Source organism: Rhipicephalus microplus, chromosome 1 (assembly GCF_043290135.1).
Source record: "Rhipicephalus microplus isolate Deutch F79 chromosome 1, USDA_Rmic, whole genome shotgun sequence".
NCBI lineage: Eukaryota > Metazoa > Arthropoda > Arachnida > Ixodida > Ixodidae > Rhipicephalus > Rhipicephalus microplus.
The window spans coordinates 247,776,147-247,837,094 of NC_134700.1; the positions used below are offsets into that span (position 1 = coordinate 247,776,147).

Genomic DNA, 60,948 nt, shown 5'->3' on the forward strand with positions numbered 1-60,948 from the left:
TTCTAACAACTGTAGCACTCTTTCTGCACACTTGCTTCCATATCTCTCTCCAAAAAAATAGAGAGCACCAGAAGGTACGGGGAACGATTAAATGTGCTGTTTGAAGTATACTCCAACACTCGCTTGCATAATATCTGTCTGTGATACGGATGCAAAAACGTTAAGTGGGCGAAAAGGCAACTTGCCGCTGGCGGAGACGGCCTTGCTATCACGCGGCCAATGGTCTTACCAACTGGGTGGTCGTCCTCTTGTACACTTATCGGGTACTTATGGGCTTGAAAACTGTGCGACTGATAGTGAGTGCCGCGCTAAAAGTGGCACTGAATAACTTTTCTCTTTCAACCCACTTTTTGTTTTTCTCTCTTTCTCTCTTTTTTTTTCTCCATACTCGTTCCCTCGCCTATCATAAATATTTAATCCCAGCCAGACAAGTCGAAGAAGCGGGAGAGGGCACACCGAGCACACATATTAGTGGTGAACGAAGCAGGAGAAGTAGACGGAAAGAGCGCGCGCCAGCGTGAGTTATAGCGTTATACCTCGCAGCTGATCCTGTTCTGCGCTGCTGCTCACGGGTTGGAACGGCTTGAACGACGGGCGGCGGGATTGCACTTGAGTTTAACGTTTGCTTCTTTGTTGTTTTAGTGCTTTTTTGGCAGTTGTTTGTGGTTTGTGCCATATGATTTTTTGAGTTCAAGCGACTCAGGCTATTTAGATGTCGGTTTCTTCGCCCGGCCAAGGGCCTTCTCCTTAACTAGCATCTTTACCGGCCAAGGATTGGCCGATTGATTCTTTTCTTTGCAGTGGGGTTATCAACGTCTCCGTGGCTCTGGTACCGACCAATGTAGGTACGATACCTATGAAGAACCCGAAGATGATTCAAATGGAGCTTCGGAAAGCCACAACACACTTTCAAAAGATCACTGAGGTCCGGCATTTCGGTCGTGGTGGTATTTTGTGCTGCTCTGCCGATCAGGAGTGCGTCCGAGAGCTTCTTAATTGTTCCGAATTTGCAACGCAGCCGGTGAGCCCGTTTATTCCAGCGCATTTTGCATGTTCGAAAGGCATAGTCCGTGGTGTAGATACGAGCCTGACCCCTGCAGAAATTATTGAGTTATTTTCGGTAGCAGGTGCAGTGTCAGTATACAGGTGCACGCGTCAGGTTGACAATAAAAAATCACCTACCGAATCGGTTATAGTAACCTTTGCGGGAACGATAAGACCATCTGAAATTAAAGCTTGACCTATTATCTATAAGGTAGAGCCTCTATCCCCTAAGCCACTGCAGTGCTTGAATTGTTGGAGATATGGCCACAGCGCGAAAGGGTGCAGATCAACTGCCAGATGTCGACTATGCGGAGAAAATCACGACAGACGTGAGTGCAACTCGACGGAGGAGAAGTGCTGTTTATGTCATGAAGCGCATCCTGCAGACTCTTTAGATTGTGAGGCGAGAGAACGAGAAGTTAAGCTGCTGGAAATTGTGGAACGCCGGCGTTGCTCCCGGAGGGAAGCTGTGACTGAATTACAAGAACGCTCGAAAGGTTACGCAAGCGTAACAGCACGGCATACCACTGCTACGGATGCATCGTTAGCAAAATATATAGCAGAGGCTATAGAGAAGGCAACGGAAAAGGCAATGGAGCGTCTTGCCAGCAGTATTATTGGAGTCGTGGCTGAATTGTTAACATCTCAGTTGACCCAAATCATTGCTTCAGTGTCTATGAAAAATCAGACTTCACAGGATTTGGAGGTTTCAAAGTGTGCCGGGACAGATAGTCCGATAGCTCCTACACGATGCGCATCTCCTAAAGCAGGACCCTACAATAAGACACTGCGGGCAGATCCAGAACCCGTATCAAATGACACTGATGAATTCACAGATATGGATGCGGAATATCATAATTTCTTGAAGCGTGCCAGATCTCCCCTATCGAAAAAGTCTTCACAGAAATCAAAACCTAAAAAGTTCCTGTCAAAAAAAGACTTTTTGGAAAACCTCTCCAAAAAAGACTTTTTGAAGAAAGATCTTTTGAATCAAGCAGTCTCTGCGGCGGGTTTATAGAGTGAAAATAGTCTCCTTAAAAGTATTACAGTGAAATTGTCGATCAATAGGGTCGGCTACCACAAATTTATCGTGTATTTCTTCGCAAATTTCTCCAGATATGATTACTTTACAAGAAACTTGGCTTACAAATGAACAAAAATTTTACCTAAAAAATTATCGCTTATTTCGTTTAGACAGACCTAGCAGAGGTGGTGGACTTGCCATTTTTATATCAACTAAAGTTAGTCATAGAGCGAAGATTAACTACCTGTGCATGGATTCTAACTATGAAATTATGGTATTAGACATCACTCTGCCAGGCTGTTCCTCTTTTTCTTTTGTTAACGCTTACTTTCCGGTAGGAGTACAGGACACAAGATGCTTAGATGCAATGTTAGCTTCCTGCAGGAAGGATGTAATATTAACTGGTGGCTTTAATTCACACCACGTGTCTTGGGGGTTTCAAGGCTGATGTAAATGGAAGGCGCTTGTGAGAATGGACTGTTGATAATAACATATCTTGTGTAAATTTCCCCACTGTTACGTTTATTAGGAGACAATCAAAGTCGGCGATAGATCTGACCTTTTCCAGCTCCTCACTAAACATTTCGTCGTGGAAAACATTATATTGCGCAACAAACAGTGACCACCTTCCTATTAGCTTCGATATTAACTTTCCCGGGATATTTTTAACTGATAAAATTGGCTCGTGAGCTTAAAGTCTTCTTTGGTTCTTCGCAAGGACATGCAGGAAGACATTCGAGCTATGAGTCTGTGTGCGGTTATGAAAAGAGCAATAAAAAAAAGTCAACTTTTTCAATAGCTTCAGGCGCAGGCGGGTCGTTTAGCCCATGGTGGAACGCTGATTGTATGAGGGGGTATAGAAAACGAAAAGCGGCGTGGAAGCAACTTATCCACAACCAATGCCCAAAAAACTGGTGTGACTATAAATACGTGGCAGCAGATTTTAAACGTACAGTACGCAAAGCAAAATATGACTATGACACTAACAAATTTAGCTATCTTTCAAAACCATACAACAGAAAAACGCTTTTTAGATTTTTGCGTTCCAGAAAAATGATGCCACCATCAGAAAATATTGATTCTTCAATTCTATTGCCAAGCGAACTCACTGAAATATTAGAAAATGTTGCTAAAGAATTAGAAGAAAGATTCACATCAACAATGCCAAGACACATAGTAAAGCCAATTGCAGGGGAGGAGTTCAATGAGGTGACATTAGCGGAACTAGCGGGTGTAGTGAGGCACTTACCTCCTACAGCACCTGTACCAGATGGAGTAACTTCAGCAATGATAAAGGTACTATATGACATTTCCCCACATGAACTCTGTAACATGGTTAATTACTCTTTGAAAAATTCTTGGATACCGGTGGATTGGAAACTTTCCAAAATAATTTCGATACTTAAAAAACAGGGACTTGGGTATACACTTGACAATGTGAGGCCAATTTCTCTTACATCTAATTTGGTTAAACTAACTGAAAGAGTTTTGAATGCACGTGTAATAAAATACATTGAGGAGAAATCAATACTGAACCCCAGTCAAATTGGCTTTTAATCGGGATGCCCCATATGGCGTGCGCACGCGGATTTGGAGAGTCGTATACAGTTGGCTAGGCGTAGAAGAGAGTATTGTACATTAGTTACTCTGGGTTTGGCCAAGGCGTATGACTAAGTGGGGCATAAAATACTAACAGAGCAGATGGAAATGTCACACTTACCAAACTACATGACAGCATGGGTAGCAGAGTTTCTAACGGAGAGAGATTTTTTTTTTTTTTGCTTTCAAAGGGGTTGTTTTTCTAACAGATATCGACAATACCGTGGCGTACCACAGGGGGCAGTGCTCTCACCGGTGTTGTTTAACATCTTCCTCAGTTCGATTCCAACACATAGCGATATTCATTTATATGTGTATGCAGATGACATTGCTTTCTTTGCGACAAACAGTGATCTGCAATTACTTAAGCACACATTAAAGAATCACCTAAACATGATAGAGAAATGACTTGAAAAAATTGGAATGTCACTAAACGTAAACAAAAGCGCGCTTCTAGCGTTCTCGTTCAGGGATCCTGTCAACATCTCCTTGATGTATGGCACAGAGCAGATTCCCCAGGTGGATTCACTCAAATACTTAGGCATCATATATAACACCTCGTTAAATTGGAAAAGCCACATCGATCACATTGCGTCCAAAACAACACGAGCCATGGGGTAGTTACGCAAGCTCAGACACGTAAAAAGGGGGTTGCGAAGAAATACATTGGTAATGGTCTATGAAATGTACATTCGTCCTATCATGGAATTCGGCTGTGTCTTATTTTCGAGCAATGCGACATATAAAATGAGACCGCAAATGCTATTACAAAGGGAGGCTTTACGACTGTGCCTTGGACTGCCCAAGTTTGTTGCTAACAATGTGCTATACATGGAAGTCCGTATACCGTCATTGTTGAATAGATTCAAAATGCTTACTATCCAAACATTTTTAAAAATATACACTGTGCCCCAGAGAGCATCGTTTTATGCTTTAATTAAAGAACCAAGCTTATTTTTTGAAACTTGGTGGTCACGATTTCACTGCCCACAGATCTTGTTCGTTCAAGCGCTGCTAGAACCACTGAACGTCAAAATCAAACATATTTTCTCAACAAGAAACGTTAATTTAGATCTTAAGATAGAATTTGACAATATTTATCCCTCTAACGCAAAGCAAATGCCATTTCAATATTTAAATGATCGGCTGCAGGATTACTTGGCACATGTGACAATGAACAACGTAATTGCGACTGATGCATCCGTATCAAATGAAAAGGCTGGGGCAGGTATCTTCTCACGTTCCCTTGACTGGTCCTTTTCGCTTAGACTCCCAGATTACACACCAATATTCATAGCATAATTATTTGCTATTGTACTGGCACTACGGAAACTTCCTTTGGGCGAATCGGAAGCCGTCGTAATTACAGATTCTTTTTCAGTATGTGCTGCTCTGTCTTCAGGAGCCAACTTAACACTTATGCACATGTTTCGACAACTCATACCGACAAACTTGAAAAAACTGCAGCTCTTATGGGTACCAGGCCATCGTGGCATATATCTCAATGAGATGGCGGATGCACTAGCCACAGTATCTCTTAGCGGTCGCCTTATACCGATTTTGCCTGATACGGCTTACGCGACAGCAATAAGGTTTAGAAACCTCTGTTTGCATGAATACAACTGCTACTCATTGGATAAATATCGAGATCTCGCACATCTAAGATGCCGCTGGAATAGACAGTGGTGTGCAACACGGCAATTGGAAGTTACTTTTACAAGATTGCGTTGCAGAATTCCGCAACTAAATTACTATTTGCATAAAGTTGGTCTCAAGGCGTCACCTTTATGTCAGACTTGCGAAGAAATGGAAACGATAGATCACTTCTTTTTGTTCTGTCGCCGATATTCTCATCAGCGGAAAAGATACCTGGTAGCTCCACTTGAAAAATTGGGATTAGAATTAAATGGGGCAGTAATTTTGTCGTTTGGGAGCATTAAATTCGGTTATAGCCACAGGGACGTCTGCTCTGCGGTATTTGAATACATAATTGAAACAAAGCGATTGCCATGTTAATCTGCCTATATATATATATATATATATATATATATATATATATATATATATATATATATATATATATATATATATATATATATATATATATATATATATATATATATATATATCATTTTGGACCCACCATTACCTCTGTCTGAAATTGCATCTGATAGCCTGCATCACTCCCTGCTCAGATATACTCCTTTTTCGATTTTCGGCTTTTCTTTCTATATATTTTTTTCAGCCCAAAATTACGTTTTGTTTGAAAAACCATTAGCCTTTTAGTTAAGATCCTGCCGCCCGGTTCTTAGCCGATCCCCCTTTGTGGGTGTGCGCCAGAGTATCAAGGATCATCATCATCATCATCAACACGCTGGAAAGGTATAGAGGTCATTCAGAGTGACGATATCTTTCACGGACGCGTGACGTCATGACGAAAAACATAACAGCACAGTTGTATGCTTCGATGCTGCAGACAAGCGCCGCGGTTATCGGAGTGGATGTACGACGTGCACCCGGTCCCTTATCACTCCATATCTGGCAAACATTTTCGCATGAAAGACAACAGCGAGCACTTTTTGGCACGTGTGAAATGAGTGGATAAGGGGATCACGTTGGTCAGAGCTAGTTGTTACAATATCTGCGAAATAATTGCCAGGGTGGCTTCACGGTACGATGTATTGCGGCGTGAATAGTACTGATGTTTGTTTGCTTGTCTGTTTGTTTGTACGTTATAGTGACCGACTTATCTTTGCCGCAGTTGTGGAGTGATGCTAAAAGCACTGGACTGATGATCTAAAGTGACCCAACACGCGCTGTCAGCGATGGTCCTCGCTTAAATCTCTGCGTCTCCTTCAGGTTCGCAGTGGTCAGATGATAGCGAGCTAACAAGCAAATATTCATCACAAAGGAAGCCCAAAATAAGTGGGAATTGAATAAAATATCAATCGACAATGTCACTTAAATAATAAGTGTAGGGGAAAAAATTCCTACAAATATTTGGTACAGCCATAATATGCGCAACTAAGAACGAAAGCACGTATTCACTTTTTCAACATTGTCTGGAGAATAGTGCCCATTCGGTTGAATGTACTATGTTTTACCAGTGCATGATTAACGTCACCCGTCGATTCACCGGGCGCATGTTTGACTTTAACACTCAGTTACTCGAAGTCATCGACAAGCGCGCTGATGACAAACGCGGTGATTGCTAAAATAGCTATATTTGATGGGAAAAGAAAAATAAGCAGTAAAAACGCGACAAGCGAGTGGAAACTTCTAGAAGTGACTCGGCGAAAAAATAAGCCCGAGTTCGCTTATAAATAAGCGTAACTGGCGACTCTGTTTAAGTTAGTGCTACGCTAATATAACGTGGCGATACGCCTCTTGTTGAGCCAGTATCTTCAACAGTACTTTTCTAACAATTTTTTTCTTCGATCCAGCCTAAAAAAGTATTTATATATGCTTTTTAAGCAGACCTTGGATGCATTATATTCGCACTGAAATGAAATCATACAGCAAAAATAGGCTACTGGAAGGCGCGCAAGGCCGCATTTCAATCGACAAGAGGTTATTTTACTCGTCAGAATTAAACTCTCTTGAACAAGGCAACGCTCTACACTGCATACTTGACACCAGTTCGTGCATACTTGACACCAAGTTAATCCTTTAATCAAAAAACTTCTACCCTGTAGGGCTGTCGGGTGTTATGCGGAATAGATTTAGAACACATCATTTGAATCTGCGTAGACTTCTGCCGAAGGAAATCCGACATACGACCGAATTACGATCTTCATGGAGTGACGAAAATGATAAATACAAGAGATTGGATTGACGAATTGCACCAGGTACAATGAAACACTGAAACGGTGGAGAACGCTTCCCTGCACATCCAACACGGAAACATTCACTGTTTTCATACTGATAACATTCCTCTCAATGGAGTGAGATACCGTTCGGCAGCCCTATCGCTGTACTGTGACTAGTCTTGTTGGGGGAGTCACCTTTTCTTATTGGTTTCAGCTGGCCCATTGGCTGGCTCTTGCACATTTCGACGTGTGTTTGTCAGTTGCAATGCGATAACGTATATGCGCGTCTATTGCGTGTCTTCTTGAAGAGCCCAACGCACGAAAAAATCTCGCATCTATGGATACGGACTTTGATACGCCACATATCATTTGTGTACAAAGCTCAAAGTAATGCTTCCAGCATTACGGTGGGACAAATGCAGCCGTACAACCGAAACGGAGTCTGTCGGCGTTGGAACCTGCGCTGCTTATCAGCGATAAGCCCGCTAAAGCGACGCACAAAGACGCGGCTGCACGACCCTTCTTTTGCCAAAAGTTGCACGGGTGGTCTGTTGCAGAGGCCGTGAGGTGGCGAGCCGTGGTGCATCATGCGTAGGCTCGATTAGCCGACTTGTCACTTCAACCACTGGGACTCACCGGCTGATGCTACAGTTGTCATCCGCACTGTAAGTTGTGTCACGGAAATGTCTCTGAGTGCATTTTCTCCTTTTGTATTTTTTTCTGTCCCAGCGCTGACGCGATATCCGGTGGGAAATGTCCCACCGGATAGCTGAAAAGCTATTAAAACAGATAAAGAAAGGCTGCAACTCCGAGGCTCAGCCAGAATTGAACGACCGAAAAAGACCCGTAGTTTTACCCTACGTGCATGACATTTCCCACCGGATAAAAAAAGATAGGGGAGAAATGCAGCGTCAAAGTGGTGTTTTCAGCGCCGGATAAGTTACAGCGGCTTTGCAAAGCAGTAAATCCTCTCAAATCACGTGCCACTGGTTGCTCAACCAAGCACAAAATTCGGTTTGTGCCGCGTGTAGCGGGGGTTGTTTATGCGATTCCATTCTCATGTGGTATGTGGTATTTCGGCCAGACGGGGCGCTGCCTTAATGAAGGGCTAAAAGAGCACCATTATAATGTTCACAAAGCAATCCAGGGCCACATTGGGATTCACTGTCGTGATTGTGGATGTTCCCCCATGTTTGATCAATGTGAAGTGGTTAAAAAGCACCCGTCACAGTTAACTCGGGAAATTATAGAAGCGCATTGTATAGCAAGAGCTGGCAGCACGTGTATTAGCGTCCCGTCTTTGGTTTTATCTGAACAAGAAGTGGCCTTCCTTAATCAGCATAACCGCCTATGAATCTGTGATATGGGACGGTGCGATGTAGTGTGTAATCTTGTTGCGTTGGGTGGTTTTGTATGCTTGCGCCGGTCTACATATTTGATGCAGTTTGACAATTAAGCTCAGTTGGAAGTTAGCGCTCTGTCCCCTTGTGTCGGTCTGCTCGGCCGTTTCTTCTTCCCCGTAATGCGCTATACCAGTTCAAGTACGACGAACCAACTCGCCCAATCTTCAACACTCGTGGGCTTCTTCCCTTGCTCTTTCTGTTTGGATTTGATAAAGCGCTCAAATGTCAGTCAGCACTCGCGTTGTCAAGTCTTTCTGCGCCCTTTGTCTTTTGCACTGTTTCAAAATGAACCCGAACCAACTAACCCAACTCCCCCCTTTTACTCGATTGCATCACTGGAACACGGGACAATTTGCACTCCACGCATAGTTCGAAAAGATAAAAACTTATTGTGAATTCAACGTTTTTCAGTCATCATGGATGCTCGCAGAGTCTTATTAGCTTGCGGATTTATAAAAAAAAATGAGTGCTGCTAATTTAAGTCAATAAAAACAAATAAGGGGTAGTGAGCAAGGCCGTGAAAACTTATTGAATAACCGTCACAAAAAACTCGGAAGTTTATGCAGTAACCACTGTTACCGTACAGCTCTAGCATCTCAAGAGTAGCAGCATCCCTGTTTTTTATGGTAACTTTGGCTGAAAACTCAATCGTTCGCAGCATAGGCTGTCATGAACGTGTCATGTTTTTTTTAAACGTGGAGCACTTGAGGTCCCACATTCGGTGTACTGAACCTGGTATTGAGTTCTGCCCAAGTTCTAAAGCTATGTGAGCTTAGTGTATATGGTTGGTGGGTATTGTCGTACCGTGGAAGTGTGTTGTTTATTTCGACATCAAGTCACAAACAGTGACGCTGTGAGGCTAAATTAAAAAGCCATGACTAGGCGAAGGCTTCCGAACCATGTGTCGTGAATTGTGCGCCCTCTCATGGCACTGTGGGCTCACAGCCATGTGCTGTTCTAGTGCACACTGCGGGTAGTCTTGGCCGCCGTCTGCAGTGCACTTTCAAAAGTGACTAAATTCTCTCAAAGCAAGATCTCTGCAAATGAAACACAGAATATCTTGCGGGGCTGAGTATCCCTCCTCTACGACCGTAATTGAAGGCTTGCATCGGCAAGTTTCAGGAGGCCTTCAAGGGCGCCATGGTTTTTTTTTTATTATTATTTCTGGCCGACGTTATCGTCTGCGCGTGAATCAAACATACGTCTTAGCGTACCTCTCGAAGATAAGGCGAAGCAGCTGCTTCTTTATCTTGGAACCTGAGTGGCTGTTTATATGTCCGACTCAGAGTGACTCTCAAGATGTGGTGAACAACAACGCGTTTCATAATTTATGTTCGCAAGTTTCGAAACAGCGCCGTGAATACACACGCCCACAGGGCTTTGAGCTTTCTTCAACTAACCTTTTTTTGAGCGATTCGTGATCTGTGAGAATATTGAAGTGCTGTGTGTTACATCCTGTCTATGTTCTCTTAATTGTACACGCCACTGAAGGGACTTTGTTACACCAGACAGCTGTACTCACCTGAAATGTTGTTACCAGTTTGCAATAAACTTCCCTGTCTCAACCTTTTGTGTATTTCATGTAAGCATATATACCGCGTATGTATGAAAATTTACTCGCTTGTCCACTCAGTATCACACAAAGCAAAGTTCTGGCACTTTCCTCTTTCTTTCTTTTTTTGGCACTTCAAAGCTAACATCTCTGTATGCTGCCGGGCATTTTATGGCTGTTTTTTTATACAAGTATGAAAAAATGAATACATAGGAAAGAGGGGAAGGTGGTTGTCAGCACGGCTTAGGCAGCAAGTGTACCGGCTGCCTAATGGTCTGGTATACTGCTGGATTACGTAATATGCAAATAATAATCACGCATAAATAAACTCTCAAATCTTATTCCCCCCCCCCCCCCAAAAAAAAAAATTTTTGTCCCCAAGACGAGGTTGACTTAGCGTCCCGGGCGTCTTTACCAGTCCCTACTCATTTCGGCAAAAACGGAAAGCCACGTCGATGATTAAACTTCCAAGAACATTCTGGTCTTGCAGGTGGACGAAAGGAGGAGCCCGTAAGGCAGGATTCGCGCAGCGTCCCACGAGAGCTATCCGGGCGGACAATGGCTCTGCCGGACACGCGGGCGTGCTGGCCAGTGGCGGCCTCTGTCGGCGTCTTCGTCTTCTTCGGCACGATGTTGATCAGGTCCGAGTCCATCATGTACCTGGGCTTCATGGACATGTTTCAGGTCAACCGCGAGAAAGCATCGTGGCCCCTGACAGTCGCCATCGTCACGTCGCAGCTCTCGGGTAACGTATGCACACGCGACATACATCAATTAATTGTCCACGTGTACTTCTCAGTGATACATGTATTTTGTGCATATAACCTCAGCGTATGTAGATCATACAGTCGCGTCTAGTGTGATTCGCGTGCAACGTGGAAGCGCATAGTCTCGCGAGCTCAGATTTCGCATATACATTAAACTTGCTCACATTTCCAGAACTATTTTTTTTTTATTTAAGCTCGTCCCGAGAGAAGAGTGCTTAGTCGCGGAAATAAGGGCTATATAGCAGTGGGTGATGTTGCATCCCGTCAGATCGCGAGCTCCTTTTTACACGTTTTAATTGTCGCAACGGTGTAAATTCGATCGCAGCAACGTTAGTCATATACTGGCAGACACCGTATGCAAGAAAGCGCTTGTACTTGTTATGGTGTGAAGAGGATGAAGTGAAAGAAGAAAATGTAGAGAAGCTGGTTAGTGTGCAATTGTGTCCGTCATCCATATTGACTCCACTCGCCGATACCTTGTAAACGTACAGCTTTGATCAAAAGTTCCCAGGCCACACTTCCTTAGAAATACATGAGATAGTGTCCTGCGAACTTTGGACCCCCCTGAACGTACAGTGGCGTCAAACATCAGTGTCAAAGTGGTACTGTGGTCGAGGGGGCGCCGACGATTTGCGGTAACCCCTACACAGAATACACTCAGCCACGCGAGCACTGTTCCGACTACTGGTATCTCCAGAACGAATTTCACGTTTGCCGCTGTTACAGTACAGGTTTAAAGCCCATTCACCAGCGGCCGCCACGTTTCAACTCATATTCAAGGCCACTGTACCCTATATATATTTCCTTCGTCCTTGAAACAGTAGTTATACAATATAATAATTGAACAAATCGCAACGATACATTAATTCCGCTGCCAAAACGAAATGTTTCAAAAAATTAAGCTCATCACAAGCGTTTATATAAAAGCAAATTAAGGGGCTTATCCCAGTAGTGGTGTTACTTTCAGCTGATTTGTTGCTTAGTTTTATCAAAAGACTCAAGAAAGCTCTGAGCAGCGCAGTCAGTTGCGGACAATTTCAAGACGTCAAATGTTAATGTGCTATGAATATAGATGATTTAGCATGCCCCCCGAAGTGCCAAAGACGAGCATGAGTTTTCACTGGCGTAGCCTGCCAAGTCCCACTGCGTCTCGCTGGCTTAATTACACGCGGAGAAACGCAGGTACTTCCTTGTGCATGCAGGACAGACCCGCGAGTTTGGAGCGCAGCACTGAATCCCTGATAGCCAAGAAAATGGCATTTTCCTCCATGAAGGACGAAGTAACCATGTTCAATAGTAAGCAGCCGCACTGCTCTAAAAATATCACTCATAAACGCGGCCTTGCGAGCAAGATCAAAAGGCATATATTCAAATAACATTGACTGCGACTTTGTAATGAAGTGACAGGAGCATATAAGAACGCTTATGTACAAAGCGTGCGCTATTTTGTTGAATCTTTGGGAGTTAATCGTATGACCTGCTCCAATAACTATTGCGTATGCTTAATAAACAAAAAAGCACGGAGCCACAGATGCTTATGTCTTCATGAAAGCACGCTCATTGTAACGGTAATAAAGTTGTCGTTGTCTGTAAATAATGCTTGCAACAGAAACCTACCACCTTCCATATTACTTTAAACTATTTCGTTATAAATAGTCGCAGATTATCGAAAATCTCTCATTTACCGCGGTGCAGATTCATGCCAAAAGCAAAAATAAGAAGCTGCAACGCGTCGCAACTACCATTTGTTTCCTTTGTTGGTGTACGTTTCAAACACAGACTATTTTCAGTGACATCAGTTTCATAACCACGATACTGGGGTTACAATATAATAGTATTGAATGTTTGGCTCGTTTGTGTCTCTCGTTTGTGTCCACCTCAGCGCTCGTTTGTGTCCCTTCTGTTTTCCGTCTCCGTCATTTTCGCACTGCACCCAAAAACGCAAGTTGCAGTACTAGATTCCACATAAAATTTGGTGGGCTGTGAACTTCGACAACGGAAGGCTAATTATGCGACGCACGCACCGCCAGTTAAGTGATCGATTGAAAAATTTGCGTGATCATTTCGTGCGTCAGAGCTCCTAAGGATTTTAGAAATTGAATAACGTGATTACTGAGACGTCGCCCGTCGTACAAGTACATATCTGTTGTGATTGGTATTAGTATAGCCTGAACGACTGCAGCACCCAATTGTAAGGCTCCGCTATACAACCACATGAGTGAAAGTTGATTACCGTCTATACAATATTTGGATGCTCGAGATCGCGCGCTATGGCTAACACTGACTGGCACACCTTCCATTGCAGGACCCCTGTACGGTTTTCTCGGCTTGTGGCTTTCGGACAGGGTTCTCATGGTGGCCGGGGCACTGCTGTGCGCGCTGCCTGTGATGGCCTGCGCCCTGGCCCAGAGCCTCGGACTGGTCGTTTTCCTGTACGGCATTCTCTTTGGTGAGCATTGCAGGGATCACTCAATGAAAACGATACCCTCAAGGTCAAAGTGTGATGATACTTGAGAGTGATACAGAAAGCAAACACGTCATGAAATCTTGCGCGTGACAATGACTATTCGACTCCCGTACAATTAAGTCGATAACCGCACGCAGCGCCATCCGGAACATCCCGATGCGTCCCCAGTGTTTGCTACTGAAACAGGTATTTTCTCACACGCGAGTTAAACACGAAAAGCTTAGCGGAGCGGACGCCTTTGCACGAGGGAGCGAGGCGAGCTTGCAAGAGATAACGCGCATGCGTGCACTCGCGTACTATTTTTTTTTTTTTTCAACGGAGTGATCCACCGATGACCGGCCCCCTCCGGCGCTCTGAATTATTCTGTGGACATTCCGAGTTACTCTGTACTGTAAGATGTCAGTTCTCGTTAATGAACACCAGATGGTTTATATTTCCAGAACTTCTAATACGGCGTTTTTCATAACAGTATTGTGGTTCTGGGACGTTAAACTCCATATAATATTAATTATTAGCTGGGTCCGTAACAAGTACGTGACAGCCTTTGCATGCGCTAGGAAGCCGCACCACTCAGCCCCGTTTTCGATGATCAGATGTGCGCCGTCCAGCGGGCCGAGGAAGCCGGATTAAAGGACTCCTGGCCGTAACCTAGGCGGGGCCATTGGCCTCCCCCACCAACTTTCCGGACATTGAATAGACTTATCTTCCTCTTTGTCCCCCTTTTGTGTCACGACACACTCAAATATACAAAAAGAACTGTGTTTTGACGGTGCTTATAACGAATGTGGTAGCCATGACTAACTTTACATGAACTCATACCAAACGAGGTGCAGGAGCGCTGCCAGGCTGCCAGGCTAGAAAGAAAGAAAGAAAGAAAGAAAGAAAGAAAGAAAGAAAGAAAGAAAGAAAGAAAGAAAGAAAGAAAGAAAGAAAGAAAGAAAGAAAGAAAGAAAGAAAGAAAGAAGCGTGTGTTTTAAAATGAGGCCCGCTGAGACGACAATGAGTCTATTGATGCAAGAAACTTGCATCATCCCGCATTGTTCTATGTGCATTTGTTGCCCACCGCAATGGAACCCGTTCTCCTTTCATTCATTATCTACTAATAACCTACACTGAACGTCTGAGCACAAGATGCGCCTTCTGTGACTCCAAGATTTCTTTAGATTGTCAAACTTATGGCGTCACACTCTTTTACTTGAAAGAAATTCAAAATATGTAAATTTTTACGTTAAGGAAAACATATAAAGATATCCACACAAGTCGAGTAAGCGTTTCTACTTAGTGTCTCTATATCTACGTCATAATTGCGTTGCTTGTCACATGTATCGGTTTCAGGATTAGGCTTGGCCTGCGTCGACCTGGTGCCGTTCACAGTGGTGGCTCGGCATTTCATTCGATACCGTGGCACGGTTATGGGATCGGTGTTCTTGGTCACATCAATATCGGGATTCGTTTTTCCCCTGATGGTTGAAGCGCTGCGGAAGGCGCTCCAGTTCCACTACGTACTGCTCACACTAGGAACACTGGAATTGGCCATGCTCTTGGGCTGCATCTACGTAGACCGGGTACCCCGAAGTGATGGCGGCGCCTCCCGTTCTAAAGGCTACGTCGAGCCGCCTGGCTCGCCACCTGTCAGTTTCGAAAGCACAATGAGTTTGGAGAAGGCTTGCATTGCGAAGTCTCTCGCTGTCACTGGGTAAGCTGTTATTCACTTTTTCTTAATGCTAACTACAACTAAAAAATACAACTATTGTAAACTACGTACATATACCGCCTTGTTTCCTTTCCCCCTTTGTACGAGTGCACTTTTGTACTTGGATGTGTGTATTAGGTCGACTTTATGTAACCCTTTACCATACCGCTAAAACTGTACACTTCCTTCAATGTTGACTTTCGAATACCTGGTTTCGTCGTTACTATGTTTTCTTTCTTTCTTTTTGCTTTTGTTTCATTATTGAACTTGTTCGATGCACGGTTTTGTGCGATGTACCCACTCCTGCTATAGCCCCAAGAGGGGCTGCAGTATGTTAAAAAATAAAAATAAAACTAAGCCTAACATGGCGCTCTCTAAGCTTGAAAAATAATGGTGACAGAAAACTCTGATTCCAAAGAGATTAGACAGACAGACAGACAGACAGACAGACAGACAGACAGACAGACAGACAGACAGACAGACAGACAGACAGACAGACAGACAGACAGACAGACAGACAGACAGACAGACAGACAGACAGACAGACAGATAGACAGATAGATAGATAGACAGACAGATAGATAGATAGATAGATAGATAGATAGATAGATAGATAGATAGATAGATAGATAGATAGATAGATAGATAGATAGATAGATAGATAGATAGATAGATAGATAGATAGATAGATAGATAGATAGATAGATAGATAGATAGATAGATAGATAGATAGATAGATAGATAGATAGATAGATAGATAGATAGATAGATAGATAGATAGATAGATAGATAGATAGATAGATAGATAGATAGATCAGAAGCCGCCATGGCGGCTGTGAATAAAGTCCGTCTGCACACTTAACCGCTGTAGCAATATAACAGCACCGCCATCAACCATTTCATAATCAGAGCGCTTTTCTTCTGTTTCGATGCAACGAGTTTCTCTGAAATTAGTTTTTTTTTTGCAATGAGAACACTGACTCGCTTCATCGGTTGCGCAAGGCCGCTCGCAGAAACGACGGAGCCGCACGAGGGGAACCCGCTGCTCGGGAGTTCAGAGCCAGCGAAAAGTAAACTGACACGCAGCCTGCGTTCCCTCGCGTCCTGGACGTTCTTGCACGTGGCGGTGTCACGTGCTGTCTCGCTCTTTGTGATCACCTCATTCCTGCTAACCGCCGTTGACTTCGGCACGGACAATGGACTTATCAGCTTCAAAGCGGTTAGCTTGGTCACCGCCTGCGCCGTCGGCGACTTGGTGTCAAAGATCGGGATTGGCTTCGTCCTCGATGCGAAGGTAAGCCGCTGCATTTCCTCTCATCGCAATGCTTTGATTGATTGATATGTGCGGTTTAACGTCCCAAAACCACCATATGATTATGAGAGACGCCGTAGTGGAGGGCTTCGGAAATTTCGACCACCTGGGGTTCTTTAACGTGCACCCAAATCCTAGCACACGGGCTTACAACACAATGCTTTGATGGTAAGTGGAAACATGGATCCGAACTTCGCAGCGTGCCTAAACTTCTAAAACACACACACACGTGTATATATTGTTACGGAGAATAAAGTATACACTATCGAGCAAATGTGTACTGGCGAATATACTGGCGAACAAATGCGTACAGCGCTGCTGCAGTCCGAGCCCGTTCACGTTCAGCACTTCGTCGTCGTCATCCTCAGGCATGTACTTAGCCCGTGACATTACCCGCCGGTGGCAGAAGCACCGTCCCGGTGCGATCAATTCTCGAGGCGTGAGTAGTATGGTTTAAGCCGTGAGACGTGCACTATATCGGTCGGGACTGAAGCTGGTACTGACGTGGTATGGAGAGGAGCTATCTCATAGGTCACGCTGGTGACCTTGCGTACGACGCGGTAGGGGCCAACGTAACGGGACATCAGTGTTTCGCAGAAACCAACACGACGTGATGGTAACCACAGCAAGACGAGCGACCCCGGAGAGTACTGTACGTCAAGTGCCAGCGATCGTAAGCACTCGTTTGGTTAAGCTGCGAGGCACATAAACGATCCCGGGCTACTTGGCGGGTGATGTTAGCTCGGGCCAGGGTATCACGAGCATAAGCAGTCGATGAGGGGGCGTCAGATTGGAGCATGGTGTCCATGGGCAAAGGCGGGTCATAACCAAACAATAGGTAGAAAGGTGAAAATCCAGCTGTATCATGACGTGAACTGTTGTATGCGAAGGTAACGAAAGGTAAGTGGATGTCCCAATCTTTGTGATCCTTGGAGACGTACATCGCTAACATATTCGTCCGGGTACGGTTGAGGCGTTCCGTGAGGCCGTTGGTTTGCGGATGGTACGCTGTAGTGAACTTGTGGTGGGTAGAGCAGGATCGCAGGAGCTCGTCGACTACTTCAGATAGAAAACAGCTGTCGCGGTCGGTGATCAACTGACGAGGGGCACCATGACGCAGAATGATGTCATGAAAAAGGAAATCGGCTGCATCAGTAGCGCAGCTGTTGGGGAGGGCGCGTGTAACGGCATACCGCGTTGCGTAGTCGGTAGCAATAGCAATCCACTTATTACCGGTGGCCGACACGGGAAAAGGTCCTAGAAGATCGAGGCCGACTCGGAAAAATGGCTCATCTGGTACTTCAATGGGCTGGAGGGTACCAGCAAGTCCCAGAGCAGGTGTCTTGCGGTGCTGGCAGAGGTCGCATGCCGCAACGTACTGTCGCACAGAACGGTAGAGGCCAGGCCAAAAGAATCGGCGGCGAATACGGTCATACGTGCGTGACACCCCTAGGTGTCCAGCGGAGGGGGATCATGGAGCTGGGCCAAAACGTCTGAGCGAAGATGCACAGGAACAACGAGTAAAAGCTCAGCACCATCAGGGCGGGCGTTGTAGCGGTGCAAGATGTCGTTGTGAAGAACGAACAGTTGTAAGGAGTGGTCAGGGTGGGGAGATTGCAGATCATTGATAATAGCACGCAAAGAGGGGTCACGGCGTTGTTCAGCAGCTATGTCGGTGAAGTCGGTAATTAAAAGAACGAGGGCCTCTTGTCCATCTTCCATCGTGTCAGAGGGATTGGCTGGGTAACGGGACAAGCAGTCGGCATCCTTGTGAAGTTGTCCGGATTTATAGGATACGGAAAAAGTGTACTCTTGTAAGCACAGCGCCCAGCGAACAATGCGTCCCGTAGGGTCCTTGAGTGAGGAGAGCCAGCAAAGCGCATGGTGGTCCGTAATAACTGAGAATGGTCGGCCATACAGGTACGGTCGGAATTTCGCAATGGCCCAGACGAGAGCTAAGCACTCGCTTTCTGTGATGGAATAATTTTGTTCCGAGCGCGACAACAGTCGGCTTGCATACGCGACGACGCGGTGCATGCCTTGTTGCCGCTGCGCCAGCACTGCGCCTATGCCGTGGCCACTGGCGTCAGTACGAAGCTCCGTGGCGGCAGATGGGTCGAAGTGTGCTAAAACTGGTGGATTGGTGAGAATGTCAACGGGCGACGAGAAGGCGTTTGCTTGCTGTTGGCCCCAGGTGAATGCGACATCCGTTTTGAGGAGGCAGGTTAGAGGATGGGCTACTTCAGCAAACTTCTCGACAAAACGACGGAAATAGGAGCACAGTCCCAGAAAACTTCGGACGTCCTTGACTGAGCGGGGTGTGGGGAAGTCGCGAAAGTGACATGCCGCGAGGAATAACTTGAGCTGAGAAGCCAAAATTGAGGACGGGAAATGAAGTTCGGTTGTCCTTAACGGTAACCACCGTGTTGGGGAGTGCAACATTACGTGTCATGGCCACGTCAGAAATTGGGGCAGCAACATAATCACCATCGGCTACTGGAGGATATGGCGAGAGTTGGACTTGGACTGCGGCTTGCGGCGGAAGTCTGAGGAAATCGACAGAGCGTGGTCAAGGTGGGCCAGTAGAGACGGTCTCTGAGAAGGATGGTAGTTCGAGCCGAAGAAGACCTTTGGAACAGTCAATGAGCGCAGCGTGTGAAGTCAGAAAGTCGAGTCCAAGGATGAGGTCATGAGGGCAATTTCCCAGTACAGCGAACAGAACTGAAGTTTGATGCTCAGAAATCGTTAATCGCGCAGTACACATTCCAAGCACAGCAGGAGTACTCCCATCCGCTGTACGAACGGTAGGTGCAATCGCAGGCGTCAGAACTTTTTGGAGTAGGTGGCGGAGGTCTGAGCTCAACACAAATATTTGTGCACTGGTATCAATAAGAGCAGTCACAGGTAAACCATCAACGAGAATTGTAAGAAGGTTGCACCACTGGTCGGGAGTAATCAGAAGATTTGCAGTCCGAGTCGTGTATGCAGCGTCACCTCCGGGGGCTGCGCCCGCTAGTTTTCCGAGTGACGGTCGTAGGGAGACCGAGAACGGCGGGGTTGGGGCGAGCGGGACTGACGACGCACGGGCGATGGCGAGCGGCTGGTCCGACGTTCTGAATTATGCCCTGCACCTGTCTCAGCACGGTAGGACGGGGCATAAGGTGCACGTTCAGAGCGAGGCCCCCAATCATAGAAGCTCGGTCGAGGTGATGAGGTCCAACGGCTGCGGCAATGGCGAGCGATGTGTCCTATCCGATGGCACGTGAAACATATGGGCCGATCATCATGAGTGCGCCATTCAGCCGGGTTTCGTCGTAGCGCGAACGTGCGGTTCGGAGTGGCAGCCGCAACGACTAAAGCTGAGCTGGAAGTAGAAGCGGCATTTTGATGAGGTGGCGAAATTCCCATATTCGCGATCTCTTGGCGAACCACGGCCTGTATCATTGAAACAGCATCGAGGTTTTGTCCTGGCGCACTGACGCTAGACATAGCGGGTGCCATAGCCTCGAGTTCCCGACGGACTATTCTGGTGACGTTTTCCGGCGCTGGTGGTTGATGTAGTGTGGGCAAATCTTCGCAAGAGGAGGTAGCCGCCGTGTTGGGAAGGCGGTCAAATCGGTGAACTATATATGCGCCTACTTTTTGCCTGTTCGAAGCGACGACACGCTTCAATGACCGACTCCACTGTCGAGCAGTCCTTGCACAGGAGAAAATTGAAGGCGTCATCTACAATTCCTTTCAGGATGTGTCCGACTTTGTCCTGGTCGAGCATGTCCTTGTCGACCTTGTGGCACAAAGCCAACACGTCCTGGATGTACGCGATGTACGGCTCTATGAATGTCTGGGCACAAGTCGCAAGCTCTTTCTTTGCGGCCACTTGACGTCCGATGGGTTTCCCAAATAGATAGCGCAATTTCTGCTTACAGACGTCCCAGCTAGTCAACTCTTCTTGATGTGTCTCGTACCAGAGTTTTGCCGTGCCATGCAAGTTGAAGATGATGTTCACCAACATAAGCGTCGGATCCCAATGGTTGCTGCTGCTGACGCGCTCATATAGAACCAGCCAGTCATCGACGTCTATGCCACTTGTGCCGTCAAATGGGCCTGGGTCACGAGGTTGCACCACAACGATCGGTTGCGGGGCCGACGGATCTTGTTGACATTGAGTAGCCTGGTCAGTCATCGTGGTAGTTGCAATGCGCCGTCCACTGCGAAGATCCAGCTCGTCGGGCTGTATAGCGAGTGGTACCCCGCACCTTTCACCAATGATGTTACGGAGAATAAAGTATACACTAGCGAGCAAATGGGTACTCGCGAATATACAGGTGAGCAAATGCGTACAGCGCTACTGCAGTCCGAGCACGTTCACGTTCAGCACTTCGTCGTCGTCATCTTCAGGCATATACTTAGCCCGTGACAATATATATATATATATATATATATATATATTGAAGAGGAGAAGAAGAGCGCCGGTAAGGCGACGGTGAACGGCGTCGGGTTGATCGGTGACTACTGCGCAGTTCACCCGATGCTGGCGGAGATGGAGACCGACGCGGCGGTGACGAATAACGGCGGCCCTGGTACGAGGCTCCTGCGGTATAGTCCCGTTCGCGTATGTCATACCCTCGGCGCTCGTCTTGCTGGCGCTTGCGGCAAAAGCGTGCAATGTGACCACGATAGCCGCAATAATAGCACGTAGGCCGAGTCGATCGATGAGGAGGGTAGTAGCTTGCGCTAACTGCACCAGGAGAGAGAGAAGTCAGAGGGACAGGTGACGGCTCACGCGGTGGTGATGAAAAGCTCGTGGGAAAGCTTGTAGGAGGTGCAGCAGCAACCGACGCGTACGTTCGTGGCGGGGACGTCGAGCTGACGGTGCCTGGTGGTGCGGCGGCGGTGTGCGGGAACGATGGTAGAGTACGAGAGACAATGGGCTGCAGGTTGGCCATGTGGGTCATGGACGTGAGCTCTTCCCTGATGACATCCCGCAATGACGTTGAAGACGACTGAATGGGACACACTGAAGGTAGTGTGAATCCCATTGATTCTAATTCTTCACGTATAATCGCCCTTATCGTGTCTCGCAGGTTTGGATCAGTCGTAATACGGGCCGCGTCACTATCTGATTGTGGGCGCATAGACTCAAGTTCTTCGAGGCGCTGACAGGTTGTCGCAACGTCAGCAACGGTAGCCGGATTCTGGATTGCCAGGGCATTGAATGCGACGGGTGCAATCCCCTTAAGAAGCTGGCGCACCTTGTCTGATTCTGTCATTGGTGTGTCAACCCGGCGGCAAAGTGAAAGAACATCCTCGATGTAGGATGTGTACGACTCCCCGATGTGCTGTTTCCGAGTCGCGAGAGCTTTCTTTGCGAGAGCCGAACGAACAGCCGGTGTGCCAAAGACATGGCGAAGCTGATCTTTGAAAGCTGACCAGTCGGGGATGTCGATGAAGTGGTTGAGGAACCACGTCTTCGCGATACCCGTGAGGTAGAATGACACGTGAGCGAGTTTGTAGGTGTTATCCCACCGGTTAGCAGCGCCGACACGTTCGAAATCGTCCAGCCATTCTTTCACATCTATCTTCCCCGCGCATACCAGCGAAGGGATGGGGCTCACGCTGGAGGCTGTTGATGACGTGAGAAGACGCGGCACGCGGTGGTTGAGTGGGAACGGCTGCAGCACCAGCCTCATCTTGGTGCGACATATTTCCGGACAACGGGCCCAAGCGGCGACCTGAACGTAGCTCCAGTTGGTAGAGTGGTCGAGAGGATGGCGGGGGATCTAACAGCACTCTCCACCACGTATCAAGTCTTGGTTTGGATTACCTTTTATTAGGCCCGAGGAACCGGCAGCCGACAGCTACGATGAATGAGCCAAGATGATGATGCTACGCGACAACGCTGAGGATGCATGAGCCACACATGATAATGATGATAATGTACCAGTGAAGAGGATGCATATACTAAATGCCCACAATATATATATGACGTGCAAAGTGTTGCCGGCAACACATTGGTTGCACCAAATCGTGTACATAAATAATATTCGGCCTCCACATTGCCTCATTCCTGTTAAGGCAGGCAACTATGAAGCAGAAGCCTGCCAACAACTTTGTATATATATATATATATATATATATATATATATATATATATATATATATATATATATATATATATATATATATATATATATATATATATATATATGTTCTCGCAATATATATATATATATATATATATTGCGAGAACGGTTCCGAAAACTAGACGAACGGGCCATCAGCGCTTTCTCGTCGATATGCCTGCGCAGGCGCTTTGTGGTGAGTCTGATTCTGTATGACTGCATGCAACGCAACTCCACTTCATGGCCAATCATTTTTAGTGAAGCTATCTATGTGTCTTCCACTTACTATGTGGCTGTTGTTGCGTAGCCGAGTAAACATAAGCTCATTGATCATTATACCCATTAGCAAAAGCGCAATCAGCAACTTGGACTATCATTCAGGAAACGACGTGACTGAGGAAGACGCAAGGACTTCAAACACGGGCACAGGTGGTTTGACTTATAATGCATCTTTTCCTGTCACACCGTTTTCTTAACCATGCACCCGAACCAATACGTGCAATAGTCGATTCTACGTTTACACGCAACTGAGAGAAAGCAACGAATCCAAGAGAAAAGCAATTACAGCTACCTCCATTTACCTCATTGTAATACATACTTTAAAAATTTGTGAGCACTGTACAGGACGTTCCAGTTTCGAAACATTCGATTCATTTACAACGTAGTTGGTTGACTGGCCGAACTTTATGAACAGTACAGAAAAACGAGACTAGCGTGCAGTGAGCTCCTCCCGCCTTGTGGCGGGCAGTAGAGATATATAATTGAGAAAATGCGAGTGGCTGGTCCACCCAGAAACACAGGGTATCTTGTGCTTTTTTCCCGAGACCCAAACAGCTTAAATTGCTGTGGCTTGTAAGTATATGCACGTTTGAGCAAAACTATTGCAATATTTTCATGCCTAAATGGCAGCAGACATCACTCTGGTGTGTCTTATGATTAACATCCTCACACTTAATGAGCAGTACAGAACAGCTATTAGAAGATCTATGCGATATGACAAAATGCTGGGTGCGAAGTGAATTCGAATACTGACGATTGAATGCGAATCGAATAAAATATTTTTCGAATATTTCGAGAATATTTTTGAATACTTCGAAGCGATATTGCAGGGCCAAATTTGGAGGAGATTCCTACGCGTATTCTTATGAGATCACAACACGAAGTTGTTGGCGGGCTTCTGCTTCATAGTTGCCTTAACAGGAATGAGGCAATTCGGAGGCCGAATATTATTTATGTACTCGATTTGGTGCAACCAATGTGTTGCCGGCAACACTTTGCACGTCAAATACACAGATGCTATTTTCTCAGCATCTACTCTCTCTTCCTCATTCAACTTCTGGGGAAGCACAATTGATATTGCGGACAAGGGTGTGTTCCGAATCTTCCTCGTATACGTCAATATATAAAAACATCCTATATTTTGCATGCTAAAAGTCTTCGGCGTCCAATTTCTTACGCTTCCTACCCGAATTTCAAGTTATAAAGTACATTAATGGACCCCCCACCTCTGCCACAATTTTCGTGTTAGAAGCAAATTTTCCCGAACCAAAACATCCCCGACCGTAACAAAAAGGCTGCTTTGCTGCAGGACACTACTGTCTTGAGGTGAAACATATTAAAATTTTAAGGGATCGTTGTTAGTTGGACATTGACTGAAATTGTCTTCGAACAGTAAAAGTAACGCTATTCTAAAATATTTGAATTGTCAAATATTTGTACACCCCTTGTTATTAGCGACAAACGGACAACATACTTGCTACGAGAGACGATATGTGGTAAGTGCATGAAAGAAAATTTATCGGGAGTTAGTTTCAAACTGTGCTTTTCTAGGTTAACCTTTCTGTCGCTTTCTTTTATTTATTTCTCTCTCTCTCGACAAAAAAAAAGCGTTTATAGTGCGCAACACGTTTGACGAAAATAATTATATAAGACGCCCATTCTTTAAACGTTTTGCACACTGAAAAGGTTATGTTTTTTTTCTCCTAGTCAGAGATGCACTACTAACCGGCTCACCTTGATTAAGTGAGTGATAAACTTTAGGTCTTATTTACAAGAGCTCGCACGAAAACTTTCTGGTTAGCTCAATCACATTATGCTCTATAGATGAGTGCCAATTAAGCATCGATTATTTTCACAGCATGGATCGCTTGTAGGCCTCTGTCTCTGAATTCCAGAGGTGAAAGTGTAAAGCACTGAGTACACATTCAATTATAAGGTCAGGCAGGGTAAAATTGACGTTATACGAAAGCCCAAAATTGATCCATTGCAACGCAAGCTTACCTGCTGTTTCGTCTGTTCTGAACTAGCGAATCTATTCTACGCTCCATATCATTTTATTTCATTTTTTTACCCCATACAGGTGCTGAGTCACGAAGCGTTGATACTGTGGGCGTTCGTCGTTCAGGCGGTTTCGCTGGTAGTCACGGTGCTCGTGAAGACATACTGGGTTCTCCTGGTGAGCTGCTTCTTCACGGGGTTAACAGGCGGAAGCCGAATATTCGCCTGCACCGTCATGGTGACCGAGCTGTTCGATCAACAGGTGCTGCCGCTTAGCCTGGGCGTCACTAACTTCATCGCCGGCGTCGTCTGCCTCGCTCGGCCGCCCCTAGTCGGTGAGCGAGTCATTTGTCGAGAGCGGAGCTCTTCAAGCTTTACGGGTAACGCGAACGAGAGTTGTCATCATCAACAACCGGCATGCGCTCATTCTTTTTAAACTTATGCTTCGTTCCAACAACACGTGAGCCGATTTGTACGGTGTGAAATGCAAAAAAAAAACTATGACGGGAGAGTGTTACGTGATTGAAAATCACGTAACATCTCGCAGCAATTAGTCGCGGGGCTGAAATCACGGTACGTCACCTAATAACAGGTCACGCGACTGAAAAACCCGTACCACGAATAAATAGTCACGTGACTAAAGCAGCGTAACGTCACTGAATATCTTGTTAAGTGACTGATATCATGCAACATCGCGAACTGGCTCGTCACTTGACATGTTCCGCTGTAAAACCACGTAACAGCAAGTCACGTGACTATAATCCCAACATCATGTAATAGGTAGTCACGTTTCGTGCCTACCCAAGTCTGGACATACTTAATTCTAACAAAAACTTAGCATCTCTAGTGAAAGCTGGGCATTACTAGCAAAACTGAGCTAGGTCAACGCTAACTCCACTGATGGTTCTAGCCTGGTGCCACTAACTCAAGCTGCGCATTTCTTTCTTGATTAAAAAAATAGAAGCAAGTTTGAATGACTGCTCTTCATGTAGTAACAGTTTCAAGCAATTGAGGGCCCTTTACGTACTGCTTTACTGTGGCAAGCGTAAGCATTGCTGTAAAATACGGAAGCCAATGTTCGCTTGTAAAAACATCATCCGATCCTCAACATACAGACCTGTGACAGCGTTACTTGTAAAACGTATACTTTAACACCTTGGGGTGATTTCAAAACCATAGGTGTTTATAACTCTTCTAATGTGAGTTATTTATTTATTTATTTATTTATTTATTTATTTATTTATTTATTTATTTATTTATTTATTTATACGTCTACAGGCAGCTTCGGAGCCGCCAAATTTTATTGATATTCCGACGAACATATCACGCTAACCGGCCTCGTCTCCCTTGCCTCTTACGTATCACTCGCAACGCGCAATCGGGATCAGTGCCGCGCTGCAGTTGGCCCGTGGTGTGTCATGGCAAAACTCATACCGTCGTCATGCCTTGAAGTAGCAGAAGCGCACGTTCACTTTGTTGACAGCGAAGGTGGCTGTTCCCCTCTAATAAAGCCTAAATCTTCACGTTCCCAGGCTACGCACGAGACGTCGGCGGCTCGTACGACCTGTTGTACATAGCCCTCGCAATTGTAAACGGTGTCTTCACGCTCACGTGGACGGTCAGTGTGTGCTGGCAGAAGTTCCAAACACGACGGCGAAGACCCCGTGGTTTTTCAGGTGAGGCATCCTTTGTACTTCTTCCTTTTCACCAAATGTCAGAACGGGAAAGCATCAATGGCTCCTTTTCTGTTTACTTTTTTGTTGTTGTTGTTGTTCTTGTTATTAGACACATGAAGACATGGAAGGCTAAGGAAAGATCCCTTGAAGTCTTTAACTGTAGTTTAATAACTAACACATAAACGGAAGGGAATTGCAGTGAACGAAATACTCGTATTCCGTAGGAACCGAAGCCTTCGAATAACATGTTCAACGTCCTGCCGATTGAGCCAAGGCAGCGATCGATCCCTCTCCACTTTAGCAGGTATTTCTACGCATCTAACCCTGGGAGTGTGATACAGCGCCACTCGTAGCCATGGCGACAGGGAGGAACATTATATTCAGCACCTCAGCGTTACGTAGCACGTTGTCTTTTTACGAGCTGGCAGGTGGCCCATAAACCCGCGGGAGAATTGAACGCGTGGAGTCATCACTTGAAGATTGCCAGGGTTTATTTCTCTACGTTCTTTGACACTATTGAAGGGTGAAAATATTACCCATGTGTAGAGTACCACAGAGATACCAGTGCGACCCGAAAAAATTTATATCTCTCGCATTAGTAAATCACCGTTTCTCAGCACCAAGAGCGCCAATATTCCCGCGAAAATATGCTTGGTAAGCGTGACAACGCGCGAAACGTAAATACAGCTGGCTTCGCCACCTTGAGTTTTTTTGCGCCGCTCACTGCTATGTCTTAGATCTTGACGTCGTCCGCTAGTTCCCGGATTATTCCGTATCGGTAAAAATCTGATGACACTGTTTTCTGCTACTATAACATATCAATTGCTGTTAAGGATGTATTCACAACATACGGGGGGAAAACTGTGACGTTTAAATCCGTGACGTCAAGCTGATATTCTGGGACTAAAATTTCAACGCTGAAATCAAAAACTAAATTGTAGACTTTCAGAAAAGGGGAAGACAGTGAGGTTATAACCAGACTGTATACTATACGGTATGGTACACTGCACTGAAATGGGTAAATAGAGGGTCCTTATCGAAATGCCGGAAGTTAAAAGGCTGAATTATGAAAAGGTCGAACGTCAATGCACTAAAAAATTGAATTCAAAACAATTAAAACACCTAAAAACGTAATGCTGATAATACATAACACTGAAAACAAGGTTAAACTTAATCGATTCGGAGGGATGTGGTCGAAGACGCAGTTTGGTTGGTTCCCAGATGGGAAAAGTTAAACTTAACTGCAGAGACGATTATATCAATGTGTTTTACAGGAAAAATAGGTTCTAGACATTATTGGAGCTGCGAGAAGTGAGGAGAATACAACGCTATAGAGTGATTATCGACTTTCCTGTAGAAGGTACTGTCAGTATCATCGAAGACAGTGATGCACGCAATCTATGTTCTCCCGACTCATCACCTCCTTAAAAAGGGAGCAAGCTAGACTCGAAGACAACGAGGAGGGAACGATTACAGAGCAACCCTGCTGCTCGCAGAGCAAAAGGCAAGGGTTAGACGAAAATCGTTTCGAAGCTTCTCTGGGCAACCGGTACGATGTCAACGTTTTTACGTTTTCTAGAAAGGAATGAATACAACGTATTTTTCTGAAATGCAATAGACGCAATCACTCTCCTATGCGATGAGATATGCCGTGATATATATTTTTCGTTTTTGATCGCTTGAGCCATGGCATATGCGAAAGGGCTGTAGCAAAAACGTGGCTGTTGGCTGTGTACACATCGTACAAGGCCGGCCGAACCTTTATCTAGGCGAGATACTTTATCTTTCACTATAGCTAGGTGATGCAGGCATTTTGACGTTTCGGCATTTCGATGTTTTGGTGTTTTAATTTTTCGGCATTTCAATTTTCCGGTTTTTTGTGAACTCGGCTTTTCGGATTTTCGGTGTTTAAAATTCCGGCATTCCCATTATATGTCATTTCGATTTCCGGCGTTTTGAATGCAACCCTTTCATTTTAGTTAAGCGCGTTTGTTATACTAGCAATTTTCTGACCTTACTGTCTCCCTAAATACAAGCCCGAACTAAAGCTTAATTTCCGTTGTTCAGTTTTCCCATCGCCCTCTAGGAAGGACTATAGCAGTATCATAATCCCTATTTCATTTTCGTTCCGAGTCTAGAGACTAAGATACTCTGCTGCTGACCCGTAGGCCGCAGAATCTGATCCCGGCTGCGGCAGCTGCATTTTCGGTGCAGGCGAAAATGCTGTAGGCCCATGTGCTCAGATTTTGGTGCACGTTAAAGAACCCTAGGTGGTCGAAATTTCCGGAGCCCTCCACTACAGCATCTCTCATATATATATGGTCGTTTTGAGACGTTAAATCCCGACATATAAATCAAATAATTTTGGTGTTGAAGCGTTGAAAACTTCGAGAATGCAGTGTACAAAACGAGCTGCATACAGCCGTTGCTTATATCAGTTTCTAGTGGACGTCATACAGCCCGCAAGGTGGGACAATATACCCGTTCCTTTTTACGGCACTGGAAATAGAAGTACACGAGTTTCCTAACCCATCTATCATTTTATTCCAGATGAGAACAGCCATGGCGTGCCGAAAGGATGAATATCGAGAAAGGAAACATGACGAAAAACGGCTGTGATAACGCGTTATTTTTCCCCAAATGGTGATAACACAGCAGGTGTTCCTTTTGCCTGTTTGGTAATCTTTTTTTTTTTTTGCATCAATTGCACAAGTAAGACCAAGCCCATAGCCAGGGGGTGGGGAGCCTAAATGCCTGGGCAACTCCACTCCATCCCGGAATTCAGAGGGTGGAGGGTGTTTTATCCAGGACAAATAAAAAATATAGGTGTTTTTCAAAACCTTAAACAAGTTTCCCTTCCCTCCCCCCCCCCAAAAAAAAAATCCCTGGCCACGAGCCTGCGTAATATTGTATGACATCATCACATTCTACGCAAAATAAAAAAAAATGTAAAGCATATGCAAAAGCTCATCATCAGTATCAAATGAAATATCAAAGAAAACGCTTGAATTCAAGTCGTGTGAAATGTACCTGTCATGACAAAATGTTAGTGTGTTATCGCCTGTGCGTGTGTGTGTGAGAGAGAGAGAAAGAGTAGACGAAGCGTTAGAACCGGTTCCGTAACCTCGACCGATGCTGAAGATGGAAAAAATACTAATGAGGAACGCGTGGCGATGATCCAAACACGAAAAAAAGGATGAGCTCATTGCCAAAATATTTATCATCCTATACGTTACGGCTTGTGTAATATGTCGGGATGATGTTGTGAGCTCTGGGAATTGTAAAAGCGCCACGAATAATAATTTTTGCGTTCTTTGACCTTTTAGACAGCGCCCACAACTTGAAGGTTCTCATTTCTGAACTTCTCTGTAAATTCAATGGTACCCACAGTAGTTTCTGCGTCAAGGAGTTGATAACAATTCATATACTCCACATAATATACCTAGTTTAGCTAGTATAACTACTAAACCTATCATCATTATCATCAGCCTGACTATTTCCACTGCAGGACAAAGCTTCTCTCATGTTTCGCCAGTTAACTCGGTCCTGTGCTTGCGGCTGCCATTTTATACCCAAAAACTTCGTAATCTCATCTGCCCACCTAACCTTCTGTCTCCCCATAACCCACTTGCCTTCTCTGGGAATCCAGTTAGTTACCCTTAATGACCAGCGGTTATCCTGTCTATACGCACTACATGCCCGGCCCATGCACATTTCCTCTTCTTCATTTCAACTATGATATCCTTAACCCCCGTTTGTTCCCTAATCCACTCTGCTCTCTTCTTGTCTTTTAAGGTTACACCTACCATTTTTCTTTCCATTGCTCGCTGCGTCGTCCTCAATTTAAGCTGAACCCTCTTTGTAAGTCTCCAGGATTCTGCTCCGTAGCTAAGTACCGGCAAGATACAGCTGTTATATAACTTCCTCTTGAGGGATAGTGGACATCTACCTGTCATAATTTGAGAGTGCTTGCCAAATGTGATCCACCCCATTCTTATTCTTCTAGTTACTTCACTCTCATAGTTCGGCTCCACGGTTATTACCTGTCCTAAGTAGACATAGCATTTTACAACTTTAAGTGGGCTATTGCCTATCTCGAAGCGCTGCTCTTTTCCGAGGTTGTTGTACATTACTTTCGTTTTCTGCAGATTAATTTTTAAGACCCACCTTTCTGCTCTCCTTGTCTAACTCCGTAATCATGAGTTGCAATTCGTCCCCTGAGTTACTCAGCAATGCAATGTCATTGGCGAAATGCAGGCTACTAGGGTACTCTCCATTAACTCTTATGCCTAACTGTTCCCATTCTAGGCCTCTGAAATCCTCCTATAAACACGCGGTAAATAGCATTGGGGAGATTGTATTCCCCTGCCTTACATCCTTCTTGGTTGGTATTCTGCTGCTTTCTTTATGGAGTACTATGGTAGCAGTTGATCCCCTGTAGATTTTTTCGAGGATGTTTATATATACTTCATCGACGCCCTGATTCCGCAGTGTCTGCATTACTGCCCATATTTCTTCTGAATCAAACGCCTTCACGTAATTTATGAAGGCTATGTACAGTGGTTGGCTATATCTGAGCTTTTCTCTATTACCTGATTGCAGTATGAATGTGGTCGATTGTTGAGTAGCCTGTTCGAAATCCGACTTGTTCCTTGCGATTATCCTCGCTGTAATATGCAGTTAAACATAGGTGAACATATATTTAACTGCATATTACAACCAGGATTGCGAATGTGTGACAAACTGTGACGAGCTTTTTTCAAGGGTGTGATAGGCTGCATGATTTGAAATAGACACCGCATCTCAAAAGGACCACCACGATAACGCCCTACTTTTTCTGTCAAGTTTCAGTTAAGGACATCTATCGGACAGGGCGTTTCTCCCGTATGATTAAAGAGGTATATTGATCCCGATTGACTCTCCTTTTACCTATAGCGGTCAGAGTGCACAATGACATGTTGAGCTAGGACGTCCTTTCTGTTTGATTTTGATGTGGAAAGACTGCGGAAGACTTGGCCATGAACATTACTTTCGGTTACAAAAGAGCAAGTAAACTGACGAGTATGTGCTTTGGAAGAGAAGTAAATCAATCCACTTCATATAACAGAGAATGCGTTCCAGCAGTATTTCAACTATGGTATCCCACAGAAACAATCAGACGATTTCGCTCAGAACAATCGTCACAGTGAATAACGGTCACAAGAAGTGAACCAAGGCACCACTTCCCTTCCTTGCTCGCCATGGGTACGGGAAATGTTGATCAAATGCATTATGTATGCACAACAAACATCCACAGAAACATTTACAACTTTTGGGCATACGTCATCATCATCAGCTTAGCTCACGTCCATAGCGGACGAAGGTCCTTCCCAATGATTTCTTGCCAACCTTTTCCTGCGCCAGATTACATACATACATACATACATACATACATACATACATACATACATACATACATACATACATACATACATACATACATACATACATACATACATACATACATACATACATACATACATACATACATACATACATACATACATACATACATACATACATACATACATACATACATACATACATACATACATACATACATACATACATACATACATACATACATACATACATACATACATACATACACAAAGCGGTACTTAATTCACAAAATGCACCTCATAAGTGTTGAGGGAAAACGTGTACATATGCTCGACCACACTGTTACTAGTTTTGCGAAATTTGAGCCCGATTAATCACCGGTAATGCAAGAGTTCAAATGGATTGACGCAGAGTGACGGCGCACTTTGCGTGCCAACCCTTCTATATTGTGATGTCTGAATGGAGAAACGGAAGCTGCTCCGTTTCCAAAAGCTGCTGGCTCGCAGCAAAATAAACGACAGCTTTTGCAATATCCAAAACGCAGAGCAGCGTCTCGGCAGTCCTACGCTACCGATAATGAATATTTCTCGTCTCCCCTGAGGAGCTCGGTGTACGAGAAAACGCAACAGCATGAATATATATGTACGAGGCGAAGAAGCTCCGAGGGGAGTGCGCGCGGCCAACTTCCTCATTGACGGCAATGTCACCGTCGGCCCGGCAAAGGAGTCGGTCGGCCCTTGGTGGCTTTCTCACTATAGGCATTGGGAGCGATCAACGCGCTGGCCGTCTGGGTAACAAGCGAACACGCCGGCGAAAGGTGAGACTCCCGTCGACTCCGTTCGCGCTGCTCGTCGCGCCTTTCTACGAACTGGGGACACCAAACTATCACACCAGTCGCAGTTGAATAATAATGGAGCTCATGCTCGGGACATCACTGCCTGTTAAATAATCGGCTGTTGACGCCAGTGCTATAGCTCTATGGGAAAGTAGAAAGAACCAGTGATGCCAGTGCTGCATGATTTCAAATTTCCACGTCAGTGGCGGGTTCTGTACATATTTGTAAAAGTTAACTTTGAATGACTCTCTCTGTGTTGGTTCTGTACACACTGTGGTACCATGACTCTAGCACATTAGGAATGATAGCCTTAAGGGGGGGATGGCCGAAATTAAATGTCTACCTTTGCATAACCACGCGAGGGCGCGCACTGCTGGGTGTATTATTTTTCACCTACATATTCATCACGTATTCCGAAGTTGTACTTCTTGATGTTTCCCTCACCACGGGTGTCTACCTAACTACAATGTACACCGTTACGTTATTACGGCTGCCCTCTCTTGTCATTTCCTGTAATGGGCTGTGTCTTTTAGCGCCTAAAATAGTTATACTACGCAGCACCACCATTAGTTTGTTTACTGATCCGTGATAGTTTAAAGAACGGAGCGACACCGCTTCATAGCAGGAAACAAATTTATAGATTCTATAAATCGACCCACCATTCCCAGAAGTATGAAGGCACTAAAAAGCACAATTTGCGCCTCGAAACAACACACGAAATTAATTTTCCATATCTCAGAAAACGGACATCACCCCAGGCTCGCTCCTGTGGCCACGATGCGATGGCGATGTTTGCCATCTACTCCGCGATTGGCCGAGACACGCTACGCATTTAGACGGCAGCACAAGGTACAGGCAAACGGTCCTCACCGATCTAACTCGCAGAATTGGTCGGCCTGTGGCCATCAAATGCAGCACAGAGAAAGTGACTGGTCAAAAAGCACTGATGATGGGTGACTTGATTGTTATGGGGGGTTTAACGCCCCAAAACCACCATATTATTATAAGAGACGCAGTAGTGAAGCGCTCCGGAAATTCCCACCACTTGGGGTTCTTTAACGTGCACCCAAATCTGAGCACATGGGTCTACAGCAGATGATGAGTGCCTAATCACTTGACGATGGGTGAACAATCACAAGGGGGTGATGACCACAACCCACTTCTAACCACGTGCATTATTGCATGTTATATCACGTCGCTATCCTAACAGCGAAGCCGTCAATCGAATCGTTCCTTGTGAGTATATCGCAGAAAATCCATTGTCATCTTAACGGGTACGTGCTACTGTGCGGCCTACCAGAGAGTTATCATCTTCATAAAAAGGCCACATAAATTGGGCACTACTCACAACTAGATGAATAAGAATGATGAAGGCAACGGTTAGCCCTACAAATATCTTTGAAGCGACGGCGGCGAGCCGGAGAACCCATGGAAGTAGGCGTACAACGATAAAGGCAAAGGCGGCTGCAAGAAGACCTAGAAGCGCTATACGGACACGCCATCGTTGGCCTGCGTGCCCGCAGATCTGCGATAGTTGCGAATGCTTGGTTTCAGCGTGAGTGACCGTCTCTGGAGTTCGGACAACCGGGTCGTGTCTGTGGTTTAACTCGGACATCTCTGCGCTGAGAACCAACACTGAAGTAGCCCAGACGCAACCAGATCAGTTCTTCAGAATCGTCCAGTTGCACTGGTTGGTTGGTTGGTTCCTGAACACCTTGACGAAACCCGCCCGGTAGGGGGACGGGCCAAGAATGGGACGGTGCCTTGCTTTTTAAATTAATTCACTTCTTGAAAGGGAGGGTTGGATTAATTAGGTAATATAGGTAATTATTTAAAGCTGTTATATTACTGTTTCAAGCCTTGAGCGGCATATTGCAACTTCACCACTTTTTTTTTCTTAAGGGATACTGCACTAAAATGGGAAAAAAAAACTGGCGAAACTTCGAAATTCGACTCGGAAGATGCCGCTCTTCCAATAAACGGGGGTTTGTTTCCCGTAATTTTGAACAGTTTGTTTTATCTTTTTTGGATTGTCATCGTGCGGCGGAGGTTCGCGAGCGGGAGCCACGACGTCAAACTCACCAAGGAACATGCAGGATGCACGTGTTCTTGTCCTCCTCTTCCTTTTCTGCACCTCTCCTTTCATCCCACTCTTTCCCGTCCACAAAAGGGCTGGTGCTTTGTCCCAGCCGGAAGCATTGTTCGCTGCTGTTGCTGTTTGTACCGGTTTTGGGAACCGATGTGGGAGTTGAGCGCGTCGAGATACGCGGGCGACGTCTGGATTATTTTTTTTAATTGTTGGCCTTCCCGTTTCGGGTGTGCTTGACGTCACCAAACGCCACCTTCTCTAGTTCGCGGCGCAGCCGCTAGACGCGGTAGTTTGAGAAAGAGGGATTATTTTATTATTTCCCCGTAGTTTCTGCCTGGAATGAAGGTTGTCTCTATCGATTTCAGGGTCCAATCTTTCCATTTTGCTGAAAATCTTGGCGGCAAAAGTTTTGTTCACTATTCCTTTAAACGTACGCATGCTAAGCACGTTTGTCACATTCATATCGCTGTGCGGGCAGTATCTCGTGTGTATTTCTTTATCAGCGCACTTGCTCACCTCAGGCTCCATCGCAGCCTCAAGCATGCGTTTGAGCTTTGTGTACACGTGTGCGTAGGGGGAGGGTATTCGGCATGATACCATTTGTCCTCGCATTTTGTCTCATGCATGTTGGTGTGACTGTCTACTAGATTTCAACTTTATGAAAACTTTTATCTTAATGTCATAATACTTCATAACGGTTACAAATTCCGGAAAGAACGTGCTGAGTACATTACTTAGTTATACGTCCCATAATTCACTATGTACAAGAGAATACGTTGGAATGCATTTATTGTTTTGTCTTCTTCGAGATTATATACAATCAAGGTTGTCACCACTTAATCATCGAAAAAAGCCAATATTCAATGACTCCAAATAGCGAGTTAACAATTCTTGTGCTTTTATGTCACAAAACCACTATGTATCATTATGATCTTTGATGGATTTTCAGCATTCGGTGGCTGTTCGCGAGCGAGATACGTGACGTCAAACTCACCAAGAAGCTTTCTACCACAGTATCTTGCCGAATTCTCACTGGCTCGGCCTCTGAGAACACTTCTTTTTCCTTTTTTTTTCCTTTACAGCCGATTTGTTATGATCGAGGTTCACCGTCTGCCGTATATAGAAAGTTATCATCATCGTAAGTTGTGGGGGAAAACATTTTGTGAAACAAGGAAAAAAATGCTAGAAAGATCATTTGTAGGAAAGCGAGGAGCTTCGATTTCTTCTTCTGCTGCTGCTGCTGCTGCTTCACACCCACAACGCGTGTGCTGATTTGTCCAGCGTACATGCAAAGCAACGATGGGTATGTTACGTGTTTTATAGGTCAAGGTAACACCTCGTAACAATTAGTCACTGGAATAAAATAACGTAACATCACGTAAGAACCAGTCACGTGACGAAAGATCATGTAACATCACGTAAGAGAACCCACACGACTAAAAATCATCCATAATCACGTAGTCACTTGACTAAAATCACGTCATATGTGTAATGTTTGCTCTATGTCCAACCCATGTATTAGCATTTATACTTATACTTCGTGGTTCTGCGCAGATACTAGTTTTTTATGTACTGCAGTTGTATTGCGGTAAACATGGTTGTTAGTTCAGCACCCCGTCCGTGTATTCTGCTCGTCCCGTTTTTATCGCTGTTTTATCCTACGCCTACATCATGTAACACTTAATCAAGTGGTTAAATATCGCGTAACATCACGCAACATCGAGTTACGTGACTTAAAATTGCGTAACTTCAATTGACAACTAGTCACGCGACTAAAATCAATGCAACATTACGTAACGAATAGTTAAGTGACTAATACTACGTAATACCCGAGGCAGCTAATAACGTGACCAAAAAACCACGTACCATCCCGTAACAACTAGGCACCATATAAAATAACCGACGCTTACGATACTGTCTAATGCAAATTCGGAGCACCGATGCTAACGTGTTTTGACTTTGGGATAGGTTGGGACAAACAATTTGAGAGAAACATATATATGTAGGTAAAGTGGCATACGGATTTATTTTACGCAACTCTCTCTCTCTCGAAGGAACACACGTCTGCCAGCTTTTTCTTGTAATGAAGGAAGCTTTGTGGTCGGAGAAGTGAGCGGAGATATGATTGATTGATTGATTGATATGTGGGGTTTAACGTCCCAAAGCCACCATATGATTATGAGAGACGCTGTAGTGGAGGGCTCCGGAAATTTCGAGCACCTAGGGTTCTTTAACGTGCACCCAAATCTGAGCACACGGGCCCACAGCATTTTCGCCTCCATCCGGAGATAAGTACGACTTGCTGTACCAATGCCTGGCTCTCAAAAACAAGGTCTATGCAAATGTTTCGCGAGGTCTTCACATCAGTGGGATTATTGACGATGGAGAGGAACGGATTTGTTCTCGTACATAAGTGGTAGGAAGATGTCGTTCATTTTTATGTTTATATTGAAATCGCCCACGACTGGAAATGGTGTGGGTTAATGTGCTGTTAATGCGAGGCGCAGGAACTGTACGACGTCTTTGATAAGCGCGGTGGGCGGGAAAAACAGAGCCACTAATAGCAAACCGTTGTCCGATTTCGCGGCGCACAGTTCCCCAACTTTATCTCTAGCCAATATTTCGATGGTCACTGCAGCCACACCAGTATCCTTCTAGATAGTCACCCAGGCTACTCTGTTTGTGGTACCCACGAGTGCCTGAACACTACTGGTAGTCTACGACTTGGAGGGGTTGTTTGGGATCCATCCAAGTTTCAGCAAGGCAGGGTAAAGATGGCGTAACACTATAGACAACTACAAACTAAACCGTGCTATTCACCCACACGACTGGAACGACGGGAAGGGGCACAGACCAGAAGAAGTATAAATTGCATGCAAAGCGTGCAAAGAAGGTATATGCATGTTTGAACACATTCTCTAGGACAGCGGTTCACTGGGGCCCAGTATTATGCGGGACCACTTCGAAGGGCGCAACGACCCACTTACCACAATGAAGTCCTGGCTGTCCATGGAATGCGCCCACGATCGGGCCAGGAAGCCCGCGCCGCCCGCTTATGTCGTTGGAGTAGCCAGATTGACACATTTGCGTCATAGAGATGATAAAAAATTAAGTTTTGAAGAGCTAATACTAGCAAAAATTTCGCATTACTAGCATACACCTTAGCTAGGATGAATGGGAGCTCCACTGTTTGTTCCAGCCAAGCGCCTAGTTCAGACTGAAGCATCCGCTTTCTACAGCTAGCAAAATTTTCCTGTCGCCGAAACGCCGCGTCGTTAACACTGGACGCGCACCGCACCGCCGAATAGCCATAGCGCGTCATCTGCCGAGTGAACAATGAACCACGGGGCGAGCGCGAGATGGATGCGCTGTTCCCCGGGTGTTTTCGGCGGCTCGCAACTTCAGTGCGCCCGTGAAGAGTTCGATATTTCTTGTTTTGTGCGCTGCAACGCTCGTTGCAACTCAGAAGAGAAAGGCAACCAAATCACAAGTTGCTCGTGATTTGAGGAGCAACGCAACACAGGCAAAGGAACTGGTACTTACCAGTCAATCCAAACTCGTTTCCTATTTTATTCCACAAGTGGTCCTTGAGCAAACTGCCCTTGTACTTGAGATGGCGTTTGTGGTACAGGACGGGGTGGTTGCGCACCAATTCAATTAGCGTTTCTGCTAAGCGCATGTTCCTTGATTGTGACATGAAGAGCGAGTCAGACTTGGTCACATTTTTTTTTTTTTCGAATCCTCGGCTGGCGTTTCTATTGGTTCACGGCGAGCCGATCCGGTGGCAGACGCAAGAAAAATCGGCCCGAGGGTGATATGAGCAGAGAGGGCCCTGTCGGCGGATCTGGCTGCCGCCAAATCGGATTCAGCGCGCTTTCATCGGCCGGAATGCTCAGTGTGAACGAGCCATGCAAGCTGCGCACTCCTTTAACACGAGAGCGCTTCATGCCAGGGTCCACCGTGATTTCACCAGACAGATTTGCGTAGCGGATAGGACATGGTAAAATAATCACCTCGTTACAACAACAGAAAGAGTGGAAGATCAAGTTACTAGGCTGAAAATCCAACTCACGACCCCTGTGTTTCGACGCGCGGTGATAAATGACTTGGACGAAAAGCGTACGTTCTTGAGCATACTCAGAGGGAGCTACTTATATACACCATTTGCCATTGGCGGCACGTTTTAGGCGGAGCGTTTTAGAGCAGGTCGCCCCGCTCGTTGCGATGCTCGCGCGCATTGCCCTACTGGGAGGGCTTGGTCACCTGCGCGTGCGCGCTTATCTCGTGTAGCGGCGTTTAGTGCAGTTACATCCACTGTTAAAGTGAACACGGCTCAGTATGGCAGCGTAGAGTTACTGTATATGCTATCTAAAGGTAGCATATACACTAACTCTATGGCAGCGCTCTGTGGTGCGCCAGTGCAGCTGGCGCGGCCGCGCATCGAATCCAAATGGCGCAGGTGCACACGAGCGTGCCACTCTCGCTGTACTACAGATGTTACAGACAAGCAAAACAGGCGCTTGGCTACTACGGAATGACGCTTCCAAGCGATGTAGCCGATGACGTAAAGCACCTCCCGTGTGTCCGTGTGCGCATGCATGCGTTGCTGTACGCTTCGATGCCACGCCAAGCCCGTCTCACCCTAACAGTGGACGGCACTGTACATCTTGTGCTTTCACCGCAACATTCGCTTGGAAGGTACAGAGCGCAAGTTCACTCGCGGCCACAGCCGCGAAAGGAGCGTGCTACATAAAGAATTAAAACCCTGGACAGTTGTAAGCTGGCAGTCATCCTGTGTGAGCTATATTTTAGTGCATCCTTTGCGCTTGAGCAGCGTGCTGAAAGTTTTGAGCTGTTTGTCGTTCTTAGCGTGATATTTCAATTTGTAGCTATCGCATTCATTGCTCTGCGCTCGCGGCGAAATTGTGATTTTTTTATGTGCTTGTTAATGCCATGCATGTTTGCGCGGAGTTCACGATATGCTGTATCCAGGTGTATGTTAACAACTTGAGCTACCACGACGGTTAAATCATGATAATGGGCGCTAGTCCTCGAGATGGTGATGCACCACTATCGGTACAACATCCACGTCTAACGGTGCTACAACTGCCAAACACCAAGAGGCGTACAAGCTCTGATATGACGCTGCACAATAGACGGCTCAACAGCCTCTGTGAGGACACATGCCACTTTCCTGTTGTAGCGATGCGGAGAAATCGGCCATGTTTGTTTGTTTGTTTGTTTGCGCTTAGCCGTGGTCGTTTCAAAATCATACTGGTACTTTGATGTAAATATTGTTTTCTTGCTCTTGTCAGCGAGAGAATAAGGATAAGATACAAAGGAGGCAGGGAGGTTAATCAGGGCTGAGCCCGCTAGGCACTGGGGAAGGAGTTGGCCGCATATCAAATTGCAAGTTTGATTCTGTTCCCGCTACGGAATTAGATGTCTAGAAAAAAAGGTCCTTCGGCACTTCATAAAATATAGCTCCATCATCCTGTGCCGGAAAACAAGTGGTGAAAAGTTCGAGTAGAAGTCATTTGAATAGCTCGCAGTGTGTTGTTAGTGAATGAAAAATCTCCAGACGGTATGGCGTGTGACAAGCGGCGTTGGAGCGGAGCAATTGCTAAGCGATTACAAGTGGCATTTGGGACGGTGCCCACCGCAAAGAGCAAAGCGTTTCGACGTATACATGAACGAAAAGACATGTACGTGCTACCGTCCAAACGTGTTTCGCTTAACGGCGGCCAAGTAGGCCGTGCACTCCATAGCTCAAACTCACACGTTGTTAAGCATTTGAAAACTCTAGATCCGCCTGCAGCAAACAATGCTCCTCTCATCAGCTGTTTCTCTACTAATTAACTTTTTTTTACCTATAGCGAATGTCTAGTGCCTGAATTACATCACACTTATATGTGTATTACGCCAAGCTGTGCTTGTTCGTTGCAGTGGCTTTGCAGATGAACCAGTAAACATACTTTGCTAGTCCTGGCGCCAGAAGACGGCTTGAAGAAGAGATGTCTCCGCCGAAGAAGATCGTCAAACCAGACTCGCGAGAATGCTGGTTCGTTGCCGCGTCAGCGGCCATTTACGTCTTCTTCGCTATGATCTTGGTCAAGACAGAGTCGGTCATCTACGTCGGCTTCATGGAAATGCTTCATCTGAGCAGACAGGACGCATCTTGGCCTCTCAGCATATCGCTCGTAGTTTCCCAGCTAGCTGGTGAGTTCCCCGCACGATTTGTCGCGTGCCGCGAACCTGTCACTCTCTTTTCTAAGAAGGCCCCTTATAAACTATGGTTATGCGGTATGCGAACTGTTGGTAATCGCATTATGATCACATTACTTGTACAGTGTGTCCTTACTGTACATTGTTGTTGTTATACTTCTACTGTATTTACGTATGTCAAATAAGTACTTGTTGATTATTAGCGTAGGTTGTTCTATTGTTCTATGTACACATTTCGTGTGTATTTCCATAATTCTTTAGTGTCCACATGCATGAACTTAGGCATCAGTCATACTGTCACTTGTAATCAGAGACGTTATAAATATACCTGACATGGCGAGTATAAGGAGAGTCAGGAAGTGTGCATACCACAAGAGAAGCAAGCTAAAAAGGACATAATGCCCTCCCACTTGATGAAGCCTAAAGAAAGGCAGAAAGTGAGCACACGGTGGCAGGTTAGTGTAATCCACATACTCAATGAGCACTGAAAACCCAAAGTCTGTTTCTGCAGTAAGCAAGCAAAACGCATCCTTGGAGAGTCTTGTGTCAGGTTGCACCTCGCTGCTTGTTGGGATTGTATACCCCGCCACATGCGCTGCAGGGCCCGTGTTCGGCCTCCTCTGCCTGTACCTGTCCGAGAGGGCAGTCCTGATTGCCGGCGCCTTTCTATGTTCCGTGCCGGTCATGGCATGTGGTTTCGCCTATAGCCTAACCGTCATCAACGTACTCTATGGAGTGTTCTTCGGTGAGCTTCCCTACCTTTATCTTGATCTTTTTTTTTCTTCTCCCACTGTGACGAGTGTCACGTGCTACACAAGTGCGTAGCACGTGCTACGGACTTTTCCCTGAAGTGTACATAATTAAAATTTTGCATAATTGACATTAGTTAAACAGCTAATTAAAACTAATTAAGCTTTACATAAAAATACCCTTACGAGTGTCACATGAGGGCAAGCAATGTGTCGTTGGTATTCATTCAGTTGCGAACCACTTAATCCTTGTAAATATTAGGATTTAGTTACTAATATGGGTCATTCAAACGTCCGAGACGTCCTTCTTATTTTTTTCCTACCCTCTCCGATTACTTTCTAAATATTTTTGACAGTTATTGTAGTGCAATGTTTGCCCTCGTCAAGCATAATTGCAAGCACTTTTTTTTTAGTCTCTTACAGAGATATAAGTGTTCTCCCCTTTACTAGTGACAATTTTGTAATGCACTGTTTGCCCTAGTCAAGCATATTTGCAAGAACGTTTTTCTTTTTTGTCCCTTGCCCAGATTTAAGTATTCTCCTCTTTACTAGTGAAGCGCATCAACTTCTCTGATTATATTTTTGGCAAAGGTCCTTCTTAAACGGCGCCCTACAACTTCCACATTGCAATCAAAGTTTGCACCGGGACCTGGTGAAAGGGCCCCTCAGCTAACAAGTGTTCCTGTTTCAGGCATGGGCCTTGCGTGCGCCGAGCTGGTGCCGTTTTCAGTGGTGGCACGCCACTTCGTGTCGTACCGCGGCACAGCACTGGGCCTGCTATTCATCGTCACCTCCGTCTCGGGTTTCGTGTCCCCCATGGCGGTGGAATTTCTGCGTCAAACGTACGGCTTCCGATGCACGCTACACTTGATCGGAGCCGTCATACTGAACATGCTGCTCGGCTGCTTCATAGTGAGCCGCGTTGACCGCACCGACGGTTCTATCGAAGAGCCGCCCGTCAGCGCTCCCAAAACCAAGGAGCTGCTTGCAGAGCCGCCCCGCATACCAGCCGAGCGGCGCAGGTCCAGCTTCCAAGCAGCCTCGCTGGGGCAGTCCTGCTCCATCAAGTTAGCGCAGTCCATTATGTCACTGGACAAAAAGTAAGACATCTTTCCATTTTATGGGTTAACTTTTAATTGTGCGCTTACTACTATTGTTTCCGGTGGCGTACCTCACTTAAGTTCGTTCACACGTAAGTTCATTTACGTTACCTGAACATGCATTACCGTTGTTCCAAACCCCCTGTTCACCTAATTTGAGTCCTCATCATCTTTTCCCCATTCCGTCCAACCGGATGCTACAATTCTGGTTGACCTTTATTTTCTCTCTTGAGTCCTTGTAATTTTTTTCTTTTTCCCTAAATTGAAACAGGTCCAAAAAGGACTCTGTTTTGGAACTCTGGAGAACATTTAAAAGACTGTGGCCTACCAGTTAAAAGCCATACCAGTTGAAGACCTCCAGCGCTGCTACCTATTAAGAGTGGGAACAACTCCGCCAGTTTATAGCTGCCCAAAGGATTTACTTTGAAAGGGATAGCATTGTTGCTTGAAAAAAACACAAAAAACTTTGGCTTGTACAAACACAGCCTCATTACTTTTCTAACACACCTCGTATCCCAGTCCAGTAAAACATGCACTTCAGGGCTCGCTTTCGTTTCCTTTACGCTTACTTTGGCGCATCTGTTTAAGCAACCTGCTGGTTTCCTGTTGGTGTTGTAATTACGTTATCGAAGCCACCAAGAGCAACTGTTGTTGCTGGGCGATGACGGCCAGCGCTCAGTACTTTTTTTCGTCCACTTCAGGGACCGTTCGGCGCGAGCTAAACTGCGGAGCAACATGCGCACCATGTTCACGCTGCCGTACGTGCACATCTGCTTGTCGCGTGCGGCTGCCCTGTTTGCGCTCACCACCATCCTCATCACCGTAGTGGACTTCGGCGAGGACAACGGCCTCTCGGGCTACGACGCCGTGTCCCTGCTCACGGCGTACGCCATCGGAGACCTGTGTTCGCGCCTCATCACGGCGCTGGTGCTCGACACACGCTTCATGAGCACCAGCGCCACGCTTCTCTGCATGTTCGCGCTGCAGGCGGTCGTCATGGCCGTCATGAGTTTCGAGAGCAACTACTGGGTGCTGCTTGTGTGCTGCTTCGTGACGGGCCTCTCGAGCGGTGGCCGCTTCTTCACCTGCACCGTCATGGTGGCCGAAGAGTTTGACGAGGACGCCATCTCCCTCAACCTGGGCGTCTTGAACTTCGTGTCCGGCATTGCATGCTTCATCAGACCACCCATCATAGGTAAGCCTCAGATTCATTCTAGGATTGTTTCAAGACATAAAAAAAAACAACTCACTGGGCTCCGTATGCATCCGACTCAGTCGACTCCAGAGGCGAGAGCCATCGTCTAACCCCCGTAATCACAAACGCTCCTATACTTAACTTTCTCCCTTCACTAGACAGAGTTGAGCACTGCGCCGCTGCTCGGCTGACAGTGACGCTGCGTTACTCAAGAATCGCAGCAGATTATCGCTGATATGCAGTGGCTTTTCTTGCCTAGAGACGGCGCTCCCATCGGCCTTTTCAAGTGAAAGTGAAGGGTTGAATGGAGGGACGTTCTAGAATGCGGGGGTTATAATAGTTTTTTAAGTCGATGCGGTGAACCTCCCGCGTCTTCTTCCGAAAGCTTTCTACAACTGACGTAGCTTTGCACTGACTCCGGGAACTGAGACACTGCAAGCGTTCTGCACATCACCTGCTTTTGCGAGATCGACGCACCTTTGAACGAGCACTGACGCCATGAGATGGCGTTAGCATGTGATGTCACGTTATGTGACCTCACCACGCGATTATTTCTTTGCGTCGCTCGTGTTGACGCGAGACGCCGGTCAATTTTCGCGTCTGGCGAGACATCGAAAGCTTTCACCTTGGTATATCTGCGAACGCAGCCGGCAATTTAGATAACCAGAGGTACCGGAAATAGAATCTTTTAACATGTGAGAAAATGTGAGATCAGAGGTGACTTCACAAACATCGACCTGTGACGTATGTGTCGGCGTTGCCTATGGCTGAGTGTTTTGGGTTGCAGGAGGTTATATATTTTATACTGTTTAGTGAAGCAATTATCTGGTCTAGTGCGTCAATGTTCAGGATCGCAGTGCTGTTGGCGAATTACACTAACGAAACAAAAAAAAGGCTTACGGGATGTTGAATGTTTTTTGTTAATGCTTTTGTTTTGCTTCTCTGTGTAGTACTAAGCGCATTAGAATCATGAACATAATTATATCGTGGTTTGGGGACGTCAGACCACGGATATTATTATTACAATTAGGAACGTTAAAGATGATGCACCACTTAGTGTTCCCTCACTGACTGTTCTCCTGTAAGCGTTCATTTTTCACTTGAACCAGCTGACCCACAGCACATTACTGTAGTATCATTCAAATTATTGGCCTAAGAGGAAAAAATGAGATTTTCGAGACCACCATAAGTAACGCAAGCTAGACCCGACCTGCTCCAGCTCCCATATCGTGATGGTATATGAGGCGAAAGTTTATTATGGCATCTCGGTGTTAACAACATGTGCGCAGGCTACTGCCGTGACGTGCTCGGGTCGTACACTCCGCTCTATCTGCTGCTGGCTATCGTCAACGCATTCTTCACCGTCACCTGGAGCCTGAAGCTCATTCTCTCCCTCCGCAAGAAGAAGATACCAACAGTCAGGGTATCCCTGCAAGAGCTGCCAGGTGAAATGCCTTACACACACGTGAAATTTTGCATTCCGGGGTTTTTTTTTTTTTTTTAACGCGCATACAAATGTGCTTGAGTTTCGCTCCAATGAAAACGCCGTGTGGTCGCAACAGCCGGAGTGAACCGACACGATCGCGCAGTCTATAGCGCAACGCCACGGTCATCAAGCTACACCAGCGGTTGTTACAAATAGCTAAATCCTACACGCCTATTATTACGAGCATTTCTAAATGTCTCTAGAGAGAGAACATTACATGGTGCGATGATGATACCAGAATTAAGGCACACGTGATTTTCGAGCACGAGCCAAACGTGATATTGTTCGTAATATCATGAGGGTATACAGTGTTACCATTGCTTGCACAGTTCATCGGTCCGAATAATCGACGTTGGCAACATGAATGCAAAGATCGGAGCTTCCCCGACACCCTCTGCTCCTCCATATTGTCACTCTGACAATGTGGAAGCAAACCTGCAGCCTAATTTTCCTTCAGCTATCGGTCTAATGGAACACGAAATCTGGGCATGCATGTTTCGACCTGCATGTAATGGTGTGTATGCAGGGTTAGTTATGCATAAATCTGCATTAAAAAATTAAACTTCCGGGAAACTAAAAATCGAAGATTAGTTGAGCGGCGCACGCTAATGTGATCTCAGGAGGCTTTTTTTTTTTTCTCAATGCATGCAAGCTCGTGACAACCATGGTCTCACTTTTCTGGTAAGCCCGCTTTTGAAAATTGGTTGCTACTAAAGCCAAAATCGTTAACACCAATTTGGCGTAACATATTTTTTATAAACCGAAAAGGCTGAACACTGCATATGTTTAGTATTGAGTGTTCTGAGAAAAAAAAAAAGCAATGTCAATGCCGACAACAGGTATTTGGTGTGCACGAACCAAGATGTCTTTGCTACTACAGTTACAATTGCTGAAAACACTATAGATCAACTAAACCGTACACACTTCGTGTTGCTTTCAGGGATTACAAGATGCAGCTGAGGTTGCGACTAGGGCAGGGGTCTCAAACGTGCGGTCCCGCGAACCCAGCGTTTGCAATCCTCTGCCCGCACATGGCTATGTTCGTCCCATATCTTTTTTTTTCTTTTAATTTTCATAACATCTACGTTCGTGAGCTACGAAGGCACGACTGGTCTAGAGCATTGTTATCGCGAGGCACCCCTTGTGGTGATCGTGTGTTGAAGCGTGAAACTAAGACAGTATTTGAGAATCGGCGTCCAGATTTTGCTCATTTCGGAGATCGGTATTGACACCGTTGGATGCAATCCTGACCTCGAATCTTTTTTCAGAAACTATACTTTAACACGAGATATGGGAAGGGTCCCGTTTTCAATTGTAGGGTTTGCTGTAAATGTGTATAAACTAACCCGAGAAGTGATTAGAAACTCGAATACTTTAATTCACTGCTCGTAACACTGTGAATGACGACTTACATTCAGCAACTGAACTCTACTGATCCTAAGCTGTCATTTTCACTAGACCCTATATTGCAAAGGGACACAGAACGATTCTGTCGCATCAATATTGCTGAAGCGAGAATATATATATATATATATATATATATATATATATATATATATATATATATATATATATATATATATATATATATATATATATATATATATATATATATATATATATATATATATATATATATATATATATATATATATATATATATATATATATGTGTGTGTATGTATGTATGTATGTATGTATGTATGTATGTATGTATGTATGTATATGTGTGTGTGTGTGTGTGACGCAGGAGGCGTGATGGCTGTTTATGACTGCGATGACTGAGTTCGAATGCACTGAGAGAGTGTGTTCTAATCGAATCTTCATTAGAGTCTTGAAACCAGACGATCATTTTTTTTATTTTTTGCCAAGACTCATCGTTGTCGAATATGCGGGTGAGGTAAAATTTAAATGCCTCACCGGTGACGTAGTCGCTGAAGTTCGTAACCATCTCCCGTTCCGACCAAGATGCAGCGGCGGCGTGGGGCTCGAAAAGGTTGAACCAGTCCTGTACGGGTCCGTCGTCCGCTGATCCGGAGTACTTGGGGATGTCGAGGTCGTCTGATGGTGCTGTCATGATGCTGGTCTTGGTGTAGTGTTGGGATGTACTTTCGTGGCCCACGTTCGGTCACTGCGTCTTGCTGAGACGTTCGAAGATGGTGGCTGGTTGATGAAGTAGCCGCCAGGTCTTCATCCTGTCGACTCGTGTGACGCTATGGTGACTGGGGGACGTGGCCTGGCTCATACACCATGTTTATTCTAATCTCACTTCTTCCTTCTCAGCTTCTACCAACCATCACTTCATACGTCACATAACAGACAATAACGCCAAGGAAGGTATAGGGGAAGTTATTAGCCCAATTGTAATGTAAATGAGAAGAAAGAAAAGTGGGCGAAAAGATAACTTGCCGTGGCAGGATCCGACAAGATAACAAGATAACTTGTCGGATCCTGCCCACGGCAAGTTATCTTTTCACCCACTTTTCTTTCTTCTCATTTACATTACAATTGGCCTAATAACTTCCCCTATACCTTCCTTGGCATCATTGTCTGTTAGATCTCATTAATATTGTGTAAAACACGAAAAACGAGCCCTTAGGTATACACTTGATTCCCATATATATATATATATATATATATATATATATATATATATATATATATATATATATATATATATATATATATATATATATATATATATATATATATATATATATATATATATATATATATATATATATATATATATATATATATATATATATATATGTGACGTATGAAGTGATGGTTTGTAGAAGCAGAGAAGGAAGAAGTGAGAAAAGAATAAACATGGAGTATGAGCCGGGCCACGTCTGCCATTCATCATAGCGTCACACAAGTCGACAGGATGGAGACCTGCCTGCCCCTTCATCAGTCACTGATCGTCGACACAGTTCTCCACAAGACACCCTGAGCATACATGGACTTCCGTGCAAGCGCCTAGCATTACGCATCGACCAGCATCATGTCAGAAGCATCTACTGACCTTCCCATCCCCAAGTACACCGGAGCAGCGGACGATGGACCCGTACAAGACTGGTTCGACCTGTTCGAGTTCCACGCTACCGCTGCATCTTGGTCGGAACGGGAGATGGTTACGAACTTCAGCGACTACGTCACCGGTGAGGCATTTAAGTTTTATCTCACCCACATATTCGACAACGACGAGTCTTGGCAAAAGATAAAAGAAGAAATGATCATCTGGTTTCAAGACTATAATCAAGATTCGGTTACAACAAGCCATATCGATGCATTCAAATTCAGTAATCACATTCATACGCAGCCTTCACGCATTCAAGCACAGATCAGAAGTTTACAATTCCCATCAGGTGAAGTTAGCCACATGCTCACGGAAAGACCACGTGGTCGTGTTCCCAACCTTCCACCTGGCTCCTCATCCGCGGATATATCACCAATGCTCAACTCACCGCTGCATAAAAGAATTGAATCCGCTATTAATGACCGAGATGCATTTAAGACTTCATGCCGCATGCGTACTTTGCAAACTGACTTGGCATTCAGCTCAGCAGTGCCACAAAGACAGAAGCATTCACAATCAGCATCTTGTGAAGAAAAGTCTTCTGCAGAAGCGTCTAGTGTTAATCAATTACAAGATCGAAGTGACGTGAATCCAGTATACAACCTCACTGCCAACAATGAAAACAAAAGCAGAGGTGCGACTTCTGATTGTGTGACGCTATGATGAATGGCAGACGTGGCCCGGCTCATACTCCATGTTTATTCTTTTCTCACTTCTTCCTTCTCTGCTTCTACAAACCATCACTTCATACGTCACACACATATATATATATATATATATATATATATATATATATATATATATATATATATATATTATAAGTTCCCCTTATCTCTCGCTCTCTTCTCGCTTCAGTATTCTTGATGCGACAGGATGGTGGTCTTTCGGCCAACTTGCGAGAGCGGAGCTCCAGGTCTGCTTAGGGTTCTCAGAATGTGATGATGTTTATTAAAGCAGAGAAGTTGCAACGTCGCAAATATATGTATCGTAAAGTCCCATATATATATATATATATATATATATATATATATATATATATATATATATATATATATATATATATATATATATATATATATATATATATATATATATATATATATATGGCAGCTGACAGCTGAGATGAACGAACCAAGATGATGATGCTACGTGACAACGATGAGGATGCATGAGCAACACATGATAATGATAATAATGTACAGATGAAGAGGATTGGTATACTAAATGCCCACACTAATTCCCCCCACGTGAAAGCGGCCAGCCTGGCCACGGCAAGTCAAGGGGACAAAGAACGTGGCATGAAGGGCTTCACACGGGAGACATGGACGACCTCAGTAGTTCGATAACGGCGATCAGATGGGGCTACAAGTGGCGTCACGCGATAATTCACTGGCGAAGTTTCTTCAAGAACTGTGTACGGCCCGATAAACCGTGGCTGGAATTTGTCGCACAAACCAGGTGTGCGAATAGGCGTCAAAAGAAGCACTTCGTCTCCAGGTTGAAAGGATACAGCACGATGGGATTCATCATAAACCAGCTTTCTGTCTTGCTGTCGGGCTTCAGTGTTTATACGAGCACGTTGGCGGCTCTCTGCGAGCCGTAAAACGTATTCCTCTGAAGAGGATGGAGATGAATCCACATGGCAGGTAAAGAAAGAGACGTCCAGGAGAGAAGTAGGGGAGCGTCCATAAACTAGGTAAAATGGTGAGTAGCCGGTTGTCCGCTGAATAGCCGTATTGTAGGCGAAAGTGACGAATGGTAGGACTACATCCCAGTTCTTGTGGTCTGGTTGAATGTAGGCGGCGATCATGTCAGAAAGAGTGCGGTGGAATCGCTCAGTGAGGCCGTTAGTTTGGGGATGATAGCTAGAGGCAGTCTTGTGAGTTGTGCCAGAAGCGCGAAGAAGTTCGTTCACTAGTTGTGAAAGGAAGGCCCTACCACGGTCACTGAGCAATACACGTGGAGCACCATGACGCAGTATAATGGCTCGGAGGATGAAATCGGCAATTTCAGAAGCTGAACCGGTAGTGACGGATGCCGTCTCGGCGTAGCGCGTCAAATGGTCAACGGCTGTTACTATCCATCGGTTTCCAGCAGCACTGACTGGAAGGGGGCCATAAAGATCGATGCCTACAACTTCGAATGGTGTGGCTGGGCACGGAAGAGGCTGTAGTGTACCGGCTGGAGCAGATGTGGGTAGTTTTCCAGATTGACAGGTAGTGCAGGACCCAACGTACCGAGCTACACTAGTGGTAATACCTGGCCAATAAAACCGACTTCGAAGGCGATCGTAGGTTTTGTGGTAACCAAGGTGACCTGCCGTCGGATGGTCATGAAGTGCTCTGAGGACTTCGGACCGAAGCGATCGGGGTAGAACGGGAACCCAGCGCTGACCGTCAGGATGGTAAATTTTGCGGTACAGCACCGAGTTGTCCAGCGTAAACTGCGAGAGTTGGCGACGGAGCCTCGCATTAGGTGGACGGGAACTGCCAGTGAGGTAGCCTATAATACGTCGACAGTATGGGTCAGCCAGCTGTCGAGAAGAAAAATCGTGCGGGTCGTCCGAAGGCAGCTGGTCCATAGAGGCGAGAGAGGAAACCGCCGTAGACGTGGTCTCCGAGGGCGTGTTGTGCAAAGGAGGGGAGCCGCTGAGGGGAGCCGCTGGTAGTGGGCAGCGAGAGAGAGCATCGGCGTCGCTATGCTTTCTGCCACACTTGTATACGATGTCAAAATCATACTCTTGTAGGCGTAGAATCCAGCGTCCGAGGCGTCCCGACAAGTTCTTGAGTGTCGAAAGCCAACATAAAGCGTGGTGGTCGGTCACAATAGTGAAATGGCGGCCATGCAGATATGGACGAAATTTCTGTACTGACCAAACGATGGCGAGGCACTCCTGCTCGGTGATCGTGTAGTTCCTCTCGGCTGCGGAGAGGACGCGGCTGGCGTACGCAACGACTCGCTCACAATGCCCACAATATATATATAGATGAAATAGATGATCAGAGTTTCTTCCGGCTACCGTAATAAAAGTTATAAACTTCGAGAATAGTGCAGTATAGGAAACAAAACAATAAAATATTTATTTAATCCTAACAGTTTCGACCAGTTGTTACGAGCCGCGTCGGTGGCCGCAGCGGACCCAGTAGGTAGCGTGGAGCTGGGTGGTGGTCGTCATTCCGCAGGCCACGTGGACGTTCAGAACTCTCGAGAGCTGAGGCAGAGGGACAGGCGTAAAGGAAAACTTAACAAGACGTTTATTTGCAACATGTTGGACAGTAACGTCAGAACGACGACTCTTCTCGCGACACTCTCCTGTTTTCTTCTCGCGGGCTGCTCCCGCTGCCTCGCCGTGCAGTTCCGAAGATATAGGCGGAATGTCTCTTCGGGGAACCAACCACTCATGGAGAGCACAACACAAGTGTCCCTTCACACACGTGGCAGGTGCACGTGGCACACGCGCGGGGACTCGGAAGCGACCACACAGGACTCTGAAGAAGGCTGGTCCACCAGCCGAAACTGTTAGGATTAAATAAATATTTTATTGTTTTGTTTCCTATACTGCACTATTCTCGAAGTTTATAACTAATATATATATATATATATATATATATATATATATATATATATATATATATATATATATATATATATATATATATATATATATATATATATATATATATATATATATATATATATATATATATATATATATACCAACCTGGCGCCTGGCGTCGTAGTGTTCTGGTGAGCGAACCAAACCAACACAGCTGGATCAGGCAGATGATTTATAGCACATGAAAGTACACAAATAACCCTACAGTTTATTGTTAGCGCGAAGTTTGTACTCGATGTGAAACCCACTACCGACACAAAACGAATTCAAGCAACAGTGTAAACACTTTATTTAAGTATGCGTATTCGACTACACCAACGCAAAGTTTTTCTTCTGGCAACTCATACGTACAAGATAATATATTGACTGTTGCGAGCAAATGTTTACGTGTGCCCGTGAAGGTAATCATAGGTGTGAAAATATATACTAAATCTAACTGAATATTGTGCAGATTGGGTCCAAATTTTAAAAGCTCCTGAATGCTGCATTTTTTTAATCGTTGCATTGCGCAAGCACATGAATAAATAATCAAAAGTTAATTTTAAACAGTCATTAATACCCAGCTGGTGCATATAAATTCAACAAGCTTGGTACGCGGTAAATATTACTGATTTCATGCCTTCGTTCTTTCTTTCTTGTGCGCCTTGTTCTCCCCCTCTTTCTCGCTCTCTCGTAGAAACTTTGCTCCGACATTGTCGCTAAAAAATAACGTTTCGGTGGCCGTGCTTTCACCATTCGTGTAAACTATGTTTACATGTCACGGGTACGCCATTTCTACAAAGTATTCATGGTGTTTGTTTACTGTTTACTGTTATTGTTACTGTCGTTTCAGATGCACGAGGACGAATCGGGAGCATCGTATCATTTTGAAACGCACCGTTTTTCCATCTAGTGTTACATTCACTGCGGATCGTTTTCCAGTATAATCGCAGAGGTTGCCTTGAAAAATCGAGGGCCTTCGCTTGCGAGAAAAAAGAGAGTCACACAAAAAGAAGAGCAAGTCATTTGCGGTTCGTTCATGCACACTGAGACAGAAATACTTTGAGCGGTAAGGTGGAGATGGCGCTCCAAGCCAGACCCCACTTTGCTCCCAACACTGCAGGACGCTGGACCTCAAGGCAAAGCTTTCGTTTCAGCGCGGAGTGCGTGACTTGAATTCAGTGCTCATGTGCCAGGGCATAACTTGATGTCCAATTAAGAGAACGACAAAAACTGTTAATAAAATGCGTAAAAAGGCATCAAACAAAAGGGAGAACGCTGTGCATCTTAGTCGCTTCTCATACGCTTGAATTCCTTCATCTTACAAAACTGGATACAGAGTCACGAGTACACATGGCACTCATAACAAAAAAGTTGATGTTAACTTCGTCGTGTCTGGACAATATTAAGGCGAAAACATATATATGTTACGCGAACGCGAGCTTGAACAAAAAGCCGGCGTGAGTGATGCAACTGAAGAAAAGAAATACGTATATAAGCACGTGACGTGCCCATTCGTGTCATCTTCGCCGTGTTGACGAGACTAACAATTGAAAAAGGAAAAAGAAACGCCAGACCTGCGCGGAAAATGCAGCACAGTCACAGCAAAAAAAGAAAAGCATGAAGAGCGAGATTACTGAACCCGTTGTCAGGTCTCTCAAGAGGCTGCTACAGTGAACTCTCAGTTAAGTTACAGAGTACTAGAAGGGGGCAGTGGAGTGAACGAGGCGGCCGCGCCGCATCTCGGCTGATTCTCCGGCGGGTGACAGTAGCGGCGGCGCTGTAGTTCCATGGTACTGAGTATAGTACCATGGAACTGAGTACCATGGTACTGAGTATAGGGACAATTGGTGTCAGAAAGGCATGGTTAAAAAGACTGTAAAGTGTTCAGGATGTGGAGTGGGTTTGAAAGTGGACCCAAGCGTAGAAGCGGATGGAGAAGAGGCTGACGCGAAGTGTAGGCAATGTGAGGTCGAGGAAAAAATTGAGAAAATGATGGTTGCCCAGAGTGAACTGCTGATGAGAATCGCCGAGCTCGAGACTGCGTTGGCGACAGAGCAAGAGAAAACGAGGGCAATGGGAGAAAGACTGAAGTCCGCCGAGGAAGCGCTAGCGAAGCTGAACAAAGAAGCGACCTACCGAGAGAACAGTAGGGAACCGGCAACCAGAACGGTGGAGAAGGAAAAGCAAGCAGGTTTGGAAAAAACAGGTTTAGCCGGTTCAACTGTCGCAAAGCCCAGCTTCAGCGAGGTAGTGGTGGGGCAGGGAGGGAACAAAGCAGCCGGCGTCACAGGTGCAAGTAGCCCCCAGGTGCAGAACTCTCCAGCTGAAAAGTCACAGCATGTGATAATCGCCGGGGACTCGAATTTAAATCGATGCACAGAAGCCATCAAAGAGAGGCTAAGAGGTGACAAGAGGGTTGCAGTAGGGGCGTTCCCAGGACGCAAGCTGGAAGCAGTCATGAGGCAAGCGAGCGCAAAGCTCAAAACGACAGCTGATAGACGAAACCTCGTGATAATTTCAGGCGGTTTAAACGATGTCCTAAATGAAGATGCAGCAGGACTATCAGCCACACTGGCGAAAGGCGTCGATGACATGCACGCCACTTCTCCTAAGGTACAGGTAGTGATATGCACGATACCGGAGGTACCGGTGCGTGATAGCAACCTGAAGAGCGGTGGTCAACGCAAACCAAGAGATATGGCGGGTGAGTCGAGAGAAGGGCTTTGAGGTGGTGGAAATAAACAGAGAGGTGCATAGGTGGGGGGGTTTTCAACGAGACAGAATTCACTTCGATGGGCGGCTAGGTCATGAGGTGGGTTGGCAACTTGCAGGACGCGCAGTAGCTTTTTTGGGGGCAAGCAAGCCCTTCGGGGTGCAGGATAGCTAGTAACGAGGAAAACAACCAGGGAGACTCTTCGACAGGTGGTATGGACAGATACGATTCCAAAGTGGCACCAATATCTAAGATAGGTAGAGTCCGGGGCATAAATAGACGTAGCCACGAGCGCCGAGCCAATTCAGACATAGGGTATATTAACATGCAGGGTGGTAGGAACAGGCTGAAGTGGGAAGAGATAGAAGAACAGCTAAGGGAAGAGAGGCCGATGGTATACGGTTTTGTAGAAACACATCTCAGGGACATGGAACAACCTCCGAACAATCCGGACTACGCGTGGGAATATTGTAATAGAACAGAAGTATTGGGGCATTCATTCATAAAAGTACAGACTGGCAAAGGGTCAAGCAGGAGTGCAAGGAACATTTATGCCTAAAAGGGAAAGTGGCAGGTCAAATGACACTCCTTGGTTTCGTGTACTTGTGGACGGGAGCAAAGGCCAGAGAGGAAAACCAAGCAATGGTAGAGTGTATATCAAAGGACATTCAGGAGTTAGGAAGAGAGTGCGAGATAATAATACTAAGAGACATGAATGCGCACATAGAAGATATATATGGGTATACCGACCCGACAGGCAAAATGATCATGGATATGTGTGAAAGGCTTGATTTGATCATTTGCAACAGTACCGAGAAGTGTGAAAGGCAAATAACATGGGAGGTAGGAAGGCTTCAGTCGACGATAGATTATGCACTGATGTCACATAGGATGTATGATAAGCTCAGGGGAATGCACATAGATGAAGGTGGCTCCAGAAGTCTGGGTAGCGATCACAAACGTATCAAGCTAAGTTTTGGAAGAGCAGTGAAAGTGGGAAGGAGACAAAATGAGCAACTACAGGAAAATTTTTATCCAGAAAGGCAAATTGAAATAGCCACTAAACAAATTGAGAAAGTAATCACGGAGGATAATAAGACAGTGTGGACATACCCGAATCTAATTAGACTCTTTGAGCTAGAGCTTGCTAAGACGCGTGACAAGTCACCCCGGAAAAGAAGACACAAACCCAAAAGTTGGTGGGATGAGGAAGTTAAGAGAGCCATAGCAAAACGTCAGGAAGCCTCTAGGGAACACAGACATGCTAAGCAGCGGGGTGAACCGACAGAGGATGTTGAAAGAAAATGGGCAACTTTTCTAAGCTGTAGAAGGGATGCATCCCTTCTGATCAATGAAAAGATTAGAAGGAAGGGAGCTCAGTGGCTGGTAGAAGTACATAAAAATGATAGAAAGGCAGCTGCGAAATTTTGGAACCATCTAAACTCCCTAAGAAATGAGACGAGCCTAGAGCAAAGTTTTATAACTACAGCCCAAGGTGCTAGGCTAGAAGGGGACGAAGCTATTGAATATATAAAAACAAGGGTGACAAAAAAATTTCAACAAAGAAGTACTTTATGCACCACAATAGACAAGGACGAATCAAGTGGTGCAATGGCTCCATTTTCACGAGAGTGGGAAAGGGCTGAGAAAAGGGTTCCTAGTAGTACATCAACAGGCCCAGATGGCATTCCAATTAGGCTGATAAAGACATTAGGTCCGAAGTCTAAGCAGGCTTTGAGAGAGGCAGTGAGCACAATAATAATCAATGGTGAAGTTCCCGATGGATGGAAACTTAGCAGGATGAGCATGATCTATAAAGGAAAGGGGGACAAAGCTGACATAAACAACTACCGTCCTATAACAGTGACATCAGTGGTCTACAGGCTGGCGATGCAGATTATAAAGGAAAGACTGCAGGCGTGGATAGAGGATGAGGGGGTGCTGGGGGAACTGCAGAATGGGTTTCGGAAACACAGGAGGTTGGAAGACAATCTGTTCTCACTGACGCAGTGCATCGAAATAGCAGAAAAGGAACACAGGCCCCTGTGGCTAGCATTTTTGGATATCAAGGGAGCGTACGATAGCGTGGTTCAAGAGGAATTGTGGGGAATACTGGACACACTAGGCGTGGAACATGTAGTCACTAATCTTTTAAAGGGTATCTATAAAGGTAACAAGGTAGTTATAAAGTGGGAAAAACAGGTATCCAAGCCTGCAGAGGTAAAACGGGGGCTTAGGCAGGGGTGCCCCCTGTCACCCTTATTATTCATGATGTACCTACAAGGATTAGAGGCAAAATTAGAGGGAAGTGGACTGGGCTTCAACCTCTCTTTAGTCAAACAAGGAAAACTTATTGATCAGGCACTACCAGCATTAATGTACGCAGATGATATAGTGCTAATGGCCAACAACAAGGAAGATTTGCAGAGATTGATGGACATCTGCGGTAATGAGGGAGATAGGTTAGATTTTAGATTCAGTAAGGAAAAATCAGCAGTCATGATTTTCAATGACAACGAAGGTAGTGAACTTAGAATACAGGAGGTCACGCTAGAGATAACAGATAAATACAAATATCTGGGCGTATGGATAAGCAATGGGACCGAGTATCTGAGGGAACACGAAATATACGTGACGACTAAAGGTAACAGGAATGCAGCAGTGATGAAAAATAGGGCACTGTGGAATTACAATAGGTATGATGTTGTGAGAGGAATATGGAAAGGGGTCATGGTTCCGGGTCTGACGTTCGGCAATGCGGTCTTGTGCATGAGATCAGAAGTTCAAGCAAGATTAGAAATTAAGCAACGTGGAATAGGTAGGCTTGCTTTAGGAGCTCACGGGAATACACCAAATCAGGGAGTACAAGGTGTTATGGGATGGACATCATTTGAGGGCAGGGAAGCTAGCAGCAAGATAAAATTTGAGAAGCGATTGAGAGAAATGGGGGAAGAGCGCTGGGCAAGGAAGGTTTTCAGCTACTTGTACATGAAGAATGTCGATACAAAATGGAGGAAGCGAACCAGGAAGTTGACTGGTAAATACTTAGAAAACAGCAGGTGGCCAAACCAAAAAGAACTATCGGTTAAGAAGAAAGTGAAGGAAACGGAGACTGACATGTGGAGAATGGGCATGATTAAGAAGTCCGCACTAGAGATCTATCGAACTTTTAAGCAGGAAATTGCCAAGGAAAGGATCTATGATAATACTCGCGGTAGTTCTCTACTGTTTGAGGCCAGGACGGGAGTACTGCGAACCAAGACATATCGGGCCAAATACGAAGGCGTAGACACAGTATGCAGTGCGTGTGGAGAGGAAGAAGAAACTGCCGAACACTTGATAATGTTCTGTAAAGGGCTTCACCCTATAGTTCAGGATGATGGCGCAGAGTTTTTCAAAGCACTGGGGTTCAGGGACCGGGAGGGCAAAATGAACTTTAAGCGGGTAGACTTAACTAGAAGGAGGTTATCTGATTGGTGGCTAAAGTCAAGGCACGAGTGAAAATTAAACTCTTCACTGCAAAGTACGAATCCTCAAACTCACTTTTTAAGGGAAAAAAATAAATATAGTTTTTGGTTCATTAGGTATTAAGGCTTGGTGGCGCTAGCCACCGCCCGATCTAAAGGGTACAGCCATATCCATCCATCCATCCAAGATCGCGGAAGCGTCTGCATTTAGAGCGCGCGCGTCCGAGCCTGCGAAAGCGTGTAATTGCTCATTTTCAGCGCGTTTAATGCGTTTCTTAGCCTTTATCAGTGGACGCACCTGCTACGCGCCATGGTGCACGAGTAACTATGCAGGCACGCCGAAATTGCGTCAATACATTCACTGTTTCAAGAGCCTGTCGACCCAGAAAAAAAATGTCAATCGAAATTTGCACGGATCCGCCTAGCTCCTTACTCAATCAGCGCGTTGAGCTGCGTTACATCATAGGTGACTACTGGCGAACTACAAAGAGAGGAGAAGTATCAAAACTATGATTAAATCATGCGCTCGTTTTGTCAGCAGTCTCTACGATATCCAGAGCACCGTGTTCCTCATATGAGCCTACATGCGCTCGATGGTTTCACGAGAAACCCGAGTGTAAGTAACGTTGTCACAACATTAATTGGTGACGACCCTTTTTTATGCGAGTTTTGTGGAAGATAGTAATTATTGCTTTCCGAAAGGCTCATTACATATTCAACTTATTAAAAACAACACTCAAACATATTTAAAAATGTCAATTGTATATATAGCCTGTCTTAATCTGCGTAAATTCATTGTAATCAGTTCTCACTCTGTATCGACAGCTTAAATTGTGCTGCTTTCCAAATAATCTATTGGCGTAACGCCATTGCAAGCGAGCAAGTTTATGACGATGTTTTGTATTATAAGCGTAGTTCTATCAATAAGCGTCAAAAGTGTAGGCAGGCAGTGGTGCATCTTGTTTTGAGAAATTTACCTTCTTTGTATATGTACACAGTAAACACACACTCACACACACACTCACACGCACGCACGCACGCACACATACACACACACACACACACACACACACACACACACACACACACACACACACACACACACACACACACACTACTAAGGGGCATTGAAGATGCCCCTTAGCACAGCTACTATTTTTAGGCAGTGCATTTCTCATCCGACTACGATAGACTTAATTAGTTTTGAGACCTCATACTCGAAAAGGTGAAATCTACAGTGCGCATTGGTAGAGACACACTATGTTGCGCTTCGCCCACTGTAAACTATTGGCGCAGGGCTACCCACGATTTCTTTTTTTTTTCTGAGGGGGTGTGGTGTGCAGCAGAACACCTAACTTTGGCAATTGGTGGTCGCTTTGAATGCTTGTAACTATTTTAGTATACCCTGAAAAGTTAAATTAACAAAACATTTTATGCTGTAGGGGGTTCAGATTTTCTTCCTCTCCCCTCTTTCGTTGTGGCTTTTTGGTTCTGCGTGCGTGTAATACAGTCTTTTTAATCTCACAGCTTTCTGAGCACAGCTAACTTCCAATAAATCACCTTAGTTATTCTGAATATTGTAGACGCCTAACCAACGAAGAAGGAGTTAAGAGAGAAGAAATCAGAATAAGACACCCTTTCTGAATTATTTTCGATCTCCCACAAGGACTTTTATGGAGCTCAAATTCAGTATATGGGCATGTCATACTTTAAGGGCTATGGCATCGTGGGCTTGACATGAATTATGGGCAGGTGCGAAGAAATATGCATCAAGAAATCACGACGGAGGAGCCGAAGTGCATAGCAGTTCCTGCACGCGGCGCGCGGCTCTTTCAGTACTATTCGACTGCAGCGCCGCCGCTGCGGGCAACGCGGAAGGGATCAGGCGGCGAGGCGCGGTCACGCCACTCAACACTTCTAGCACACTCTAGTTAAGTGAATTAGTCACTTGAGTGAACTTCAGGAGACCCAAGAAATCAGTTCACTTGACTGAAAGTTCACTAAACTGAAAATTCACTGTATTACGAAGCAGCACTGGGTCCAGCACAAGTCAAGTGAAACATGCGAAATGCAATTTAGTTTTAAAAGAATTCCGTAATTTTAATTTGGACTTTCGCCCTCGTAGCGCAAAGAGAGACAACTGTCAAGAGAGCCTACGTTTCTGTGCAGTTCTTCTGGTCCAGCTTGTTGCGGGTGACACGAAGTGTCGCAACATTTGCTATATAATGCATCCATCCTACATCTTCGGCTATAGGTAGAGGATTTGAACCTGCCTCAGCCAT

General features: G+C 45.3%; 2 protein-coding genes across 3 annotated transcripts; both read left to right on the plus strand.

The window, feature by feature from the left end:
* The first annotated feature begins 7,895 nt into the window (after positions 1 to 7,895).
* On the plus strand, positions 7,896 to 29,710 carry LOC142814241 (monocarboxylate transporter 7-like). Of its 2 annotated transcripts, XM_075892623.1 has the most exons (9): positions 7,896 to 8,141; positions 10,922 to 11,176; positions 13,504 to 13,647; positions 15,001 to 15,361; positions 16,361 to 16,652; positions 25,152 to 25,247; positions 25,332 to 25,404; positions 26,602 to 26,745; positions 29,296 to 29,710. In XM_075892623.1, the coding sequence occupies exons 2-9, from the start codon at positions 10,990 to 10,992 to the stop codon at positions 29,325 to 29,327; spliced, it is 1,329 nt and encodes a 442-aa protein (XP_075748738.1). In that variant the 5' UTR covers positions 7,896 to 8,141; positions 10,922 to 10,989; the 3' UTR covers positions 29,328 to 29,710. The 2 variants fall into 2 exon arrangements, with proteins under 2 accessions (XP_075748738.1, XP_075748737.1); XM_075892622.1 differs by having other exon boundaries at positions 7,901 to 8,141; positions 25,152 to 25,404.
* Positions 29,711 to 32,834: 3,124 nt separating this feature from the next.
* On the plus strand, positions 32,835 to 53,752 carry LOC119185684 (monocarboxylate transporter 13). The gene is made up of 7 exons (XM_037434590.2): positions 32,835 to 32,944; positions 40,998 to 41,270; positions 41,878 to 42,021; positions 42,717 to 43,125; positions 43,827 to 44,320; positions 45,610 to 45,765; positions 53,337 to 53,752. The coding sequence occupies exons 2-7, from the start codon at positions 41,066 to 41,068 to the stop codon at positions 53,372 to 53,374; spliced, it is 1,446 nt and encodes a 481-aa protein (XP_037290487.2). The 5' UTR covers positions 32,835 to 32,944; positions 40,998 to 41,065; the 3' UTR covers positions 53,375 to 53,752.
* The last annotated feature ends 7,196 nt before the right edge of the window (positions 53,753 to 60,948 follow it).

Coding starts and splice junctions, on each gene's coding strand:
- LOC142814241 (XM_075892622.1), top strand. CDS start 10,990: ATGGCTCTGCCGGACACGCGGGCGTGCTGGCCAGTGGCGGCCTCTGTC. Junction 13,648..15,000: donor CCTGTACGGCATTCTCTTTG/GTGAGCATTGCA, acceptor TATCGGTTTCAG/GATTAGGCTTGGCCTGCGTC. Junction 16,653..25,151: donor GCTTCGTCCTCGATGCGAAG/GTAAGCCGCTGC, acceptor TACCCCATACAG/GTGCTGAGTCACGAAGCGTT.
- LOC119185684 (XM_037434590.2), top strand. CDS start 41,066: ATGTCTCCGCCGAAGAAGATCGTCAAACCAGACTCGCGAGAATGCTGG. Junction 42,022..42,716: donor ACTCTATGGAGTGTTCTTCG/GTGAGCTTCCCT, acceptor TTCCTGTTTCAG/GCATGGGCCTTGCGTGCGCC. Junction 44,321..45,609: donor CATCAGACCACCCATCATAG/GTAAGCCTCAGA, acceptor ACATGTGCGCAG/GCTACTGCCGTGACGTGCTC.